This window comes from Prosopis cineraria, unplaced genomic scaffold, assembly GCF_029017545.1.
Source record: "Prosopis cineraria cultivar Desert tree isolate PC_DT_omini unplaced genomic scaffold, ASM2901754v1 PC13, whole genome shotgun sequence".
In the NCBI taxonomy this organism is placed as follows: Eukaryota; Viridiplantae; Streptophyta; class Magnoliopsida; order Fabales; family Fabaceae; genus Prosopis; species Prosopis cineraria.
This window is the reverse complement of record NW_026555344.1, coordinates 32,609,395-32,681,483: the sequence shown is the minus strand read 5'-3', so window position 1 is coordinate 32,681,483 and position 72,089 is coordinate 32,609,395. Positions and strand designations below refer to the sequence as shown.

At 30.3% G+C, this 72,089-nt stretch overlaps 1 protein-coding gene and 2 long non-coding RNA genes across 3 annotated transcripts in view; all 3 read right to left on the bottom strand.

Annotated features, from left to right (window-relative positions):
- Window positions 1-32,684: 32,684 nt before the first annotated feature.
- LOC129291483 (uncharacterized) lies at window positions 32,685-35,444 on the bottom strand. The gene is made up of 2 exons (XR_008588688.1): window positions 34,720-35,444; window positions 32,685-32,863 (listed from the first exon to the last, which is right to left on the bottom strand). It is a non-coding gene; the product is annotated as an uncharacterized LOC129291483 (long non-coding RNA).
- Window positions 35,445-51,954: 16,510 nt separating this feature from the next.
- Window positions 51,955-53,226, bottom strand: LOC129290227 (uncharacterized). The gene is made up of 2 exons (XR_008588292.1): window positions 53,026-53,226; window positions 51,955-52,623 (listed from the first exon to the last, which is right to left on the bottom strand). It is a non-coding gene; the product is annotated as an uncharacterized LOC129290227 (long non-coding RNA).
- Window positions 53,227-71,401: 18,175 nt separating this feature from the next.
- Window positions 71,402-72,089, bottom strand: part of LOC129290023 (putative UPF0481 protein At3g02645) — a 1,160-nt gene continuing 472 nt past the window's right edge. The window contains exon 2 of the mRNA XM_054926747.1: window positions 71,402-72,089. This exon is cut by the window's right edge and continues 11 nt beyond it. Coding sequence (XP_054782722.1) covers window positions 71,402-72,089 — 688 coding nt within the window.

Here is a 72,089-nt window from a genome sequence, read left to right as displayed (position 1 = left end):
AAGCTGAGGGTAGCAGCTAGGCGTGGTAGAGAGGCAGATGCTGAAAGGAGACGAGATATTATGGTAAGATTTTCATCTCCTATAGGTCCAACTGGTGGAATCTCAAAGAGGACTGGGTTCAGTACGGGCAGTTCCAGTTCTTTTGGAAGAAGAGGTTTCAATCGGGGATCACAATTTCAACTTGTGCATAGAGGGTCAATGTAGAGGGGTAGAGGTATGAGAATTAGGCCTCCACAATCTTTGAGGCAAGTGTCGAATGTTCCAACTCCGACTTTGAGTACTGGAAGGATGCCCCAGTGTAACATATGCAATAGATCTCATCCAGGGAGATGTTGGGCTTGCTACAAGTGTGATAAATTGGGTCATATAGTGAGGCAATACCCAGAGGGTAGAGTTGAGGGAACAGAGCAGAGATCGATGGTTCCTGGCCGAGTATTCGCGGTTACATAAGAAGAGGCCAAAGCATCTCCGAATCTGATTAGAGGTTTGATTTCTGTAAATGGTCAAAGTAGAAGCATTGCTTGATTCGGTGCTACCCATTCTTTTGTGTCTAAGGAATGTGTGGATAGATTGGAATTGTCTTTACATGAATTGCATGTGCTTATTAAAGTGACGACACCCTTTGGATTGTCTAGTATTACAAGTCAAGCTTGTCAGAATATAGAGATTCGATTTAAGGACAGAGTTTTCAAGATCGATCTGATTTATATTCCTATGAGAGGAATAGATGTCATAATTGGCATGAATTGGCTAGCAGCAAATAATGCTACGCTTGATTGTGCCAAAAAGGTAGTTTCATTACCAGTGTTATGTGCAGCTATGGAATCTTTAGAGTAACCTAAATTTCTATCAGTAGTGAGTGTTGAGAAGTTAATCCAGTAAGGTTGTGATACCTATATGGTATTCTTTACAACCAACACGGTGTATGATGGTGGGATTGAGAAGATTGGGGTAGTAAGTGAGTTCCCAGAGGTATTTTTAGAAGAGATGACTAGGTTACCTCCTGAAAAGGAAGTTGAGTTCTCAATTGAATTAGTTCCTAGAACTGAATCGATATTAAAGGCTCCTTATAAAATGTCACCATCTGAATTGGCTGAGCGAAAGAAGCAAATTGAAGATTTATTAGAGAAGGGATTCATCAGACTAAGTGTATCACCTTGGGGATCACCGGTATTGTTTGTGAGAAAGAAGGATGGCAGTTTGCGACTGTTCATCGATTACCGGCAACTGAACAAGGTAACTGTGAAGAACAAGTATCCTTTATTAAGGATAGATGATCTTTTAGATCAATTGACTAGTGCTTCAGTCTTTTCTAATATTGATTTGAGGTTGGGGTATCATCAGTTGAGAGTTAGTGCAGTAGATGTACCAAAGACAGCTTTCAGAACTAGGTATGGCCATAATGAATTTTTGGTTATGCCTTTTGGTTTGACCAATGCGCCAACAATGTTCATGGATTATATGAACCGAATATTTAGGCCATACTTGGATCAGTTTTTAGTAGTCTTTATAGATGACATCCTAATCTATTCTGAGAATGAGGAGCAACATGCGAGGCATTTGAGAATAGTGCTATAGATTTTGAAAGATAGGAAGTCGTATGCCAAGCTCAATAAGTGTGAGTTTTGGTTAAGATAAGTGAGATTTTTGGGACATGTGGTGTCTGCAGTTGGAATTTTAGTGGATCTGCATAAGGTTGATACAATGTTGAAGTGGGAACGTCCTAGTTCAGTCACAAAGATACATAGTTTTCTAGGATTAGCTGGGTATTATCGACGATTTATCCAAGGATTTTCCTAGATAGCTTCTTCTTTAACTAAACTAACTCGAAAAGATCAGCCTTATATATGGGACGATTGGTGTGAAGTGGCATTTCGGAAGCTGAAAGAGAAATTAACCACAGCACCAGTGTTGATTATCCCTAATCCAAGGTTACCTTACAAGGTATACACAGATGTGTCTTTGTTGGTTGTGTCTTGATGCAAGACAGTCGAGTGGTAGCCTATGGTTCAAGACAATTGAGACCACATGAGGAGAATTATCCTGCATATGATTTAGAGCTTGCAGCGGTGGTGTTTGCTATAAAGATTTGGCATCATTACCTGTATGGTGCAGTATTCACTGTCTTTAGCGGCCATAAGAGTTTGAAATACTTGGTAGATCAAAAGGAACTGAATATGACGCAAAGAAGGTGGATGGAGCTTCTTAAGGATTATAACTTTGAATTGAAATACCATCCAAGTAAAGCTAATGTGGTTGCTGATGCTTTGAGCTGGAAGACTTTGCATGTGGCAAGTCTTATGGTTAAGGAATACAAATTGATGGAATCATTCGTTGAGTTGCAGTAGGATGCACCATTGAAGGTATTAGTTGGTGCCTATTCCACTGAGATTAGCAATGATTTCTGGAAGGAATTAAGAATGGCACAACTAGAAGATGAAAGTCTTTTGAAGATTATAGGAGAGATTGAAGCGGATCAAGCTATTAAGTTTGGATTCAATGATGATGGTTTTGTGGTTTATCGGGATAGGATTTGTGTGCCTGATGATGATGATTTGAGAAAAGTTATCTTGAATGAGGCTCACTATAGTAAATACACGATCCATTCGGGAGCTATAAAGATGTACCAGGATGTAAAGCGGTATTAGTGGTGGCCTGGTATGAAGAAAGGTGTAACGAAGTTCGTGACTCGGTGTTTGACTTGTTAAAAGGTTAAGATAGAGCACCAAAGACCAGCAGGAATGTTACAACCATTAGATATTCCTACATGGAAATGGGAGAGCATTTCTATAGATTTTATAACTAGGTTACCAAGAACTCAATTTGGACATGATACCATTTGAGTTATAGTCGACAGACTTAATAAATCGACTCATTTCTTAACTATTTGGATTAGTGATTTTTTAGAAAAGCTGATAGAGATCTATATCCAAGAAGTGGTAAGATTACATGGTGTGCCAAAGAATATAATTTCTGATAGAGATCCAAGATTTACTTTAAGTTTTGGGGAGCTTTACAGCATGCCATAGGTATAGAGTTGAGATTCAATACAGCATATCATCCACAAATAGATAGGCAGACAGAACGAACCATACAGACTTTAGAGGATATGTTGAGATCCTATGTATTGGAGTTGAAAAGTAGCTGGGATAGTCATCTTCCTTTAGCTAAATTTGCTTATAACAACAGTTACCACTTCAGTATACAAATGGCACCGTATGAGGCATTGTATGGGAGAAAATGTAGATCGCCTCTTTGCTGGACAGAGTTGAGTGAAAGGAGTATGTTAGGACTAGATATAGTAGATTAGATAACTCAAAAGATTGAGTTGGTCAGGCAAAAGCTGTTAACGGAACAGAGTAGGCAAAAGAGTTACACAGATAAGCGTAGAAGGCTGCAAGAGTTCCTAGTGGGAGACCATGTATTTCTGAGGGTTACACCAGTGACGGGAATCGGAAGATCAATAAGAGCCAAGAAATTGACTCCTAGATTCATTGGTCCTTTCGAGATTCTGGAGAGAATTGGACCAGTTGCCTACAGGATTGCTTTGCCACCATAGTTATTGGGTGTGCATGAGGTGTTTCACATGTTGCAACTCAAGAAATATCAACCTGATCCTTCACACGTGATAGAACTGGAGGAGATTGAACTCTAGGAGCATTTAACCTATAAGGCTAAACCAGAGCAAATCATAAATGTGAAAGAGAAACAGTTAAGGAATAAGACTATATGATTAATTAAAGTTTTCTGGCGAGGCATGGCTCCTGGTGATGCTACCTGGGAGACAGAGGATAGAATGAAGCAGCAATATCCTCACCTGTTTCCATAGGTATATATTTATGTCTTTTAAATTTTAAGGGCAAAATTCTTAAAAGAAGGGGAGAAGTGTAACATCCTGAATTTCTTAATCTTAAGTTTAGAAGTGGAAATTAAGGTGGGATTAGAGATTTGGATGATTAATTAGTATTTTGACTAGTTTTGTGTTGTATGAATAGATATGGGTGATAGGAGTGCGTTTCGGGTCAAAGCAAGTGTGTGTGGTGAGAATAAATCTCACTGTGCCACGCACCGCAGCTTGTGCTGCATGCGTCGCGGCACATGGACTAAAAATTCACTTCATAAGTCGTGAATTTTAGAAAATTTCATAGGAGAGAAATTGAGAAACACACGAGACAGAGAGGAGGAGGAGGGCTAAGGAGCTAGGTTAAGTCATTTTGGAGCGGTGGAAGGTGATTCGGATCGATAACTTGCCAGGTAAGCTACGTATAACTCTTACTTTCCATTCTACACAAATTTCTCTGAAAATGAGTTATAGGGAAATTGAATTCGTGGAATTTGAGGGGTTTGATTCTTGCCCAGTAGTAATAAAAAGGTTCTCGAAAGTTAAATTAGAGCTTTGTGACTGGTTTAGAGCTGAGCTTTGAACCTACAGGCTCAATTTTAGCCTTTATAGAGAGAAAGTTAGGCAAAAATCTGATCTGAGTGAAATAAGACCGGTTGAGGTGGTGTAAAGTAGTAATTGGGTAGTCATGAACTTAAAATGAACACATAGAAAAGAGTTTATGGATGAATGATAAGAGGTAGTAGTAACACCATAATCTTTTCTTATATTGTGTGGCTATATAAGAGGAGGTTATAATGTGCAACATCAAAGGATTATGTTCAAATAGTTGAAAAGCAGCACCTATTTCAATTTCTGATGGGGCTTAATGATGATTACCAAGGGGTTCGTTCCCAAATTCTCTTGATAAGTCCTCTGCCTAGTGTTAATCATGCCTACTCCATGATATCCTAAGAAGAGGACCAACGTGGTATCTCTTCTCAAGGACAGACAGCCCCTTTTAAGCCTGCTACCATGAATGTAAGAGGTAGTCGGACAAGCAGAGGAAGAGGAAGGGGAAGATCACAAGATGAGTGTACTCACTGTAAGAGGCGAGGTCACAAGCGAGAGAATTGCTACCATCTTATTGGATTTCCTCCCAACTTCAAGAGTCGAGGAAAGTTAGAAATTCAAGTTAATCAAGTTAATGGGGAATAGCAAGAAACAACTTCTCCATCTTTTACAAAGGAGCAGTATGATCAAATACTACAACTCTTGAAGAAAACAGTAAATGAGGTGGCAGTAGGAACGGTCAACTACATTTAGGAACGCGTGTCAGGTTTGATTAATACTCTTCCCTTCAATTTATACTTTTAATTGGATACTGGATTCTAGTGTGTCTTGTCATGTTAGTAGTCTTACCATGCTAGACTTTGCTAGACCATATACTGGGCCTTTAAGACTAATTAAAATGCCTAATGGAGATAAAATCACTGTAACTCATACTGGATCTGTGAGGTTATTTAATAATGTGATTCTGTTTGATGTTTATTATTTACCACAGTGCCGTTTTAATCTAATTTCTGTCTCAAAATTAACTAAGAATGCAGAGTGCATTGTATCTTTTTACCCTGAATTTTGTACCTTGTAGGAGATCTCAACTGGGAGCTCCCGAAAGATTGGTAAACTCAACAAAGGGTTATACTTGTTTGGGAAGGATATAAAAGTGGAAAACATTATGGCTATGAGGAATCACTACATAAATAAGGAACAGAATTCAGTTCTATGGCACAATAGGTTAGGTCATGCCCCTTTAGATACCCTTAGGCATTTAGAGAAGCTGAATATAGAAGTCAATAATACCACCACTCAGAATAAATGTGAGGTTTGTGTTCGTGCTAAGCAAACAAAAATACCCTTCTCTTCTAGTACTTCTAAAACCTCTTCTTGCTTTGAATTGATTCATTTAGATGTTTGGGGACCATATAAGCAACCCACATATAATGGTCATAGATTTTTTCTTAGCATTGTCGATGACTTTTCTTGGTGTACTTTGTTATACTTGTTAAAATACAAGAATGAGACTATGCAATGTATTCAAAATTTTCTTGCTTATGTTCATACTCAATTCTCTTCTCAAATCAAGAAAGTTAGGAGTGATAATGGCCTTGAGTTTATAAATTCTGAAATTAAAAACATGTTTAATAATGAAGGTATCTTGCATGAAACCTCTTGTCCTTACACCCCCCAATAAAATGGGGTGGTTGAAAGGAAACATAGACATTTACTAGAAGTAGCCCGGAGTTTAATTTTTCACTCAAACATGCCTTTAAAATTTTAGGGGGAAAGTGTAAAGACTGCTACTTTCTTAATTAACAAAATACCTTTAAAAATTTTAGGCTATAAAACTGCTTATGAAATTTTGCACAAAAGAAAACCAGATTTATCTTGTATAAAGGTTTTCGGGTGTCTTGCTTTTGCTACTATTTTACATTCTGTTGATAAGTTTATGCCTAGGTCTGAACCATGTATCTTTATGGGTTATCCTCCTAATCAAAAGGGTTTTATCTTATATAATCTTAAAACTAAGAAAATGTTTATGAGTAGACATGTGACTTTCATAGAAAATAAATTACCTTTTTACGATAAAATTATTTCAGGACAAGATAAACTTGCACCTTTTACTATTATTGATCCTTTCTTGTTTGAGAATGAGTCTCTATTGACTATTGGAGACCATAGTGCTCCCAATGATCAGCCAGTAGTTTTAGAACTAGATCCACCACCTTTGCATGAGGAGGAGGGAGGTAACCTATCTCTCATAGATCCTGAATGCATCCAACCACCTCTAAGATGAGTAAGGAGACCTCCATCTTGGCTAAATGATTACATATGTCATGCAAATAAGGTGGATACAAGAAAAAAGGTAAAATGCAAATATCCAATACATAAGCATATGACCTATGCACATATTTCAGTGGATTATAAGCATTATCTATTGCATACTGATGATTTCCCTGAACCATCTAGCTTTGAAGAAGCTGTAAAAAAATCAGAAATGGGTAGATACTATGAAAGATGAAATAAAGGCATTAGAGGATAATAAAACATGGATAATTAGGGATTTTCCTAAAAGGAAGAAACCAATAGGATGTAGATGGGTGTATAAGAAGAAATATAGGGTAGATGGGAGTTTAAAAAGGTGTAAAGCTAGGCTTGTTGCTAAAGGGTATAGCCAACGTGAAGGAATTGATTATTTTGAAACATTTTCCCCTGTGGTTAAGATGGTAATTCTAAGAGTTATGCTTACTCTTGCTGCAATGCATGCTTGGCCCATATTTCAAATGGATGTGCATAATGCTTTCTTACAAGGAGATTTGCATAAAGAAGTTTACATGAAAATTCCACAAGGATTTGATCAAGTTGGGTAGAATAAAGTTGCCAAATTGATCAAATTTTTGTATAGGCTAAATCAAGCATCGAGGCAATGGAATGAGAAACTCACTAATGTCTTAATCCAAGGGGGGTTTAAACAAAGTAAATATGATTATTCTCTTTTTATTAAACAAAATATGTTTAAAATTACTCTCATTTTAGCCTATGTTGATGATCTGGTTGTTACTGGTAATAATATGAAGAGTATAAATACAATTAAGCAACACTTGCATCAGAAATTTAAGATAAATAATTTAGGGAACTTGAAGTATTTTTGGGAATAGAATTGGCAAGATCTGAACAGGGCATAGTCTTAACTTAAAGAAAATATACCTTAGATTTGATTTCTGACATGGGATTAAGTAGGGCTAAGCCACTTAGTATCCTAATGGAGCAAAATGTGCGTTTGTGTGCGAAGGATGCATTATTGATCAAAAGGAAAAGAGAAAGGGAAGAAAAGGTTCAGATAAGAAGAAGAAAGAGGATCCATTTTTAAAGGACCTAACTTCTTATGGAAGATTAATAGGTAGGTTGTCTTATCTTATCACTACCTATCTTGACATAAGCTTCGTTGTGTAAAATTTGAGCCGATTTATGAATGCTCCACAAAAATCTCACATAGAAGCTGCTGTGCGAGTAGTGAGATACCTGAAAGGATGTCCAGGAATAGGAATATTGCTTTTTGCATCTCAAGGAAACACTTTGGAGTGTTTTGTAGACTCTGATTGGGGAACCTATGGTGATACAAGAAGGTCAGTCACAGGCTATGCAGTGAGGTTTGCTGGTTTGCTGATTTGTTGGAAAACAAAGAAAGAGAACACTATTTCCAGATCTTCAGTAGAGGCAAAATATCGAGCACTAGGATCAGCTATTGCAGAAATTGTTTGAGTTACTAGGATGCTGAAAGATCTCGGGCTGCGTGGTATTGAACCAGTCCAAGTATTTTGTGATAGTCGAGCACCGATTCATATCACTAATAATCTAGTTTTCCATGAGAGAACTAAACATATAGAAATAAATTGTCATTTTGTTAGAGAAAAATTGCAACAAGGTCTAATTGTCTTGTAGCATGTTAGGACTAAAGAACAATTGGCTGATGTATTTACTAAAGCTCTTGGTAGAGAGGATCATGAAAGGATGCTGTACAAGTTAGGAACCATAAATTTATATGGTACCAAACATGAAAGGGGGTATGAGAAATAATTAGGTGTCAGTTTATTTAGTTTGTTAGTTGGTTATGTTGGTCTATTGTCTATAGGATATAAATAGACCTATTGTATGAATTGTTTGTTGATTCAAAAGGAATAATAATATTTTGATTCTTTCATGGTTTAGGCTCTACAAAACTTCACAATTTCAGTCTACTTTTATCTTTCTACGGGAGCATTAAAGTATAGCACGGGACCTTTAATATCTATGGTTTCTCATGTTCTTTGTCACATCCCGAAAATAGAGGGTGATCGGCACGGGTGCAAACCACTTCACACATTCCCGTAAGCTTCAAAATGAAAATGAAATCTTTTTTTTTTCATTTTCATTTTTCTTTTAGAAGAATCAATTAGATTATATGAAAATTCTAATAGCTTGATACTAATTGTCATAAGAAAGTTTCAACATTTTTGTCGAAATTTTGGCAGAACCTTCCCTGTAACTAGGATCTCCCGAAAATTCTACAATAATTTTTTTTTACAAATTATAGTATAAATCAGGAGCGTAGCTCCTTCTAGCCAGCAACCAGTATACAAATTAAAATAAAATCTATCAACAATCTATGTGGAGCAACTAATCTTTCTTTCTAAATCAAAATACATAAGGTTTAAATATTGACATAAAAATAATAGTACTAAACAAAATTCCACCCAATAATACCGTATTGCCCTTTCAGAGGTCGGTAGGATCAACGTCAGCTAATAAATCTGAGACCAAAATAATTTTTTCTAGTGAATAGAATTCCCAGAGTAAAATTTAAAAGAATTAAAATAATAAACTCAAATAATCGTGTAAACTAGTTTAAAAGATGATAATTCATCACAATAAACTTATAAGTTTGTAAATCATAATCATAACCATAAAATGAAAGTAAATTGAAAGTAGTTTATTTTATTGTGCTTAAAGAAAATAATTTATTCACAAATAAATCAAAGTAATATATTTGTTAACCAAAACCATGAAAATTTCAAAAACACAACAAATTAGTCAACATTTAGAATTTTTGAAAACTTAACAAAACAGGTAACAAACGTGGACACACAGTCTACGAGAGTAAATAACCAAACATAGTCAAAGCCATGAAACAAATGTGGACACACAGTCCACGAGGGTAAGGCTAACCAAACAACAACAACAACAACAACAACAAGCCTTTATCCCACTAGGTGGGGTCGGCTATATGGATTGCAAGACGCCATTGTGCTCTATCATTTATTAAGCTTTTAGAAATATTATTAATTAAGAGATCACGTTCAACAACTTCCAAGAGTGTTCTCTTAGGCCTTCCTCTACCTCTCTTAATCGGACTCAAAGTTATATGTTCCACTCTTCTCACTGGTGCCTCCCTTGGTCTTCTTTGTACATGCCCAAACCATCTCAACCGATTTTCTACCATTTTTTCCTCAATAGGTGCCACCCTCACTTTTTCGCGTATGTGCTCATTTCGAATTTTATCTTTACGTGTATGTCCGCACATCCATCGTAACATTCTCATCTCTGCTACTCCAACTTTATGCTCTTGCTGTCCCATTAGAGCCCAGCATTCACTACTATATAACATTGCCGGTCTGATAGCAGTACGATAAAACTTTCCTTTAAGTTTATTAGGCACCTTACGGTCACAAATAACTCCTTTAGCTTTTCTCCAATTAAACCACCCAGCTTGAATTCTATGTGAAATATCTCCACTGATTTCGCCATCATTTTGAATAATGGCTCCCAAATATCTAAACTTTTCCACTTGAGGTATAATTTGATCTCCCAATTTCACTTCCAAATTATTTTCGAATAGTCCTTTACCAAATTTACAATATAAATATTCCGTCTTACTTCTACTCAGACGAAAACCTTTCGACTCCAATGTCCTCCTCCATAACTCAAGTTTGCAATTAACCTCTTCTCTTGTCTCTGCTATAAGAACTATATCATCCGCGAAGAGCATACATTTCGGGATTTCCTCTTGAATATGTTCCGTCAAAACATTTAAAATCAAGTTAAACAAATAAGGACTCAGAGATGATCCCTGATGTAGTCCAATCTTTATAGGAAAATCCTTTGTTTGACCACTAGGCGTTCTTATACTAGTTTTTACCCCCTCATACATATCTTGTATGGCTTTAATATAAGCAATCCGTACTCCCTTTTTTTCCAACGCTTTCCAAAGCACTTCTCTTGGTATACGGTCATAAGCTTTTTCCAAATCAATAAAAACCATGTGTAGATCTTTATCTTTACAACGATACTTTTCCATTAATCCTCTTAGTAGATAAATCGCCTCTGTAGTTGATCTACCTGGCATAAAACCAAATTGATTCTCAGAAATACTTGTCTCCAATCTCAACCTGTGCTCAATTACTTTCTCCCACAATTTCATTGTGTGACTCATGAGTTTAATCCCTCTATAGTTAGTACAATTCTGAATATCTCCTTTATTTTTATAAATAGGAATTAATGTACTTCTCCTCCACTCATCAGGCATTTTCTTGGACCGTAAAATCACATTAAATAACTTAGTTAACCATCTCACCCCTTCTTCACCTAAACATTTCCACGCTTCGATAGATATACAATCAGGTCCGTTGGCTCTACCATTTGCCATTTTCTTAAGAGCTTCCTTTACCTCCTTATCACGTATTTTTCGATAGAATGACAAATTTTGTTCTCCTTCACCAGTTACTAAATCCTCCAAGTTACTAGATGAATCCTCTCCATCGTCGAAAAGTTTAGAAAAATAAGTCTCCCATCTATTTTTAATTTCATCATCTGTAACTAAAATTTTTCCCTCTTCATCCTTAATACACCTTACCTGTTCTAGATCTCTTGATTTTCTTTCCCTACTCTTGGCAATCTTATAAATATTTTGCTCTCCTTCCTTCGTCTCAAGGTTCTTATAAAATTCTTCAAAAGCTTTAGAACGAGCTTCACCCACAGCTCTCTTAGTTTCCTTCTTAGCCATACGGTACCTCTCCCAATTTTCCTCATTGTTACACAAATGTATGGCTTTAAAACAGTTCTTCTTATACCTGATTTTATCCTGTACACTATTATTCCACCACCAAGACTCCTTATCTCTCGGACCAGAACCTTTCGATTCTCCCAAAACTACTTTTGCAACCTCCCGTATCTTTTTAGCCATATCCTCCCATATAATGTTAGCACTTCCCTGAGAATCCCAAATTCCTTTATCCAAAAGATTTCGCTTGAAAATATCTTGCTTCTCACCTTTTAATTGCCACCACCTAATCCTTGGGTAAGGCTAACCAAACACGGCTCAAATCCATAAAACAAACACGAGTACGAGGCTCGCGAATAACAAATGTGAGAACAAAGCCCACAAAACAAACTAGCTAATTTTTAACCATAGCGCGCTAGGGGCTAACGGAACTACCGTTAGCAACAGTGTTCTGTATAAAGTCTTCTTAGAGATCCTATTTTAAACATGTGAGAGAAATAATTATTTTTGAAGTAAAATTTTCATTCTCAATATCAAACTCGCATGAATTGCTTCAAATATGTAAAACTTGCCAATTTGATACATCATAGTGAATGTACAAATTTGCATTAATTGTGTAACCAAGAAATTTTTTTGAAATTCAATAAACAAAGGAGCCTTCATCAATATTATAAATATATTTCTTGAGGAAAAATAAATGCACAAATCATAATGTACCCATCCTTCATCATTGTTCCAAAATTTCTAAAACTAACATAATTCATAAAAATAGGATATTTTAATAAAAGATTATTAATAAATAATTAAATGAAATGCTATTCACTTACTCGTTGGAGTTCTAAATTCTCAAAAATATTCTTCTTTTAATTCTTGTCAGGGTCTTGTTCTTCCATACACCCTATAAGAATATAAATAAATACAATTTTAATAACTTTTTAATTTATAACACAATCTCTACAAACCACCATCTAAAATTCAACACCAAATTTATGATTTAAAGTTAGTTCAAGCATTATCATTCATTCTTCTAACTTCCTCCATAAAACTTTAGCCATGCCATTCTATTTTCTTGATACAAAAGTTTTCTCCCAATCTTTGCACCACATACCTTAGGTGCATTACTTCTACCTCTTCAATTTAAAACCTTCAACAATTTACTAAAAATCAAACAAGCTCTAAGTATACAAATAACTGCATGCTAGCCCATAATTAAATTCCTTTATAGATCTACAAGTTAATTCCTAAATCAATAATTTTCATAAATATTTCGAAGTTAAATTTTATTTCCTTGTACAAGCCCTTCAAGAACATCGCATAGGCACCAACAATATATCTAAGCTTTTCTCTTTCAATTCCACCTCAATAAATTCTTTAACATCAACCAAATCAAACAAAATTAATTTAACTCCAAAATTATGACCTATATATATCACCATCATTCTTCAATAGTAATGCATATTTTTGTTTATTCAGTCATGGACAGCAACAGAAAATCAAGAGATGAAAAGAAATTTCAATATTATTTCATCACACACCCAAGTGCGTTAGTTATCAAGAAGAAAGAGAGAAGAGATTAAGACTCTTCACCTCAGATGAACCAATGACATACAACAGGGGAGGAGAAAAATGAAATTCATAGCTGAGCAAGAGGAAAAAAATGAAGCACCACTCGAAAGAAAGTGAAGAGAACAGAGTCCACATCAACTCCAGCTCATGACCAGTACCACTAATTTCTGGCGAGCTGATTTCTTCCATTCATCAGCAACATGTGAATGAAATTTGTGAGAACAGAGCCATAATCAGAACTGAGTAGAAGGAAGCATAACAAACTAAGAACATAGCTAAGAAACTTGGTAGTAGCACAAGAAAAAGGATCCCATAATATGTACCTCAACCCAGCGATATGCTATAAGCTCGAACAGGGAGGAAGGAAAATATTTTTGCTGGCATTCAGTAACAAGAAAACGAGCTCCACTCCGGCCAGCTATGGACAGATCAACAGCAAAGGCTCATGCCGGCGACGGTTGAGAATGCAAGGGAAGGAATCGAAGACACAGAGGAAGAGTGAAGGAATGAAGCATGAGGCAGAGCACTTGACAGATTTGGAATGATCGAAAAAAGAGATGAATTTTTTTTTATCAGATTGAAGAGGGGCAGTTTGGTTATTTCAGAAAGCAAAAACAAAATAAAAGCCCTCTTTTTGTGTTAGCCAGATTTGAACTTGGGACCTGGTGGTTGGATTGCTTATACTATACCACTACACCAACACTATATTGTTATATTTTTTCTAAGAATTAATATAATTACTATTGAAACACAAACTTATATCTCTAATTATTATTAATTTTTTTTTCTGGGTTATTACATTCTTGAGTCTTGCAATACAAGTAAAGAGAGAGGGAGTTTTAGTTCCCAATGCATATATATCTTCACGTCTCTTAACATTGATGGAGGTGAACCAAGGGAGTAAAAATGCAATTCAAGGCCGAATTGTATGAGTTCATCATTTCCATATTTTAGTTTCAGATAGCCATACCTGTTTTAACTAGGTAAGAAGGTAATGGACCACTCAATTGGTTGTTCTCTAGATGCCTACAAGTCATTGATTGCAGTATTTTAGTTAAGGGGAAAAAGTGTTTTTCACTTCTAGAATAGTAAATTTGGAATTACCAATCCTACAGAACACTCTAAAACAAGTTATTCAGGAAACTGAATAACTTGCACAGTCTTTTGGGTGATAAGATTGCTTATGTCAGGCAATGACCTTGTAATCAAGTTTCCATCCAACCGCTTAAGAGAACCAGTATACATCACAAAGAAATTTACTATTAAAAAAGTTATTCATTACTTACAACTCTGTCAATTCTTGTATGTTGTTAATGTCAGATGGGATTGTGCCTGTAACATTAAAAATGAATACAGCTTCAATGTCTAGCATATATTTGTCTTGTACCTAATTATTACAATTTTTTTTTACTTTATTTGAAAGAATTACTTGATGAATTAGTTCTGAGTTTTTTCAATAAGAAAGTCTTGACTTTTAACCCTGTGTCATATTTGTTAAATGGCTGCCTTTGAAAAGCAATGCCTGCTATCAAAAGTTACAAGCATGTTTAACGAGGAAAAAACATTCTTGTACTTATGACCCCTTGTAAGGTTCTTTTTTTTTTTTCTTGAAAAGTTCTTGGAATTCTTATGCTTCCTGGATCCTAGCATGCTAAATGTTTTTATTTGTGACAATGCAAGATTCTAAATAAGTTGACTCCTGAGAAATTTCTCCTTGATACTTTCAGGTAGCAACATAATGAGCAGAACATGCTTCACTATTTAATTTCTTTGTGTTCACAAATTTTCAAAGCTTCATGGATCCACAACAGGTCAGTGCAATTTCATTTGATAATGTCACATTATTCAAACAATATCAAGTAAAATGTCATCCAATTATTCATTATAGATTTCAATGCTAAATTTCTAAAGTGATATCCCATTACTTATTCTTTTATTTCTCACTGTCATTCAAATAGAGAACTAATGGCAGAATTTGATTGTTACTTTATCAGTTAAAGCAAAGCTACCGAGTCCCATTATTCCCCACAGGCACCTTTCATAGATTGACTCCAAATTCATGCTATGCTGTATCGGCGACATTTTGCATTCTCTAAGTGCCCTTGTGGTAGTAGAAAGCGTGTTATTGTTGTCATAATTTTATTGTCAGACGATTTTTGAAGAAAGTGTGTTATTTTTTCAACATCTTGACATTCTTTTTTTTTTTTTAACAAAAGGAAAAGGAAAAAAGAAAAAGAAAGTTGTAGTTGTAACTAAAAATATCTCACTCGAGAAGAAAACTGGAAGGCATAAAGGTTCAACACAATTCATTATTATGATTTAAATACCTAATTTTGTGGTGTGATTTTTGGTTTTTGCTTCCAAGTTTTTAATTATTTTATGTTTAACATCTCATTTGTATTGTTTCTGCCATTACCATAATCTTTTTCTGTTATCTTTTTTTTTGGACTTGCATCTTTTCTTGGGGGTAGTAGAAACTTAGCAAAAAACTTGAGATTATTGAAATTCTAAGAAGGATAGCATGTCTTTTTTCCAGTTCTTGGGTCGACAGTACAGGCCATCATTCATACTCCAAACCAGATTGACCTTTCTTCAGATGTGACCTGGACAAATCTTTATACGGGAAAGTCAGGTCAGCCGTCCCAGCGATCTTAGTCTTGAAGGTTGCTCTCTTTTCATAGGTTTTTTGTAAATGAAGGCACACTCAAAGACCTCTCCTATTATTCGCTATATGTTTTTTTAAACATCATTATTTGTTTTTTATTAATGCTGGAATTCAATGGTTTGTTATTTAGATCCTTCTACTACTTCATTCTAGGAATCATGTGTACAAAAAGGCATTTGGCTTCTCTAATTCATTCCTCCTACTCTATTTTAAAAGTCCACTAGCATTCTTCCACTTATATGTAATTACTTTTTATTTAAGGTAAATTCATATGGTTTTTTTATATTTCCAATGAGGAAGTTGATTCTTAAATCATTATAACCAACTCATTAACGTTAATTATTTCATATTCCATTCACATGTTCTTCCGTTACTTCATTAATGAACATTTATCGTGAAGTGTGTAAATTATGTAAAATATACTAGTTTCAATGTTTGATAGTAAGAATTAAATCTTAGGCACTTTGAATATTGGGAAAAAGTAAATTCTGATTATTTAAATTTTCAATTATCTTATTGAAACTTGCAAAACCATTTTCCTAATATTAGTTTCAATGTTTGACAGTAAAAATTAAATCTTAGTCACTTCGAATATTTGGGAAGGATTAAATTCTGAAGATTTAAATTATTGATTATCTCATTGGAACCTGCAAAATCATTTTTCTAATATTTCACTATTAAATTCGTAATTGATTTTCCAACCATAAGTCTCTCATTGTAGTGTTAAGAAAGTGAAACATTCAAGATTAATTCTCTTCAAAATTGTGTATTTGCATGCGGTTGACAAAATATTTTATGTGTAAACAAAACCTTTTATACTAGAGTTCAATAAATTTATCTATATCATGTATTCTTTGTAGAAATAATGCATTGTAAGAATATGTTAACTAACCAATCTCCTTATTTAATTTTTATTAAAAGCTCGTTCTTTTCGCAACTCAATCATATATGACAGAATCATCAAAGATTTGACATTTTTAAACTCTACTTATAACTTACTATAAGGTCGACAAACAAATGCAAGATGTTAACAAATCAAATATCCAACAAAGAAAATGGTGAATAGAAGAACACTCGAAAGTGTAGCAATCTCACATGCATCTTTATCAATGGTGTCAATTATATTTTTTTAAAATTCCTTAATTCTAACCTGTGCAACACATGGGAAAGAGTATAGTTAAGCATAGTCATTGTGTTAAGGACTAAAATTTGGATCTAGTTTGTCTAATTTCTATATTGAAATTTAAAATGACATAGATATTGCTTGAATAGCACCAAAGCCCGTACTTGAGTTGTAACATTTGAATTTCTTGATCATTTTAGGTTCCTGAAATGGATCTTGTCAAATATTTCACATGTTCCATGACAATCTCTATTTTAGGTATGTGGGCAATGCTCTTTAATAGAAGAAATATTCTTATTATGTTAATGCCAATTGATTAATGTTATTAGCTGTGGATTTGAACTTTTTGATATTTTCCGTTTCTCCGGATGATATTGATATGATGGTTCAAGTATTAGCTAAAGAGTTATTAGTAGAGAAAGCATTATACAAAATTTATTATTCAAGACTAAATAATTATGTATATTGGAACTTTTAATTAACCTACTTTTTGAAAATGGGGATGGCAGAAAATAATGTCTGGATGAAAGTGAGCAAGAGTAGCAGAACTGCAGCAATTAAAGATAGTTTTGTACTTGTAGTAATGGTTCTTATAAAACTAGTAACGGCGTTAAAAATTGAAGTAAAATTTAGATTCTAAAAACAAAGAAAGAACTCCGTAATTTTAGCAAAATAGAATGCATGTTATTATACTTTACTCTAATTTTTTGACATTATATTTTATTTCTATCGACGGCTTGATAAAACAAATATCGTTCATAGAAAATGCTTTTTTTACATAAATGAAAAGCTTATCCTTCTTGTTACTTCTTGATTTAGTTAAAGAATGTAATAAAGATATAGCACAAGGACTTCAAAATTAGCATACAGCACAAGTTTATTTGCAGAAAAAGTACAAGAAATTAGAGGATAGAAGAAAGAGGTAAGTAACCTGATGCTTTGATATCTTCAGGAAATTAAAGAGACAGAGAAGTTGAACTGCGAAGACTTGATGTATGTGAGGTTGTTGATTAATTGCTTTGGGCCTTGAATGTTTTATAAAGTATTCAAGTCAACCTGAAGTAGTCATGCTGAGATCGCAAATATATAAAACATTAACAAACTTGTCAAATACAGCAAGGGTGATGAAAATTAAAGGATTTTAATTGCCTTCGTGTTTTGGCCAATATTACATCACAGAAAGTTTAAAAGTTGCTGATAGTGAATCTTTATTTCTTATAATTTTAAGGGCCATTTTCTAAAATTTATTGTCTCAACTTTCTCAAAAGCAGCACTTTTTTCTTATCTGCTCAAAGTCAGCACTTGTATACAAAGGATAGATTCTTGTTCAGATTTAAAGCTTTTAAAATTTTTTATTTTAAAATTATCAAAATAAAAAAATTTAACATTTATAAAAAATTTAATAACTCTGTTTATCACCAATTTGTATAGTATACATTTAACCTAGATAGTCAAAATTAATATTAAATTTTTTTACAATTTTTATATATTTTTATTTTAATAAATATAAAATCAAAATCAAAATCTCTTTTTGACATTAATTTCTCCCTCTCCGAGCCTAAATCTGATGATGATCGATGCTACCCAATGAAGGCACGATCTTTAATTTTCCATCCCTATAATGGAAAGAGTTTACCCGAACTTGACGATGCCCAATAAACAAAGAACATTTTATATCATAAATAAACTAAAACATAAATGAGCTAAATTACCTTTCTCTTTTGCTAAGTATAATAAATCCCTATATCAACGTAGCACAAATGCATGTGAATCATCATGCCTTTCACAAATTTCATAAATTGCGAAGGTTATTAAACTGGTGAGTTTAAATAAATTCATGATAGGAATGTAAATTTGAATCGCAAACTCGAATCATAAACTCATAAGAGTTTACCTCTAATAATAAATAGCCATTAAAAATTTATTATTAAATAATTACAATAAAAAATATGAATGTATGCTGATTTAAATATATTTAAAATATAAATAAGTGAAATTAAACACATCTAAATTAATAAATTATCATATAAAACATAAAAATTTTAAAACAGGGGTACTTTTTTTTGGTATTTTTGATTTTATTTTTTATTAATATTAATTTTTGCATTTGAGGCTTTTTTTTTTCTTTGAACCAAGTTCTATAACTTTTATAAATTGAATTTTTCATAGTAGATACTTAACTCACTCAACTCAAAAAAAAAAATCAACGAGTTTATCAAGTTTATTAAGCTTACATCTAATTCAAGTTTATGAATTAGTTGACATGATTTTATAAGCAAAAAATATAAAAATGATAAACTTGTGAGTTTAATCGAGTTTGTATCTAATCCAAGTTTATGAATGAGTTGGCATGATTTTATAAGTAGAAACATAAAAACATTAAACTCGTAGAGTCAACTCGAGAGTTTGATAACTATGATTGTGAAGGTTATTAAACTCGTGAATTTAAATAAACTCGTGATAGGAATTTAAACTTGAATTATAAACTTGTAAGAGTTTACCTCTATTAGTGAATAGCTATTAAAAATTTATTATTAAATAATTACAATATAAAATATGAACTTATGTTGATTTAAAATATTTATAATATAAATCATTGAAATTAAACACATCTAAATTAATAAATTAACATACAAAACATAGAGATTTTAAAACAAGGGAACTTATTTTTGGTATTTTTGATTTTATTTTTTATTAATATTAATTTTTGTATTTTAAGTTTTTTTTTCTTTGAACCAATTTCTATAACTTTTATAAATTGAATTTTTTATAGTAGATACTTAACTCGCTCCATTGGAAAAAAATTAATGAGTTTAACAAGCTTACATTTAATTTGAGTTTGTGAATTAATTGACATGATTTTATAAGCTAAAATCATAAAAATGATCAACTTGAAGATAAACTCGTGAGTTTAATCGAGTTTATATATAGTCCAAGTTTATGAGTGAGTTAGTATAATTTTATAAACTAAAATCATTAAACTCATAGAATCAATTCGAGAGTTCGACAATTATGATTGTGATTGTCAATCTCATAAACTAAATTAAATTATTTTTTGCCCTTTGTAAACATGGTTAACCTATTACCTTATGGATTGTGATTATTTTATTTTTATCTTCATTTCTTTAACCCATTCCATTCTCATTCTGTCTGGCAATCAAATCAACGAAGGATTTAACACTATAAAGAGAGTCACGGCTCAAACAGAAACCGTCCAAAGGATTCTTTCTTTCTTTTTGTTTTTTTTTTTTTGAATATGATCTTTATTCTTGTTAACACCTTTATTCTGTTTTTTTAATATGACTTTTATTCTTGTTAACACTTGTATTCTTTTTTTTTAATATGACCTTTATTCTTTGCTAACGCCTTTATTCCTTTTTTTTTTAATATGACCTTTATTCTAGTTAACACCTTTGTTCTTGTTATCCTTCTCTCCTTTTCCTTATATATATTAGAGACACCAACTAAATAGGTGATTAAACACTAATCACTCCTAATATTTCAACAAGTAGGTTAATCAATTGCCATAAGGTATATATTATACATGATCGGTTGAAATATATATTGTTGATCTAGTTTATGCTAGCCTAGACTAAAAACAATGACTTTTGGAGGTAACTTTTAGTGGCGACAACATCTATTTTTGGCTGTGATAATTAGAAGTTGCTGCTAAATGTCGACCTTTGGCGATGACATTGTGTTGTTGCTAAAAGTTGCCTCAAAAAGTAGATTTTTAGTAGCAACTTTAAAATGTTGCTGCCAGAGGTCCCCTTTTAGTGGCAACTTTTAATTGCACCATGAAAAAATCACTTTTGGCAACAACAAAATATTTTCATAAAAAATAATTAAAAAATTAAAAATAATTTATGCAATTAACTATCGCCGCCAAAAGTATTTTCATAATACATAATTAAAAAAATAAAAATAATTTATATAATTACTTTTAGCTATGACAATTTGTCCTCACCAAAGGTATTTTCATAAAAAATAATTAAAATATTAAAATAATTTATGTAGTTACCTTTAACGGCAATAATTTATCATTACCAAAAGTATTTTCATAAAAATTAATTAAAAAATTAAAAATAATTTATGTAATTACTTTTAACAGTGATAAATTGTCACCGCCAAAAATATTTTTATAAAAAAATAATTTATGTCTATAGGACATCTTCTATAAAGTGTCTTTGGTCACTTTCGTTGATGTGAGTGGAACTCAATAGCAGAATCAGCAAAGATCACTTAGAGGGCAACTTTTTTTTTTTTTGGTTTTTCTAACACACATAATATATATGTTAGAACAAACATCAATTTGTTCTCCCCTTTTACTCAGTCCACCGTGTACTTCCCAATTAATCACTTGGATGGTTGTGTGGAGGTATATGTTAACCACATCATTTACCGTTAGCCACATTAGCAATTTTTTATCGGTGTTAGTGGGGAGGGATTAACGGGCTTAACTCTTGAAAGTATAATGGCCCAATTAAAAAGATTAAAAGTATAGGAGCCTCATTAAAAATTAATGTAAACTATAAGAACCTGCAAAGGAGTTTTCCTTTAACAAATAAGAATAAAAAATGAACTAAATTACTCTCTCATATAGTAAGTATAATAAAATATAATACCACATAATACAAATGTGACAATCATCACGTCCTTTATAAACTTTATGAATTATAACTCTCAACCTCATAAATTAAATTATATATCCTTCCCCCCTCATGAATTTGGTTTACTTATCTCCCTTCCACATCTTAATCATTTTATTCCCTTTCTTTCCAGCAACTAAATGGGCCTAAGATTTTTCATTGAAAGAAACAAATGATCGAACATTCCATTTTCTCATACGCCTTTCGATACATTTGCATTTCATCATGTTGGCAAGTTATTCGGCACGGTAATCTCAATTTTTTTAGCCAGAAATAACACTTCTCATCACTAGAAAACAAAATTCCACACAACAAAAGCAAGGGCCCAACAAACAAGCAAAACCCGCCCTAACAAAGACCCAAGACACCAATACAAAGGAAAAAAAAAAAAAAACCAAATGAATGATTCACAAGAAATGTCAAACAAAAAATACAAACCAGAATCAATCAAATCAAAAGCAACAGCAAGAGGAATAACCAATATAACCAAAGAAAAGCTTATAAGGACACCTTGCAGCTTAATATTATAGCAGACAAAATTTAACGCTCTGTGAATCAGGAAAATAGCTGTAGGGGATGATAATCCTAAGATTTGCTCTACATTAGAGCTCAACGCCTTTGACACCAATGCTACTTCTACACTTGAAGCTTTTAGACACTCTCTTGAACGAAGAGACGAAGAACATTTCCGGAATCCCATGCAAACCTTCCGAAAGACATGTAGCAATGCAAAAAGGTAACCAAATCAAATCATTATGCCGTTGTTTGTAATCAGATCATCTTTCCAAAACAGGCACCAGCGTAAAGGTACAACACTAGCCGCTATAATAACCAAACCTTCATCAAACAAATGATTGTGTATCAAACAATCCATTAATCTCATCCCAAATCCATTGAGTCTAGCAGGATATAGCAATTGCCATACCATATACTTTCATCAGACTCAAAATTTATCACCAACCAAATTATCAGCCAAAGTCACACAAAGAGGCTGTAGAAGATCATGCCAGATGGAGGTTTTCAAATTTGAACACAATATCACCTTCACATTTGCCTCATTGTTATTTCAAATTCATGTAACTAGACCTTGTAGTATTTTGAGGTTATGCGTATACGGTAATCTAAATTTAATTATAACATCTTTCAGTTATGTTTATACCGAATTTCATCATAATTTGCATTAGGCCAAATTAGTAACTAATGCATTATAGTTACTCTCAAAAAATTTATTATCCATATCAGCTAGCAGCTGAAAATGGTTCTTCCAACAATAATTTATTTGCAATTATAAAAAAAATTAAATAAGCACTGATAGTAAATATCGACTGTAAAAGGTGCAGTTTTGGACTTGTAGCTCTCAGAATAATTCTAATCTCTTGTGTTGGATCATCTCTCTCTCCATCTCCAACACCACATTGTAGTTTTCATACCAAGATGATTAAAATCTAATAAGCTAATAAAATGGAGAAAGTGTTCAAAAATAGTTATTCTAAATTATAATAATATAATAATAATTTGATTATTAATTATTGTGTGTGTATTGCTTCTAACTAGATCTCCTTTCATCTTTTAAGCCAATATAATATTGCATTCGAAGTGAAGATATTTTCTGTTGTTGCGACTGTGTTGCAATAGATCTTCACAGCTCAGTTTTATTTGTGCGCGCGTACGGGCACAAAAATTTATTTATTTAGTTGTCAACACACATATTAATATAAATATTTTAAAAAAATGTATTATTAAATTTAGTTTTATATTTAATATTCTGTTTTCTTTTAGAGAATAAAAATATTAAAATTTTTAAAGTATAGCTAGAAGGAGAAAATTAATTAAAGGCTCAAATTGTGTGATCTCAAGTTGCCTTTACTTGCCAAATTATCAATATCCAAGTAGTCAAACTAATACTATAATGATGATGTGACTCCAAGTAGTCAAATCATCAATATCCTTAACATATCACACAAGTATGGGCTCCGAATAACATAGTTGACTTTCGCTTCCAAATATTTTATGGCTTTAACATAATCCTCCTATTGTTTCCCCTCATTTCTCTTCAAAAATTTGTTGAGGAACCACAATTTGGCCTCTTCCATTGATTTCAATCTTTCGTCTCGATGGTAGGAGTATAGGCTTCCTCATTCACTTTTCGAAGCCTTGGTGGCACTTTATAAATACAACAATCTGAAAATGTAAGCTTGGAACCCTATAATTTCTAACTTTTTTTTTTCAAGGTGTTTAAGTAATTCTCTTGTTTTGATTCACGAACACTTTCCTTTCTTGGCATTTTCTCGTGACCATTTGGTTCTGAAAAGAAAATAATAAGGATGAAAATAATAATTTTATAAATAAAATATTTCCAGTAAATCAAATTCTTCAAGTAAATAACTGCAATTTATTATTGAATATTGATAATAAAAATATAATGCAAATTACATTTATTGTTTCTTTGTTATTTCACGTAGAATAACCAAATTATTTTATAGACGTGAATATATAAATATAATAATGTCTTGCTTGGTTCAATGGATGGGAGGGAAAAAAGTATTTATTTCTATAGTATAATTATAAAGGCCATGTATTTTATCATGTCTCAACTTGGATTTCGAACTTAATTATCACGATCTTTATTTTCAAAAGAAATAACTTTTTCCTTGTTAGAGAGTTACCAAATGGGTCTCAATCTTTTGCCAAATTCTCAATACAGGTTGTTAAATATTGTGACACAATAATATTTGGTTATATACGTATTTGCCACACATTGTTTATTTAATTTATTTAGTATTAATTCCACAAAATCTTATAACCATTATAATTCAGTATAGAACTGTAGATGTCCATCACACTTAAGATCGAATTAGGTACTAAATTTGATCATATCACATAACCCCCAAATTAAAAGAATTTATTTTGTGTGTCTGTGTGTGTATCCTCCAATTGTACAGTAATTTATTATACTCATTCCTCGTTTAATTTTCTCTTATGCTTCTGGTCTTGTTTAATATTCTTTCTCTCTCTCCCTTATACTTGATATTTGTTATATTTTTATAACAAAACGTTATCAATATAATGGCATGGTCATCACCAAAGTTCAGACTGGTCATTAAACTAGACTTAAGCACTGGTTCGTAGTTCATTGGTAAAACCATGATAGGACCGTGATAGAGTCAATGAACATTAAATTAATATATTTTTAATTTATATATCATAATTAAATAAGAAATACATGTAAATATGTATTTTTCAAAAAAAATATTATAAATGCTTGGTAGTATAATTTATTATTGATCAATACATAATTAATATTAATTATGAATAAATATTTCCATTTAAAAATAAAGAAAGATGTTGATGGAATGATAAAATGTTAGACACTTTTTTGAAGGCATGTTTGAACTAAATTAAAAGGATCAAGTTTAAACAAAATATATAGATAAATAACAAAAAGTATAATGATTAAAAAGATGTGTTTACATTTAAAAAACTTCAAGATATAAGCCAAAAAAAAACCAAAATCAGGAGAAAAGAGAAGAAAAAGATAAAAAAAGAAAAAAAGGAAGAATGCATTACGTTGTGTGTACATAATATTTGTTAGTCCCATAGAACCTGTATCAAAAGAGAATGTCGGCGCCCATACCTTAAAAAGAAGGGGTAGCCGAACGTGGCATTGTAAGAGGCTGAGCTTTGCTTTTGTAAAAATTGCAGCTCAGAGCCCAAATTTTTTAGTATTTTAATTTAGTTTTTAGCTAGTTTTATTTGTTAATTTGGTTTGGTTTTTCAAGGGAACAAGTCTAGCTTTCAACTGGTTTTACCAATTATTGACCGGTTTCCTTATGGCTGGTTCTAAAGTATCGATTGAATTAGACCGAGAGTCAGTTCCCAATTCAATTAGTTGAACCAACGGGTCTGATTTGATTTTTAAAACCTTGATCTTTGCCCTCAAAAAATTTGTTATCCATATTCATTAGCAAATGACAATGGCTTCTTTTAACAATATTTTGTTGACAATTATTAAAAAAAAGCATTAATAGAATAAATATCGATGGTAAAATTAAGATGCACTTTTGGACATTTGAAACTCAGAATAATTTTAATCTATTGCTGCTGGATCCCTTTTTTCTGCATCTCCAGCACCACATTCTAGTTTTTATACCAAATTTATTAAAATCTAATAAGCTAATAAAGTGGAGAAAGTGTTTCAAAATCATTATTCTGAGTTATAATAATCTAATGATGTGATTATTAATTAACGTGTGTATTGCTTCTAAGTTCTTACTGGATCTTCTGTGTCATCTTTTAAGCCAATTTTGCATTCAGAGTGAAGATTCTCTATTGTTGCTCCTTTGTTGCTGTAAATCTTGACACCTCAGTTTTATTTGTGTGCGCATACTGCACCAAAAAAATATTTCTTTATTTGTGAACACACTTAAATTTAGTTTTATTTCATATTCTGTTTCTTGTTAGAGAATAAAAAATATTAAAATGTTAGAAGTATTGGTAAAAGGAGAAAATTAATTAAAAACTCAAACTGTATGTAATCTCAAATCATTTTTTACTTGCTAAATTATCAATATCCAAGTTGTCAAATTAATTATGTGACTCCAAGTGTTAAAATAATATGATGATATTGTTGGTTATTCTGGGATGATTTGGTTCTGTCCAATCCCATTTAATAAATGTGTGTTAGGAATGGGGAGCAACCATCCAAAAATGGGGGGAGAGGAGAGACAGGCAATAACAACAAAAAGACGCCACATCTTAACTCAAAACCTCAATACTTAAGTTTATAGGTCTTTCCTCTTTATTACATATTAGTTATTAAGCACAACTTTATCCAATGTGGGACTTCTCACATTATCTTATATCCACTCATACTTGGACAGCCTAACAATCTCCTGCTCAAGTATAAGTCTACAAGCTCCCTATATCAAAGACACCCCAAATACCAAGTCCCTAATTTTTTAAGGCCAGCCTATTTTTTTAGGAGTGCACACAGGTCATTATTGAAACAAGGCACTTTTTGGGCTTCAAACGTGTGAGCAATAACAGGCTCACAAGTCTTGGGTAAAACCTAACTCTAATACCACTTATTAGAAATGGGGAGCGACCATCTAGAAATGGGGGGAGAGGAGAGACGAGCAAGAACAACAAAAGGATGCTACATCTTAACTCAAAACCTCAATGCTCAAGTTTATGGGTCCTTCCTCTTTATTATATATTAGTTATTAAGCCCAACTTTATCTAATGTGGGACTTTCCACATTATCTTATATCCACTCACACTTAGACAACCTAATAATGGGATACTAACTAAACAAATATGTTAAATATATGTTGTCTTGCATGAGTTGAAGACGATAGATATCATGCTTGTCTTCAAAGTATATAATGAAGAAACATCTCTTTAAATGAAGAAACATGCCATTTTATAAATATGCATTGGGAGTTAATTAACATGTTTTCAAACAAGAACAAGAGGGGATACATGAAATTCAACAATACACACCATTAATTAAGAATTACAACTTGAAACTGATCTACCCAAACTGAGAAAGAAAAAGTAAAAAAAGAAAAGAAATTACTTTCCTCACACAATCAACTAAAACTGGTGTTATATATATAAAAAAAAGAAAGTAGTCCCCAAATTTATTTAGGACTTGAGAATTACTTTTTAAGTGCAGAGAATACTGTCCGGATGAAAGCGAGGGAAAGGAGCAGAATTGCACCAAAGAAAGATGCTATCTTCCATGCCTGAAGATTGCCATGTACTTGTGATAAGGTTTTTCATAAAACTTGTTCAAGTTCTCATATAGAGAGATATAATATCTGCTGATAGTTACTTCAATCAACTCCTTGTCCAGATTGTTGACCATGGAAGCCACTGCTTTACTATCACCCATGAAGTTATGTATGATTCCCTTTTCAACAAGCATTTCAACATCTTTTCCAGTGTCAATGAGATTATTCAAGAAGCATGCCTAATTAGTCATGTAGCATTCACGAGGAAGATGACATTGCTCAAATGCAACCATATTTCTTATCACTGTCTCAGTTGAATCGAAGACCCTAATCACTGGTATTTTGAACACTCTCTTTAAATATTGCACCTCAACTACGCTTTTGTCTTCATTGGCTTGAAATACAATTCCTACTTCATATAGTTTGGTTGCACTATATATGAGCTTCTTTCCTCCACTACGTTCTCTTATTGGTGGCGTATCACTTGGTGAGTAAAACGTCCTTAGCATATCACACAAGTGATGCACTTGTACTGTACCATTTTGTGGCTTACGTAGGTGGCCTTGCTGAAAATCTCTAAAATCAAAGTTTTCACCGAGTTTTGAACTCGGAAATATACCGGTCATGAACAAATCAGCAACATAGCAGAAAGCAACCTCAACAAATGAATAAATGTAAGGGATTATATTTTAACTTCTGTAATTAAGAATATTATTTTGTAGAACTTATATGTAGCATTGCATTTATTTGGTGAACTGGCCCGTCGAGAATCTGAACATAAAAAATTGAGATCCACACAAGGTAGTGATCACAAAACTCTTTCAAGTTATGATCACTTTCAAGTAATTTTATATGACGGTGGACTCATTATTTGATTTTTAAATTTTGTCAGCAAAATCAATCCACGTACCATAGGTATACTCATTGTCTTGAAAGTAACGGTCAACAAATTCCATGAGTTTCAAGATTTCCCTTCAGTAAACTTAAATTAAATTATCTAAGTCACTTGCATACGTACATTAAACTAAATACCTGAGCTTTCTCTGATCCCAGACCTTTTTTTTTATATATAAGAAAATCTAATCACTCCCTTCAGACCTCTTTTTTTAAAGAATGAAAACAAGTCTTTTTTTTTCCTAAATATAAGGAGCAATTACCCATTATCCATTGCATTTATAGAAAATATTCTTCTTTAACCTTATGAAACAATTCATAAGGGCATTTTGGGAAAAAAAATTCCTTACCTATATATGAATCTTGTGACAACTTGGTTCTAAAAAGAAAATAGAAAAGGTTAAAATCATAATTTTATGAAAGAGACATTTCCACAAAATCGTATCCTTCAAATAAATAACCTATATTTATTATTGATTAATTATAATAAAAATAGGATTAAAGGGCAAAAATACTTATTAACTTTTTTCTAGAAGTACCAATTATCCTTAAATGAATAAAGGTGTAGGAATAAGTGTAGGGAAACATGAAATTGTTTTAATGAATACAACAAACCCCATCATGTTAAAATTTCAGGACGTCACTTAACATTGACCACTACAAAAAAGAAAGCAAACATAAAGTATAAAAGTATTTATAAACTTTTTCTCTAACAGCTTCTAACATCCTTAAGTCAACAATAGTGTATGGGTAATTATTAACTTCATAAAAATGGCTATATAGCCAACTTTGGCCTAGTACCTCAAGCTTTCAAGCTTGTTTTATAATACTTAAATTGTTAAATATTATTTTATTTTATCCTTTCTAGTCAATTTTAATTTTTATCTTAAAAAATTAATCTTCAATTTTTATCTAATTTTAATTTTATTTTATTAATAATAAAAAAGAATTTGATTATCTTGGCTAAGCTTATTTGGGTTCAGGCTAAAAAATATTTTCTATATTCCCAAGCTTGGCCCTAAAATTTTTCGAGCTTATTTAGGCGAGCTCGTTAGACTTAATTCAAACTATTGATTATAATTAACCTTCTCCAATTTATTAATAAGGCAACACCCCTTTCATCCATAAATCCCCCTCCCAAAAGAAAAAAAATAGTAAACTCGTTAAGGATAAGCATTTAGTCCTTTCTTCAATTTTCCTTTGAAAAACATTGTTAGTAAGCAACAATTCTTCTAAGTCGATGTTATTAACTTGTTTCTTAATATGACTGTTGTTACCCGAAATAAATCAACATAATTATTTTCATAAAAGATTACATACTCACCAGGAAAAAAACAAAAAGATAACACAAATTTCCAAATCAATATAAATATAAAACTCATAAGGAGCTTGTGAACTCACACTTGGAGATTGTTAGGATGTCCATATATAAGTGGCTAATTAAAACAATAAGAGAAGCCCATATCAAATAAAATTGAGTTTAATACGTAATGTATAATAAAGAAAAACGATCCATAAACTTAAGTTTTGAGATTTTGAGTTACAATAATATGCAATATCCTTTCCATTACTCTTGCCCATTTCTTGAGTAGTTATTTAGATAGAATAATTCTTAAATTATCTCTAATGCATAGAAACTAATTATCTTATGGGCTTAATCAAATATGTAAACTACAAGAAATAAAAAGAGAGAGAGAGAGAGAGATGATGAAAGAAAGAAAGAACATGATCCGTGGAAATTAAATAAAAAGAATAAATCCAGACTGTACTAAAATATCATAATTGAGAAGAAAACTAAAAGAGCACTATAAATTCTTAACGAAATTAAAAAGAAGAATATTAAAAATTCACAAACTGCATTGAATCCAAAAATAGCTTGGTTTTCTTGGTATAATTATAAAGAGACATAACTAATTAACCTAATGGTTTGGTTCATGGAAATAAAAGAGAAGAGAAGATAGCAGCGATGACAGACAACTCAACTTGTAAAACTCGTGGACGAAGTGCTTTACACTTATCCTTTATATGCATATTATATAAATATGAATCAAGTCTTCGCTATGCAGTTGTAATTTTTATTGACCTTCATTTATTTTAAGGAAAATTACATAGAGGTCCTGTAATGTAGACTTATTGACATTAAGTCCCATAAAATGTAGAAACCACAATCAAGTTCCCTGAGGCTGAGTGTAATTTGGAATTAGGATCGGTGCAAAGACAATACTGCCCTTACAGTCAGTAACACATGATCATTATAATTATTAGATATGTAAAATTACAGTTATAAAATATTGAAGAGATATTTGTAAATTATCGATGAGGTAATTGTAAAGAATTAGTGTTAAATTTTGTTAGTAACATATGATCAATTTAACTATTAGATATTTGAAGTTATAGTTGCCAAAGGTTGAAATTGTGGTTGAAGTGATAATTGTAAATTATTAATGAGGTAGTTGTATATAATTATTATTAAACTTATAACACATGATTAGTTTAATTATTGGATATGTAAAGTATATAAATGACTTGACATATATATATATATAGCTAAATGAGAACTAATTAACCCTTCAATGAATTTGATCTTTGTCAGTTTAGTCCCTTACGATGTGCTTTATTCTCCTATTTTTTAAAATTTCCAAATCTAATTTTTTCTACTTAAATAATTATACTTCTTTTTTATCAAGTTACATAGCTGAACCATCAATATCCTGCTATCCAAGTTAGTAAATTTTAATTGTGTAACCTATTTTTTAAACAATAAGGACTAAAGAGATAATTGAAGTAGACTTAAGAAACTAAATTAATAAAAATTAAATTAAAGAGACCAAATTAATAATTAAAACAAAATTAAGGGACTAAAAATTACATTATCCCTTGATTTTGAATTCCAAATTTTCTTGATGTTGATAACTCAAGGGTTAATAGAAGGAAAAAGTAAACCAGAGGATCAAAGCAATTGTTTAATGCCACGTTTGGTTGAAATGATTCAGGAAAAGAATAGAGTGAAGAATAGCCATTCTTGCGATAGAGGGTAGCTAATAGGAATACAAGGAGATTCCGAGAATGATACTTCAATTATTAAAATTCAAAAATTAATTAAAGAACATTATATATCCATGATTCTCAGGCAAGTATATGTGCATGAGTGAGTGCCTGTGAGCCTATTCTTTTTCCTTTTCTTTTGTTTTCTCGTTTTTCTTTCTTCTTTCCTCTTTCTCTTTTTCTACAAAGAAGCTTGATTATATGCCAAATTCTCAATACAGATTGTTAAATATTGTGCCATACACATTGTTTATTTAATTTGTTTAGTATTAATTCTAAAAATGTTATTATCATCCCTACTACAAAAATTTGGATATAAAATGTCTAAAAATATGACGACTATAAAAAAATTCATCATATAATAATGAAGCAAGTGATGGCTAGTAAATAAATGATGGGTGTTTAAAACACCCGTCATATATATATATATATATTACCATATATGATGGGTTTTTAAATACCTGTCATATAATTCAGTATAGAACTGTAGATATCCAAAACACTTAAGATCGAATGAGATTTTAACATTCCATACCATAATTAATGATATTATATCCCTTATATAACCCCAGAATTAAAAGAATTTATTTTATGTGTGTGTGTATATGTCCTCCAATTGTACAGTATTTTATTATATTCATTCCTTATTTAATTTTCCCTCATACTTCTGGTCATGTTTAATATCTTTTCTCTCTCCCTTATACTTGATATTTCTTATAATTTTATAACAAAACATTACTAATATAATGGCATGATCATCACCATGGTTTTAAAATCTAGATGGGTTATTAAACTGGACTAGACACTGATTCATGGTTCGATAGTTGAACCAATTAACATTAAATTAATATATTTTAAACTTTTGTATCATAATTAAATAAGAAATACAAGTAAATATGTATTTTTTTAAAAATATTATAAATGCTTGGTAGTAGAATTTATTTTTGATGAATACATAATTAATATTAATAATGCTTTCAATTTAAAAATCAAGAAAAATGTTGATAAAATGATAAAATGTTAGACACTATTTTGAAGGCATGTTTAAAACTAAATTAAGAGGATCAAGTTTAAACAAAAAAATATAGATAAATAATAAAAAGCACAATGGTTAAAAGGATGGTGTTTAAATTTTAAAAAACTTCAAGATATAAGCAAAAAAAAAAACAAAATCAGAAGAAAAAAAGAAAAAAAAACGAAGAATGCATTACGTTGAGTGTGCATAATAATAATATTTGTTAGAGTCCCACGTTACTTGTATCAAAAGAGAATGCTGGCGCGCATGCTATAAAAAGAAGGGGTGGATGTCACGCCCTAAAAATTAGACGTGACAGGCACAGGATATATACATAAACATATATCCCTTAAGTCTTGATTAAGAAAATTTTAATATAATATTTTAATTCATTTAAAATAGGATAGAAAATATTGTAACAATTTTTTTATAAAATATTCTTAAACTTTTTGTAAAAATTTTTAAGAGAACCTTCCCGAAAACATAGAACCTAAAAAAAATATTTCATCACAATTTATGACATCAACTCAGCAAAAGAGAACTCCTCTCCTCCACAACAATCAAATAGCACAATATAGAATCAGGACTCTAACTATAATCTATGTGGAGCACCTAAAACATTATTTGTAAAAATACAATATATGAATTATAAATTTACATCAAAATAGAAATTAACCAAAATGGTGTCTCAACTTCAGTCCAGAAGCAAAATGTCTTTAAGGATCTAATGGAGGTACACAGTCCGCTACGTTATCTGAGACCAAAAATATTTTTTCAGTGAATAACGTCCCAATAATAAATCATTGAACAAAAAAAATTAAATAATTATGTAAGTTAAAGAGACAACAATCTTTATAGAATTTAATAAATTTCAAAATAAAAGGATTCTATAAAATTTTAAATAAAATCTCAAACCATTAAAATCTCATAATAAATAATATTATCATTTGATTGCAAGGAAGCAAATAACAAAATCAATAATTATAAATAATTTACTATTTAAAATCAATGGGATGTAAAGTTACCAAATAATCAAATTCATATAATAGGGACTTATCAGAACAATTAACAAACGTGGACACACAGTCCACGAGGGTATGTAATCAAACGCAGCCGAAGCTACGAAACAAACGTGAGTACGATGCTCACGAATAACCATCCCTCCGTTCCACGTGCGTTGGCCATCGCACGGGGCTAGCACCTCCTATACACACCCTGCTAGTTAGGTGTACCATGGCGCGCCAAGGGCTAACGGAACTGCCGTTAGCAACCAGTGTTCTATATAAAGTCCCTTTTTAAAACCATTTTCGAGCATGCGAGAAAATCATCACTTTCAATATACAGTTCTCATTCTTAAAATTAAACTCGCATGAATACTTTTAAACATTAAAACTTTCCAGAATCAAATTTTATATCTGATGCTCATGCTTGCATTTATTGAACAAAGAAAAATTTTCAACGTCGAACTCGCATGAATCATTCTCTGTATCAATCCAATATTTGATAAAATAAAAATCTCATAATCAAAGTTCAAACTTGACTTGATTGATCAAATAACATTTCAAATTTTGTAAAGCTAATTTCTCAAAATAAAGAAATGTTAATCAACAAATATCCAATAACCGCATTAATGCTATTAAAATGATTTTCAAAAAAAAAACATAGTATTTTAGTAAAGGAAATTTTGATTGAAAAAAAAATCAGTTGGGACGCTATTCACTTACCTGTAGCATCCTCAAGGCTCCAATCTCATTTCTTATGACTCTATTTGAGCTTCCCTCCTTCCAAACATCTTGTAATATATAATAATATTTTAACAGACTTTATTTTTTAAAAAAAAAAACTAACAAGACCCCATTTTGAGAGAACCTACTCAACTAAAATTAAAAATAAAAATTTTGAATTTTTAAGAACACAATTCATTCATAAATTTTTTTTTTCAAGCTTTTTACCAAACATTTAATGTACAACATTCCAAACCATTCAATAAAACACAAAACCTTTAATTCTACTACCCAACCATTTCCAAACATTCAAATATAACTTCCAAAATGATAATGTACTTTATAACCTTTCAATTTTATAACTCAACAATTCAAAACTCAAATAAGACCTCAATAACTTCTTAAATAAACTCCTTTGTAATGCTCAAATTAAAACTCTACTAAATAACATTTAAATCAATCATCCTTTTTGTCTCAATCATTAGAACTTGAGAAAATACACAGTCAAGCAAAAACTCTACAAACAGGCATTTAATCAAACAATTTATGAATATCAATATTTAAGCTCATATTAATCTCTTCTTCCTCAATATCACTTCCTTAAAATTTTGGATAGCAATGTTACAATGAATTTCAATTAAAATTCAAACCCACTCCATCATCTCCTACTCTTATACGACCACAAAGTTCATCTTTAATCAAGCTTTTCCTTCACACACATATATACAACCAGTCACGTTCAGCAGCAGCAGCAGAGGAGAAAATTTTTGCAACTCAATTCATCAACTCACACACCCGCTCGCACGAAAATAAATATGGAGAAAACTTGAAGTTCTTGTACCAGAAATTTCCAAACAAAGACAGTGAAAGGGAGAAGAAATCGCACCTTAAGCTGAACAGGGGAGGGAAAATCTGATGCATCATGTGAAAAAGAAGAACAGAGCCAGCAAAATCAAACCAAGAATAAAAAGAAGCATCAGTAGCAGCTCCGTCCAGTTTTTTCGGCTTCCATGAATCAGCTCCCACCCACCAGCAATGACGCAGCCGCGAGTGAAGGAGGCAGATCATCGAACGAGGAAGATGACTAGGCGACGACAAGCACGCTATTATCACTAGCTAAAGGATAAGACCACGGAGAGGAAGATGATAGGAAGGATATTTCGGATCTGAAGTTCGAAGCTACTGGAATCAAGAAAAAAAATTTCCAACTCTCTTCCTCTGGTCCAGAACGCGTGTGCACCGCCGAAAAAGAGAAGAAAAGAAGAGGAAAGAAAATGGGGAAGACTTGACTGGAGGCAAAACGACGAGAACTCGCCGGAAAAATCGAAGAGGAACAGAGGGAGCTGGCACCGGTGTAGCTTGAGTCGAAGGATCTCGAAACTTTTTTTTCATCCTTCTGTGCGTCTGACCGAGAGGGGAGGGGAATAAAAGTCTGACTATTAGAAAATTGTAAAAATTACAAGACAGGGCACAGCTTTTTCTTTTAATAACATAAGAGAAATGGGCACTTCTTGTAATTTTTTTCCAAAATTTTAAACTAATAAAATTTAACCTATTGATCAAAAGAATTCAACCTCTTAACCTTCAAATAAACTATTAGCATAAGTTTCATTAAATCATCACTTTTCATTTGTCATAAAATTAATTTAAATAAAATATAAATTGAGAGAATATATATATATATGTATATTGAAATTTTTGGGTCATTACAGTGGAGCACGCTAAAAATGGCATTGTAATAAGCTGAGCTTTGCTTTTGTAAAAATTGCAGATCATGGCCCAGAAATTTTTAGTAATTTAATTTAATTTTCAGCTAGTTTTATATTTTAGTCCAAGTTTTTGTTTAATTTGATTTGGTTTTTCAAGGAAACTGGTCTGGTTGTTAACCAATGTTACCAACTATTGACCACTTCTTCATGGCTGGTTTTAAAGTGTCAATTGAACTGGACTGAGAGTCAAATTATGGTTCAATTGGTTGAAATGCTTGGTCCTATTTGATTTTTAAAACCTTGATCATCACTCTCAAAAAAATTTATTATCCATATTCATTAGCAGCTGATAATGGTTTCTTTTAACAATATTTTATTGACAATTATAAAAAAAAAAAAGCATTGATAGAAGAAATATTGTCGGTAAAATAAAGATGCAGTTTTAGACATTTGAAACTCAAAATAATTCTAATCTATTGTTGCTGGATCCTCTTTCTCTGCATGAAAATAAACTCAGTTTTAGCTTTGCAATAAATGTTGACACCTCAGTTTTATTTGTGTGCGCGTACGTGAATAAAAATATATTTTTTTATTTGTGAACGCACATATTAATATGTATCTTTTAAAAACTATATTGTTAAATTTAGTTTTATTTGCTTTCTTTTAGAGAATAAAAAATATTAAAATGTTAAAAGTATAGCTAAACGGAGAAAATTAATTACAAACTCAAACGGTAAGTAATCTCAAATTATTTTTTACTCGCTAAATTATCAATATCCAAGTTGTCAAATTAATTATGTGACTCCAAGTGTTAAAGTGATACGATGATATTGTTGGATTTAATGGTGGATTAGGGATATTAATTAAACAAATATATATGTTGTCAAGCATGAGTTGAAGACAATAGATATCATGCTCATCTTCAAAGTATATAATAATGAAACATCTCTTTAAATAAAGAAACATGCCATTTTATAAATATGCATTGGGAGTTAATATGTTTTCAAACATGAACAAGAGGAGATGCATGAAATTCAGCCATACACATCATTAATTAGCAATTACAACTTGAAACTGATCTACCTAGACTGAGAAAGAAAAAGTAAAACAAAGAAAAGAAACTACTTTCCTCACACAATCAACTAAAAACCAGCGTTTTATGTATTTTTTAAAAAAAATATTATAAATGCTTGATAGTATAATTTATTGTTAATAAATACATAATTAATATTAATTATGAATAAAGCTTTTCATTTAAAAATCAAGAAAGATGTTGATAGAATGATAAAATGTTAGACACTTTTTGAAGGTATGTTTAAGCTAAATTAAAATGATCAAGTTTAGACAAAAAAAAATAGATAAATAACAAAAATTACAATGATTAAAAAGATGTGTTTAAATTTTAAAAACTTCAAGATATAAGGGGGGGGAATCTTAACCAAAATCAGAAGAAAAAAAGAAAAAAAAAAAAGGAAGAATACATTACCTTGTGTGCAGTGACAGAACTAGGTGTATCAGGGGCCTTCTTTTTCCCATATATTTATATGGGTCTTAAAATATTTAGCCCTATCAAAAACATGAACCCCCTCCCTCCTCCAGAAAAGATAAAAAAAGCTTAATATATCTAGATACAATATATATATATATATATATATATATAACACTATGTAATACTATCTCTTATTTTATTTATAGGACAGAAAGAATGATTTCTTGTCTTCTTTATAAGTCATGCCATTAAATTTTAGAAAAACATTACTTTGGATCCCTGCATTTTGCTATAGGTTCTTACACTTTTTTCAGTGTTTTAGGTCCATACATTTTTATTTTTCAGTGTTTTAGATCCCTTTATGAACAAAGTGTGAGGACTTTAAAGGAACCTAAAATATAAAAAAATAAAAGTGTAGAGACCTATAATATCAAAAGAAAAGTGTAGGGACCTATAGCATTGAATAATATTTTAAAAGTTATAAATTATTTTTAAGAAATTAAGTATAAAGAATATAATAAAATTAAATTAACAATATATATATATATATATGTATGTATGTATGTAAGTATAATTTTTTTTGGGGAAAAAATTGACCCCCCTCTACTTCCAAGGCTAGTTCCGCCCCTGCTTGTGTGTACATAATATTTGTTGGAGAGTCCCACATAATATTTGATAGATCAAAAGAGAATGCAGGCGCGCATAACTCCAGAAAAAAAAGGGGTGGAGCACGTATGGTATTTTAAGAGGCCAAACTTTTCTTCCGTGAACATTGCAGCTCATGGCCCAAGATTTTTAGCATTTTAATTTAATTTTTGGTTAGTTTTATTTTTAATTTAATTCTTTTAATTTGGTCTGGTTTTTCAAGGGGAATAGTTCGGCTTTCAATCTGTATTATACCAATTATTGAACGATTTCGTTATGGCCGGTTCTAAAGTGTCAAACGAACTAAGTCTGTATTAACTCAAAAATTTCAGCAAAATTATAATTTATGATAAGATATTTTAAATATATGATTATTAATATATGGAACTGATATTTAAAGAGAGATTGATGGATCTGTTAAAACTTTCAATGTAATAACTAGACATGATATTTATTTTTCCTATTAAAATTTGAAATACAAGTTACAAATTAATCATAATAGAGTTACAAAATTGAGAGATTGAGTTGTAAATTTCTAAAATTTAATACTTAAGACCTAACTTAAATTAATTAGTCCTTTTGGACATCTATATCTTCTTCCAATAATATCATTATATATATATAAGTAAAGTTAAAGGCTACGAGAGAATGCCACGTGTTCATTTTTAGATTTGCTGTAATTTACGCTTCAGGATGTCTTTCCTGCGATTCTGTGCTCTGGTGTTAGATTTGGGGTTAGGTTCAGGCTAATTATTATTTTTTATTATATATATATATATATATAATATGTTATTCAGATTTGGAGTTAGGTGTGGGATGACTTACTAATTTTTAGATATATATAAAAATTATTTTTTACCTATTTGAAATTCAAATATCATCATATTTGAATTCAAATTAATATCTATTTATTTAAAGTTTTCATCCACTCTAAAGATATGTCGAAAATCTAGGTTCATATAATTGAGTGTGTGTGTGTGTGTGTGCGCGCGCGCGCGCGATATATTGGTATTCAAATTTAAACTAATATTTATCTATTTAGATATTTAGAAAAAGGAATATGTGTTTGAATTTTTAGACTATCCTCATGATTATAAATATGATAAAGTATAGATATTAATCTATTTAATAATTTGAATCTCATGATATTAAATTTCACATATTATAAATTTCATAATGTAGATATTAATTTATTTAACAATAAAGTATTTAGAACTATCATTTGTTATTTATGGAGAATATTGAGATGTTAAATTTTGGATAATACTAATATGTTGAAAAGGCCCTCATAAAGTTTATTAAAATTCAAATACATTCAAATACTTTAAATATCTATACCCACAAAAATAAATATTTAATATCTATCATCTTGATTTTTAAAAATTACCCCTTAATTTTCTCTCCCAATTCAGCTTTATTCAATTATAAATTACTATATTAAGTCAATAGCACATTTCACACCTTCACGTCCATCTCACTTCTCTAATCACATTTGATTTATTTTCCTCTCGACTATTATTCATACTATCAATGGCTTTTATATCTAAAATGCATGCAATTCACATCATTAATACAACAAAAAAGGATTGATGCATTTGTGGTTAGGGTGATTCATGTTTAGAGATTGTTAGGTAGAAATATATTTGAAGAATCCAACAGACGTTGAATTGGTCTTCCAAGATGTTTGAGTAAGTGTTTATGTTTTTTGTATTTGTTTTTTATAATTTGGATCCCATCAATTACATCCAATATATAATACTTATCCTATATGTAGGGACAACATTACTATAGGATGGTCGAATCTCTGTAATCATTTGGAAGCCTTTTGTGAGATGTTCTGAAGATATATTGCATATCTCCCAATGCTCCTAATCATATTGGACAACAGATTATTCTTATAGGATTAGCTTCATGTTTTTTATATGAAATTGCATTCTGAGATGGATTCCATCCATCCATCATTTTGAGTTTAATTTTGTTAACATTCCAGAACTTACAGACAGAGAGGCAACAAATGATAATTACTTAGTTGGTATGTATTTAAATTTATTCTTTTAAAACTCTATTTAACACGTTTAAAATAATACCCTATCTTAATTCTTTATTATCAATTCAAAAACTATAATTGTGGACTATCTAATATTATTTAATATATAAAGATTGTGTACATATATAATAATCTTATTTTATATAACAAGTTCTCGACTATCTTATATAATATATGGAATTAGTTTAAGATAATTAGAAAGTAAAGTAATGACAATTTTGTTTAATATGTCAAGTTTTTGAAAATAATAAATTGTATATTTGATATATGTGACTCGCTTCTCAAATAAAATAAATAAGTTTGAAAAAATTATTTATCCTTTTGAACTAATTTATTTGATAGATTTGAGGTGTGAAATTAGGTTTGGGATAACATATCATTTTTATTTATTTTTAAATTTTATTTTAACTATATTTATCTATTTGAATTTCAAATTGAAAAATTTAATATGGATTAATTAAATTATTTTTTATCTTCATACAATAATAAAATTGAATTTTAGTTATATTTTGACTGGTGCGGTTTGAAAAATAAAATAATAAAATATATAAATTTATTTATTTTAATCAATTTAAATGGATACAAAAATTATATAAATTTTCATTTTTTATAAAATACATAAATATATTATATAATCATAATAAATTTAAATATTAATATTAATTCTAATCAATTAAGATTTTTTTAAAAATTTAAATGTTTTATTTGTATTATTTATATTTGTTGTATTAGATATTACAATATAGTATTATTAAATTTAATTATTTTTTAACCATGCTTTTCAAAAGTATTTTCAATTTAACTTGTTTTATTTTATTTTTAGACAAGAATTTTGTTTTAAAATTAAATTTTTTGAAAATAAATTATTTTATTAAGGTATATTTTAATAATTGAATTTATTTATTTTTATTATATATATAAATTTATTTTTTGTTTATATATTTTTATTTTATGTAGGCAATATTATATGAATTTTGTAAAGTCACCAATAACAGTTTTTGGATGTAATTCTATGATTCATATCAAAATAAAAAAATATTTTAGTTAAATTTTGAATATATGTTAAATTACAACTAATTAATTTCAAATCATATTAACAGTTTTAGTTATAAATATATTTCTATCAAAGTATTTTAATATTATATTTACATTTTGGATGATAGAAAGTTAGGACTTATATAGCTTATATTATATTCTAGGGTTTGTATTATTTTAATTATGCTTCAAAGTTTATTATTTTCTTTTAAATATTTGTATTTTGTAATATATATATTAGTATAATTAAAAAAATTTTAATTTAAAAAAATAAAAAAAATTATATGAGCTTCAAGCTTAGCCCTAAATCCTATTAATAAAAGTTAGACTTGGAAAAAAAGTCAAGAAAATTTAATTTATATGCTTGAGTTTTTAAAGGTCAAGCTTATAAGAGTCGAGCTAACTTATATTAATAACTTTATGTGCATCTCTTACATGATTTTGTACTTAGAAAGCTAGATTTTGTTGTTAGTTTGTAAATAATTTTCGACTAAATTTTTAAATATTTATAAATAAACTAGAAGGGTGGTCACAATATATATATATATATATATATAACATATATATTTATATATCTAAATTTATTTTAAAATATGATTTTAAATATTTACATTGATGGATTAACATCTTATTTTATGTAATCAAATTTTATCTTATTTAATTTGAAGATGTATTTACTTGAATTTAAAAGATGGATTCAATTTCAAATTTTGAAATTTAAAGTTACTCATAATAATTATTTATACTAAATATAATTCAAATTTTAAAAGTTATTTCAATTATTTAAATTGATCACACATATAAATATTTTAGTGAGAGGTTGTGAGAAAGTTATTAAATTGACTAAGCAATAATTATTTTAATATGTAGTTATTTGAATACCACATGTTATTTTGTGTATATTTCAAATTGTGACATGTGGTCCCTTTTCAAGCACTCTAAATTAATGTATTCTTTTTTTAGATCTATATAAGTTCAAAAAAATATGATTGACAATATTTAATATAATTTCATAGATCTCAAAAAATTCTACTTGAATTTTAGAACTTCAACCAATATAGTCATGAAGATCTATAATTTAGATAAAATTATCAAATTCAAATCAAAATTCCCTCCCATTTAGATATTATACCAATTACAAATAAGTGGTGTTTCTTATTATTTTCTTTTCACACTTACAGATTTGATTAATGATTAAAGGGTAATGTCACTTTAAACGTTAATAAAAATTAACTTTGAATGTTAGTTGAACAAGAAATTATTGTAAAAGATCCAAAAACATAGACAATGATTAAAAAATACACAAAAGGACCAAGAAAATTTTCTTGGTCTCTTTTCTATTATTTTTGAGATTCTTTTTAATAATTTTTTAGTAAACTAACAATCAAAGTTATTATTAACTAACTATACAGACAATATTACACTATTTTCAAAGATTGAAGGAGGACATTGCACAAAAAATAAATTTAGAGCATCAAATGCTTTTGGACCTATAATTCAAAGCCAAATTTATCATTTAACCCTTTAATTAATTTTGTAAAATTTTCAAGTCTTCTTTGCATGACTGATTTATATATATGTAAAATTTTATGTTGGTATTCTTTTAGTAATTTTGTACTTTGAAACTCAAGTTTAATTGTTAATTTGTGAATATATTTGAACTTAATTTTTAAGTATTTATGTATACAAAATAAAAAGATGATGGTTACAGTATATCTTCTAAAAATATAATTTCTTATCCATCTTCATCTATATTTAAATCTTTAAAACTTAAATTATTGTGAAATATGAGAATTTGATGAACTTTCATAAAATTCAATATTCACATAAGGTTAAGATATTGATTGTTTCTTGTGTAAAGTTTTGAAATCTAAAAATACTAATATTTTCTAATTAAATAATGTTATTTATATTTGCTTATTAAAAATAGTATTAATTAATTTAATGATATTTTTACATAACGACTAATTTTATTTAATTAGTAAATATTGAGATTTAATATTCAAATATGTTATCAAAATAAGTTAAAAGTGCAAAACACATCGATCAATTGAATGTACAAAAAATTATCTCTAAAACATATATTTGGTAAAATAATTCTCCCAAATTAATCATAACTTTGAGGAGTATTTAAAATTTTGGGATGCTATAATTTGAGTAGGATAAGTTAATAATATCGGTCAATATATTCAACTATTTTGGATTGCCAATATAATGTAGTTAATAATAAAAAGACTTTAAGCTCTTAATTAAAAAAAGTCTTTAAGTATAAATTTGAAATTTTAAGCTGGACAAATTAAAATTTCAATATATGATGATTAGAAAAGATTGTCAATTTTAATTTGAATTTTCATCCATGTATATATTGTAATAATTAAAAAACTAGAATACATTAACTTCTCTTTTAATTTACTTTCATTAAATATACATGCTTTTTATTTTTTAAACATATAGGAACCTTTCATAGAATTAATAATTTTATAACAAAAACCTCCTTTCTATTTTAAAATTTTCATTCCCATTCACCCAATTATTAATTAACTGTTAAGTCATATATTGGATCAAAATAGTCTATTTAAATGTAGATGTTATGTAGCAATCATTCAATATATCTAAAAAAAAGTTTAATGCACATATTTTTTAAACATTTTAGTTATATTTTAAACTTTTTAGTTTTGAAAAATTATTTATTTAATTATTTTTAAATATAAACACACAAGTTATCTAAAATAATATTTTAAACATGTATATGCAAAAAGCTTAATGAAATAGGGAAGTAATGCATAATGAGAATAAATTAGTCAATATAATTTATGCTTTCTTTTCTTTAAATTTTATTAGTTTGATCACAAAATTTCTAAATTACTTATTTTAAAATCTTCACATTTAATTATTTAAAGTTCCTTAATTTGAGGAGGGGAGAGAATATATGAATACATTATAAGGGCAAATTAATACTGTTAAGTTTTTAAATATAATTAAAATTAAAAAATTAAAGTATTTTAAAATATTTAATTGAATATTCCTAATGGGGCTAAAAATTGGACTAAAGTGTAGGTTTTAAAATTAAAAGAGAGATTTGTGTAATTTTAGGAAAATGGAGGGAGAAGATTGTATTTTACTCTAATTAAAAATAACTGGTATTGGCTACCATTTTATTCTAGCTATATATTATACTAATCAAATAAGGAAGATTAATTTAATTAGGTGTTGGAACAAAATGATAAAGATTGGAAGAGGAAGGATTGAATAATTAAACAATAAAAAATTTGTAAAATAAAAAATTATAAGCGGGTTAGCTCGCAGGTTGGCAAGCTTGGGCTAAATGGTGTGAGCCAACATCTAATTGAGCTCTAGATTATGCAACCCAACCTGCCACTCTTTGGCAAGGTTCAACCCACGGGCTTGACTTATATTACCAACTCTAATTAAAATCGAGAAAATACTACAATCTAATGGGAAAAGTCCTAGAGTTTACAAGTTCTTACTTTTACTTGGCATGTCAAGTTTAGATGCAAGTGGAAACAAATTAATAAGAAATAAGCTAAATTATAATAGGGCTGTATTATATGATGAATTGATAAGATTGCTTTAAAGCCTAACTTTTGAGAAAAAAGAAGATTTATAATGATGCAACTGAATTTGATGATGTTTTTTTTTCATGTATGGATATGGTGGTGTTAGAAATATGTATGTTTGGAGAACACTTTCTACTTCATTAAGATCTAGAGGTAAAATAGATCTCAATATAGCATTAAGCGAGATAGCCTACCAGGAGGACATACAACTCACTCAAATTTTGTTTCCTCTTTCTACGACTGAAAACACTATATGTAGCATGAAACATAGGAGCAACTTGGCTGAATTATTTGTTCACATATCATTAATCATATGAGATGAGGCTCTAATGGCACACAAGTTTTGTCTTGAAGTTCTTGACAGATGTTTAAAGGATATTCTAAAATTAAGTAGCCTATTAGCTAGTGTTCTTTCTGTTGAAGGAAAAGTTGCTATGTTTGGTGGAGACCTAAGGTAAATTTGGCCTTCTTGTTATTCTAGGTGGGTTAAGAGAAGACATTATTTTTGTAATCATTAACTTTTTGTTTTGGGACAATTGTCAAGTTTTGACACTAACAATAGACATAAGACTTTTATGAACAAATAATGGAGTATCTATTAGTGATCTTTAAAATTTTACTGATTGGATTATCTCAATTAGTAATAAAACAGCTGCTGGAGCTAATGAAGGATTTATGGATATTAGTATCCTAGACTACTTGTTACAGGATGGTTAAGATAATCACAAAGTTTATTGTTAATTCAACTTTCCCGATTTTCCTTACCAATATATATAATTCTTCATATTTTAAAGATAGAGCTGTATTAGCTCTTATATAGGTTGTGACTGAAGAAGTAAAAAAGTACATATTATCCTTACTTCCTAAGAGAAAGTTGTATACATGAGCTTTGATAGTGTTATTAAACATGTTGGAGACATGAATTTACTTAATGACTTGCATTCTACACATTTTATAAATTAAATTACAATGTCAAACCTCCTGAATTATGAATAAGCCTTAAAGTGGGTGCCCCAATTTTAATGTGAACCGAAACATTGAGAAGTTTATGAGTTGTGTAATGGTACACGTCTTATAATTACATGAGCTAAAAAACATGTTATTGAAGCCTAACAAATGTCTGGATCAACTACAAGGATGAAAGTATGTATAACAGGTATTGCTATGTATTTATCTAATTTAAGATTGTCATTTATTATGAGAAGGAAGCAGTTTCTCATTATGTTAGTCTTTGTAGTTCCCATTAATAAGAGCTAGGATTTGATTCCATGTCATATTGGTTTATACATAACTCATCCTGTTTTCACTAATGACCAATTATATATTGTTTTAGAGCATGGAGATTTTAAAAATATTAGTTCTTGATGAGGATAGTCACTATAGAGATATAACTTTTAATGTCGTTTATAAGGATGTATTTGATATTTTGATTTAAATAATTATGAAAATTTGTTAATTTACCTCCCATCATATCCATTTACACAATATGCATTTAATTTTTACCATTTGCTTTACTTGAATATGTATATATAATATTAATCTAATTATACAGCTCCACTGCATAAATGATGATATATATGGATAAAATATCTTCTACAAGTTATTCTTTCGAACCTATTTATAAAAAATATAGTATAAAATATGTGCATCGCACTAGTACTTTACTAGTTTAACATATAGCACATGATCAGTTTAACTATTAAATATGTAAAGATACAGTTGTAAACAACTAAAGTAATAGCTATAAATTAATGATAAAGTAATTATAAATTACTTGATTGATGTGATATATTTTTAATAGGGGCATAACATTGAATTAATGATAGTTAAGTTCCTAACAATTTTTTTTTTGAAAATTTAGTTGAAAATATCAATCCAAATAATTACAAATTTAGGAATTTCAATTATAAATAAGTATTAGACATCAAATATAACTCTTAAATTGTAACATAAATTTTTATTTATAACTGTTTGAATTGATACTTAACATTTTGTAAAAAAAATTTGTGAAAGAACCTAATTGTCATTAATTTAATATATATTCTAAAACTTAATTGTCATTCTCCCTGTAACACAAAAACGAAGGCTTTCGGATGAAGACTTGAAATGTTGAACACACCTAAATGAATTAATCAACAGATAATTACTGCATGCTTGATTTTTGTACTGGAGGAACGCGGTTCTGCATAAGCATTCTAAACAAAATACAATCGAAAATTAAACAAAAGTGCAAAAGTATTCTAAACATGCATGTATAACAAAAGTCTGATATTCTATGACTACATGACAAAAGTAGAAGACAAAACAGGTCACAGCTACGTATATATAGTTAGGATTAAAGACTAATTCTCTCTCTAAATAATTTTTTTAGGAGTAAAATCACACTTCTATCAGAGACCAGTTATCTTCTCTGTTATTTGCTGAAGTAGAACAATTTTGGGGCTCACCTACAGTAACAACATGGCACTCTAACCAATAATCAAATGTAGTGTCGATTCTAAAAACTATATTATACAAAATAATTTTTTAAAGTAAAAATAAGAATAAAAATCAAACAGGCCTTTAGAATATGTAATACACACAACTGAATTAAAATATTAAATTAAAATATTTAAAATAATTATTGAAAAGGAGAAGTCTCAATTAAATAAAAATTAAATTACATGATTAAAATATACATAGAATTTGCATGAATTAACAATGACATTGTACAATTTAAAATTAAAATTAACAATAATTTTTAAAAATTATAAAAATAGGCAAAGGTTGTATTTACTTGCGGAGAAAATAAAGTAAGTAATGAAAGTTTTAGAACGTAAGAAATTTAATTAAAGTATAAGAGAATGGGCGATGAAAACATGAAAAGAAAGGAACCTATTTAAACAAAATCACAAGGCCAAAAAGTAGAGGTGGGAAGATAAGTAGGCCTGACACTTCAGGGAAGGGCTCAATCTTTATGGACCCAGCTCTTAAGGGATTTGGCCCTTGAGCCCAATTTCTTAAAAAATGATTGATTTTTGAAGTTCAGTCCTTATTTGAAGGGTTTAGGACCGGGCTCATAAGCCTATTTTATTTTTTAAAAAATAAATACAAATACAGATATAGAATCTTAGTCAAGTTTTAAAATTAAGATAGAAATTTTCAATTCAAATTAACTTTATCAAATCTAATAAATATAAAAACTTGCATATTATGGAGTACAACATTAATCAAAACTAAGAAATAGATCTTACAGAGTAATCATTTTTAAGAAATTAATAAAAAAAAATGTCAATATCATGTTAAAATAAATGGCAAAAGAACCAATATCAATTATTTTGGCAACACAATGCTTGAAAGATTGTCAATATCAAGGCTAAGCCTAGAAGCTTGATTTCCCACAAAACCACTAAGTTTTCAAGTCTGAGTCCTTATCTAAATAGAGCCCCCAAACTTGACCTTTTAAGCCCGGCCCTTATTCTCACACCTTACTAGAAAGTATCCTTAAGCAAGCTCTTGTTCATTTAAATCTAATCTATTTAATTTAAAGAGGTTTTGAAAAATTTATAAATATAAGTATATTTAATGTAAATCTAATCTAAATATAAATAGAAATATGAAGAAAGAATATTAGTTTGCCAATCAAGTTTCTCAGAGGTTTAAAGAATATAAATAAAAATCTATTTAATCTAAATATAAAAGAAGAATCTAAACATAATATAAATAGAAATATAAAAGAAAAATAAAATAAAACTGTCACAATAAATTTTAATTCACCAATCAAGTGTTTTCTTTTTTTATAACGACCAGTCAGTTAATCAATTGTCTTCTATAAAATTTGAAGAGGTTTATCTGTCATATTATTCTATAACACTTGACAGAAATTTGATACCTAAACATAAATAAAAAAGAAGAATTAAATACAATAAAAAATAATTAAATAAAAAATGTGATAATAAATTTAATTGACCAATAATAAATATGTGATGATAAATTTAAGGTTAAAGGCCTTTGAAGCATTCCCTAGGAAGTACTCAACACTCTAAATTATTGGTTGGAGCAATTTTGTTCTTAAAGTAATTAAAATGGAATATTTTTACCATTTCCATTAAATTCCATAATAGTCAATGTTAGAGTCTCAGTTAATATTTCAAATGATCAACATTGGGAATTTGACGAGAAGGGCAAAAATACTCCGTTTTAATTATTTTAAGGGCATAATTGCTCCAACCAATAGTTTAGGATATTGGGCACTCTTCAGAGAATACTTTAGGGGCAAAAATGCACCTTTACCCTAATGCTATATTTGGAGAGATGTGGATTTCAATTTGAATTAAGACGAATTCATCGTTTGAGTAATGAAAAATATGTGGATTTAGATTTAACCCAAATGTGAATCCCACCTTGATCTCTTTGTAATTTCAAATAGTTTCTAAACTTCTATTATATCAAATTTCCATGGAAGCCTCTCTCTTCCTTTACATTCACTCGTCAATTTCAACATCACTACCTTCGATTGACTCCCACTGGGACCACATTGCTGGCGATGATGAGGATCGGATCTTCAACACTGATTACGACTGAATTGCTAGCGCCTACCGAGATTCGACACTCGACTTTGACCAAGATTGGACAGCTAGTGCTAACTGAGACTAGATTGCTAAAGCCACTTGGGACAGGACTTCTGACGCTAACTAGAACTGGACTGTAGGCAACGATTGGGACCTAAATTTTGTGTTGATTGGGTTTAGGAATTTCAAATTTCAATCCAAAACCCTCAAACTACTATAATCGTTTTGTGCTAATTTGCAGACATTGTTTGGGATCGGACTGCCGATGTCGACTGGGACTAAGCTGTTGCTGTCGATTGAGACTGGACCATAAACGTTGTCCAGGTTTGGATGGCTGGAGTAGATTGAGACCAAGGCGCCACACCTGATTTAGACCGGACCACTGACTTTGATTAAAATCGAACCACTGACATAATCTGAGTTGCCTTTAAATTCAAACATAAAATTTAAAATTTAAAATTTTATTTGAGATCCAAACAAAGGATTTTAATATTATAATTTAAAATTTTTTATATTATCCAAATAAAGAATTTAAAATTTATGAATTTCAAATGTGAGATTTCAAATTCAAATTCCCAACTCAAATCCATCCATCCATCCAAATGCAACCTAAATTTAATTGATTAATAATGTAAATAAGTGACAATGAATTTAATTGACTGATTAAATTTCACCCACAAAGATTTGAAGATATAAATAAATAAATAAAAGCTTAAAGTATACTTTTAGTCCTCCAATTTTATATAAGGTTTTAATTTGGTCTTTTAATTCTGTATCTTTCTAGTCCTTTAATCCTAACATTGTTAGTCTCAAGTGATTATTTTTTGTATCAATCATTATTATTTTTAAAAAAATTGAACTTAATAAGTCAACATTTGAAAATATTTTGTCAATATTTAAAAGTTTAATGTAAAAATTTGTTGAGATAAAATTAACAGTGTTAGGGTTAAAGGACTAAAAAGATATTTTATAAATTTAAGAAATTAAAATGAAATGTTATATAAAATTGAAGAATTAAACGCATACTTTAGCATAAATAAAATAGATAGATAATATAATAACATAATTCCGGTCTTCGACAGGAAATAAAACAGAATTTCGGTCCAAGAAGGGGTGTTGTTTATACCTGAGAAACTAGCCCATTAATGGACCCGACCCATCTTGAACCATGTCACTCTTCTTTCTCCAAACCCACAAGCACCAAAACAGAGACTTCACTGAGGATTCAACTGTGCTAGCTTAGCCACACCGGTGGCAGAAGAAAGAAAGAGGTTTGTGAGTGTCGCACCCAAAATGCGACGCAAATGATGTGCGAGAATGGAGGTTTCAACTTTTAGGACAAAAACTGGTTGAATGGGAGTTGTCACCAAAATTTTAAGAAAAATCTTGAAAAACTATTTAAAGGGAAATAAAGATAGTCTATAAAATTAAAAAATAAATTTGAAAGTCAATTAAGTACGGAGAAGGTGTTAGGCACTCCATAACACCTGTTCGTAAGAACAATTACCTGAAGTTTGTTGTGCTATATTAATATGGTTTTAAAGTTATTTTAATTATCCCTTTTTTATTCATGTGTTTGATATAAGAATGATAAGAATTAATTGAGAAATATTAATTTATTTATAAAAGAGGACTTGACTCAGAATCAAACTCTGAGGCTTATGTACCCTACGATGGAGATTAAAGTTCACGTAGTTCGGGATTATAAATTGTTGTGAAAATATATATTTTTTGAAGAGAAATTAATTAAAAATAATTCACCATCTAGCAAATAAAACAATTTTTGAAATTTGATATGTGTGTTTTAAATTGCAAAAAGTAATTTAATTTCAATTATTTTCTTAATTTTTGAATTTTTGGAAAAAAGAAAAGAAAAGAGTTTAAAAATTATTTTTTTTATATTTCATGATTGAAAATTTAACCACTACACCTACAGAGCCTTAATGACTCATACGATAATATAATTATTCTATATATCTGCGAAGATTCTAAAATCTCACACAATAAAAGAGTTTAACAACTTAATTTTTTTATTTATATTTTTAAGTGTTAGTAATAATTTGTTTAAGCAAGTATATATATTTTTAAAAAATTTTAATCGTCATACTTGTAAAGCTTTATTGACTGATATGGTAATATAATTATCCTAAATATTTGCGGACATTCCAAAATCTCACATGATAAAAGAATTTAATTTATTTAAATATATTTTTATTCATTTAATTGATTTATTATGCATGTAATGTGTGTGTGTGTGTATTATATGAAATCCTAATCGTTATATCTACAGAGCTTTATTAACTCACATGGTAATACGATTATTTTAAAGGTCTATGGAAATTTAGAAACCTTATGTGACCAAGAGATTTATCAATTAATTATTTAAATTCATTAATTTAATTAATTAATTTTAAAAAATGTTTATTATTTTATTTACAAAATCTATTTATTTATTTATAGAAATTGAGAATCGCGATATCTGTGAAAACTTATTATCCCACATGATGATGTGATTAATTTAAGTATTTATGAAGATTCTTGAAATCTCACATGACACTTAAATATTTTATTGATTTAAATTTTAAAAAGAGAGTTAATTTTAATAATAGGCCTTTGAAACCCATATTAATATATACAAATTGAATCTTCATATATGCAAAATCTTATTGATTACATGGTAGATGATCATTAAAATTTTTAAAATCTTACACTGCAAGTAAATAATTAAAAAGAAATCCTCTCTTATTCATTTCAATTATTGCCACAAACAAAAAAGTTATTGTGACCTCTCTTTTTTAAACATATCAATTTCTTCACTGTCCTTGGCCAAAATGTGACAGCATAATGTCCAACCCAGGTCAAACATTTTGGACAGCAAATCAAATTTTCCTTTGGAGTTTTCATCTACATGCAATACATATTAAAGGTTTGCTGAAAATGATTAACTACAGCAACTGGAGAGCAACCATCAATAATCAAACTTGTAACGAGACCAGTCTAAGACCAAATGCAATCAAGCAACTTCATCACTATATTGTTTTTCTCAGCCAAAACAACGACAGGAAAAATGCAAAAAATTCATCTTCTGAAATTTAAATGCCTTTGAACATGCATGAATAATCAACGCAGCACAAGCGTCCTAAAAGCACAAGTCAGAACAGAGCACCTCATGCCAAATTCTCTATCCATCCATTCTAACAAAGTATATACACTCAGAGGATTTATCAAAGAACTAACAGGACATATTAATTGAATCCTTTCTAAAACAAAAATCAATCTCATGTTCAAAAATTTCTCATGGTCCCCTACTCTGATCAAAGCTTATGATATTTAATCATAAAATTTGGAAATGAGAAATCAAAATCAAACATAAAACATTCTAAATCCAAAAGCAAACAAATTAGAGAACCTGTGTAGTGCCAAATCGCTCAACATCCTCTAGCTTTTAGTTGTTCTCCATTATTCCATGTGCTTCATACTCAGATCCCTCTTAATCTCTGAATGCTCTCGTCTGCGTCAATCTTCGACTTCTCTCCATCTCTATCTCTTTGTTTTTTTAAAACAGTCTCCAGAAATCTCCTAGCTCTTCGGTCTAAGCTCTCGGTTCCTCTCCCTTTTCAGAAATTTCTCCATCTCAGATTCAACCTTCTCACCCTCTCAGTCCCAGATCCCTTTTTCTTTTTTTTAGCCCTCTTGGCCCTCCTCTATGTGCGTGCGATCAGCAAAACTCTGAATCCCTGAGGAAGATGAGGGGAGATATGCGATGAAGTGGTAAGCCCCAGATTCAAGCAAATGGCTGAATTGAATCAGCCTCCATCATTTGTGCGTTTCCTCCCTTCTCCCTCGTTCATGCCTTCTTTTCAGACAATCGCAAGGATGAGCTTGTCTTCCTCTTCTCGATTTCTTTTCTAGAAAACAGATCACCAAAATCTCCAGAAATCTCTTCTCGATCTCTTCTCCTAGAAATCCCCAGACCCTCTTAGATCTTCGGTCTCTCCTCTTTCTCCAGATTGCTCTCAATCTCTCTCAGTTCTCTCATGTTCTTTTTTTTCGTCCTCAGTCCCCATTCAGACCTCCCACATCACTCTCAATCTCTCCCTTATATTGAAGACTAAAAGAAAAAAAAGAAAAAAAATTACCTTGTGTGAGAGATTTGAATGCGTGTGGCCGAAAGTCTGCTCTGCTCTTCATCTCTGGGTTCCTCTTTCCCCTTCAGAGATCTCTAGTTTACTGTCTTCATATGCCAGTCTTGCTCTTCTATGTTTCTTCTGTGTTTTAGTGTGTGTTTAGAGCTATACTCTCTCTGCTCGTGAGTAACTCTGCGCGTGCTCTGCCTTTCCCTTTTTCTTCTGCTCTGTCGTTTCTTTGCCCTTCTGTCCAGCCGAAAGTAGTTTTTGGGCTGGGTGAAAGTTTCACTCGCCCTATTTCTTTTTTTTTTTAATGCCTTTTTTTCCTCTTTTTTTGTGTTAATCAGATTAAGGGAGAGAGAGAAAAATTTGATTTTGAAATATATATTTATTTTTTTATGAAAAACAATAAGATTTAAAAAGTTAACTCTTAAATTGATTTCCAATATTTTTAAATGGTTGGGATAATTTGAAAAAGATTGTTCAAAGATTTAAGCAAGATTTTTTTTGAAAATATAATCCTAAAAAGGATTAAATTTTGTTTTTGTATTTTTGTGTTTTTTGGTTGTTTTAATGAAATAAAATCTTAACCAACAAAAGATTATCTAATTAAACCCTATTAATTAAAGATTTTTTTTTTTGAAAATATAATCCTAAAAAGAATTAAATTTTATTTTTGTATTTTATATCTTTTGATTAAATTTATTATTATTTTTATTAAATTTAAAAAATATCCGAATAAAATATAGTATTTACAGTGAGCCTATTTTATGAGACCGAGCATTGCACTATAGAGAGTGAAAGCAGGAGCAAGAGTTCGACTCAGACTAATATAGAAGGCTTCGAACTTTGAATCTTCCCATGGAGGCTTTCAATCACGTCAGCAACATGTATGATGTTGTTTCCGTGATTAAGACTCACCGTCTCCTTTCTGAATCCTTCACCGATGACATGGACCTAAAGCAAACTGAACGCTGGAAATCTGCAGTTGATTCGTGGATCGACTGCATTTTGACTCTCGCCTCCAGCGACATCGTAAATATGATTGTTTTATGGTTGTACTTTGTTTTGAATGAATTGGGGCATGTTTATTTTTCATGTGAGCAAAAAGCCGTGATTTTGCAAACTCTTTACTGCTTCTTCACATATGCAAAAGTTTATCCTTGAGTTACAATTGAGTTTTATCCATTATGGGATGTTGGAAGGTATATTTGTGAATTTATGGTCATATTTCTACTCCCTCTGTTTCTATATATAAAAAAAAAAATTTGGTGACTATTTTAACTTAAACAATAATTTTTTTTTTAATAATGATGAACAACCAATTACAACTTTTCCTTTGTAAATGCTAGACGAAAAGTTGTAATTGATTGTTCTTCGTTACTAACCAAAATGTCATTGTTTAAGTTAAAATAATTACTAATATTTATTTTTCATTTTAAATTAGGAGTATTTTAATTATTTCACAAAAAATTATTAATGTTTGAAAGGTTCTTAAAAACTTAAAAAAAATTAAGATACCTTATAAGATCTCATTGTCATTTACATGTTTTAAAGGATTAAATTGCATTTGTTTCTTCACTTTTCTTCAAAGAGCACTAAGCATCCTGTATTAGTAAGTGAGATATGTTTTCTTTAAACTACATTTTAGAAGAGAAAAATATCTCCCTCCATTAGCGGATGACTAAAAGGAGAGGATTTTTTATTATAAAAAAATAGTTTGAGAACAAATATTTTATTTTTTAGCATAGGGTGTCAGCCCTCTTGAACAAAAATGAAAGAATGAAAATGTACTTTTAATCAATATAGAAACCACGGAAACACCGACACGCTCACGCACACGAGAGCTAGCTAGCTGGTTAGGCGTACACTTTCTAAATTGAAGGTTCCAGCCAAGCAGGAGAAAGAAAATAAGAGGACATGAAAGGCACTTTCGCCATCCTTGCACCTATCTGAATGTAACATATATCTGGTTTTTCATATTCATGTCTTTAATTCAAATACTAAAGATATACAGATTCTGAATTGAGATAAAAGCATGTATGGAGAGAGGTTTCCGCAAGGCCATCTTTATACACGCCATATTGGAATTTGGAACTTGGGAAGAGATGCCCCCATTAAAAAAGTGCCACCTAACATGATAATTCTCTGAGGAGATGACTTTATGACCCTTAAAGTGGGTCCACACGCAGACATGGCGGCATCCTCCTCCTCTTCCTATTTTTGGAGTCATCAATCAGGTGTGAGGAAGCTTCAAGTTCAGTTTTTGTGTTCCTCAACTACTTTGGTGAGTTGCCTCTTTTTGTTCTGTGTGTGTATATGTCGAAGAAGTTGCTGCTGTAATGGTGTCTGACTTCAAACTCTCCTTCTTACTGAACCTATGCTAGTGGCTGTGTGATTTGATGATTGAAGTTGAAATATTTTCTCTCCCACTGCTGCTGTCCGTAACATATATGTGTGTATAGGAAGAGGAAATTTGATTTAAGTTGAAATTAGTAGTTGTAAGAGAGAGAGAGAGAGAGAGAGAGAGAGATGATGGTGTGAGTTTGAGATTTAACTGAATTTGATTGGCTTATTGATTACAATATTGTAAAATTTTTGGGAGAAGGAATCAAGGAGACAAAAGTTGGATTGAGTTTAATAATTGGTGCGCGAAAGGTGTTTGACAAAATGCTTATTAGAAGAAGTTTTGCTTGATTTGGAAATTTTTTGAGATTTTATTAATTTTAGGGAGAATTGATTCAAGCTGAAATTTGAGTATTAAGAGCAACATGATAATTGATAGATTTGATCTTTTTTTGTGAGTTCAAGATTGGTTTATGTTGAAGGAATGATATTGAGAAGCTCAATTAATTTAAAGACTGATATTGGAGAATTAATGGAGAATGGTTCGGATGAAATTGGCAGAGAAGAGCCTCCTAGACTTAAAACTTGAAGATTAATACCCATATAGTGTTCAATAAAATACCCATTGAGAGAATTTTGCTTGATTATGTATTTAATGAAATTTTATTAATTATGGTGACAAGTACGATTGATTGAAAAACTATGTAGTTGAGTTTTAACTTGAATATTGCAAAGAGCTTGATGTTAAAGTTATTGTGTGGTTAGTTGAAATTTTGGAAGTTTTATGTTAGATAATTTAAAACTATGGTATTGTTTTATTGTTTGGTTTTGAGAATGCAATTAAGGTGTTTGGCACAATGGGTGAATAGAATATGCTAAATTTAATTATGGGTGATGATTATAAATTATAGTATTGTCTTATGACTTAAATTTGGAAAGTACCCAAGGTATTCAATAAAGTGAGTAATAGAAGAATTGTGGACTAATGGAGTGTTTCTTTTGGTGGGGGTGACACACTCTTGATTAATAATTAACTATGGGGGAAACTTTGTGATATAAATGATAATGTTGGGAACTTTGAATTACTTGGATTAAATGTTGGTCGTATTAATGTTAGGAGAGGGTTTATTGAACTTATTGAAAGTTTATTTAAACCTTATTATTTTTATAGGATGTTTAGAAGAAGAGAAACTCAATTGAAGCTATAAGAAGTGAATTTTGAACATGAGGAGTACTATAGGTAAGTAAATAGCATCCCAATGACTTGGTAATAAAAAAAATTCATTTTATTAAAAAAAGTTGATTGAGCATATTCGCGCGCGCGTGTGTGTAGTGTTAATATTTTAACTCTACTTTTGATATTGACCATTTTATATGAAAAATTTTCATTATATCAAATTTTATATAAAAAGTTAAAATTTTGTTTCAAATGAATATCATAAGAATTACCTTTACAAATAATATTTTAGTATTTGCGATGCCTTTAAACTTAACTATTTAAGATAGATTTCATCATGGCAAGTTATTCAAATTATATATCTTTCTTATTGATATTTAAAGATTAATCTAAAATAAAGATTTTATTTGATATTTTTTTATATATTAATTGTAAACACTCATGCATGGAATAGATAAATCCTTCCAGATATCATTTAGGAGGTCTCGTGTCGAGAAAGTTTTATGTTCAACAATATTCTTTTTTGAATCTCAATATAAAAAGACAATGATATGATGTTCCGATAATAAGTTGATTTCATATGGGTTTGAAAAATATTTCGGTGGGATTGAATACAAAATGCTAGTTGCTAACAATAGTCCTATTAGCCCTTGACATGTCATGGTTAAATCCTAGCTAGCTTAATATTCGTGAGTATCATACTCACACTTGTTTCGTGGGTCTTATGCTTGTGCTCGTTATTAGTAGGTTTCATGCCCGTGCTTGTTTCATGGCTTCTAGCCACGCTTGATCATTTCATGGCTTTAAGCCATGCTTGTTGGTTACTTTCTCTCGTGGATTGTGTGTCCATGTTTGATTGATAATTTACCCTCATGAACTATGTATCCATGCTTAATGATTATTTATCCTTGTGGACTTTGTGTCCACGTTTGTTAACCATTTTGATTGAGTCCCGCAAATTATGAAATTTTGAAACACATCATCTTTTAAATTAGTTTTTCTAAACAAGCTGTTTGTTTGACTATGCATGAATTTCTCTTTGTAAGATGAATTATATAATTCAGTTGTTTAAGGCAAAGGTCATAATTTGGAAGTTGAACTTGATGTTTCCAATCCCTTAACCAACCTTGTATCTATTTGGTTTACATATTTTTATAAGATTATTGAAATATGCAATGTGTTTTATTTTATTATAATAATAGTTATTATTGTGAAATTCATAATTGTTTTATAAATATTATCTCCCTTTTCCTTTCTTTAAATCTAAATTGGGACATTATTCACTGAAAAGTTATTTTTGGTCTCAGATTCGTTAGATGATGGTGAATCTCTTGTTGACTTCTAAGGGTTTTATAGTTGAGCCAGTTGGAGATTTAATTGAAATTATTTCCTTTTGATGTAATTATAGAATTTATGTATTTTATTTTGAAAATATAATTAGGTGCTCCATATATGCTATAGTTAGAATTCTATTGTCGTTATATACTTTGTCTGTTGGCTGGAAGGAGCAAAGTTCTTATTTGATGTGGTATTTTGTCAAAAATTGTATTATAGAATTTATGGAAGGTCTTATTTATAGGGGAAATGCTACCAAAATTTTTATAAAACGCTTAGGAACCTTTTGTTTATATGAAAATGTTACAATAATTTTTCATCCTACCTTAAATGAGTTAAAAATATTATATTAAAGTTTCCTTTACTAAGGCTTAAGGGATGTATGTTTATGCATATATCCCGTGCCGATCACGTCAAATTTTTGGGTTGTGACACTTGGTGATCTCTTTCACTAGATGGTACTAAAAAGAGACATTCATTTATCAATCCGTTGTCTTTACTTTAGTCATCCAATATTTAACTATTGTATATGTGAAACCTGTGCGGTTGGACACTCCATTTACATTCTTTTTTAGTGTATATATGTGCTCAAGCACATACATCACTGTATCCTTTTTCTCTCCATCTCCAACACCATAGTCTAGTTTTATACAAACTTATTCATATCTAATAAGCTAATAATAAAGTGGAGAAAGTGTTCTAAAATTATTATTATAGGTTATAATATGGGAAAATATCATCTAAGAACCCTGGAGGGTTTTTAAATCAAAAAAGAATCGTAAAAATAAAAAATTTCATTACACTCCCTTGGTATATATATGAAATAAGATTTTATGAAGAAAGATGTAATTATCCCTAAATTTTAATAATTTAATGGGTTATTGCTAATTACATATGGTTAGTTGTTAAAACTTGAATGGATACTTGTTTATGCAAGACCAATACTTGTACAATTAAATATGTGCTTTCAATTATAGTCATTTGTTAATTCCAAAACGGTTTTTAAAATATTTATAGTTAGTTATCAAAACTTGAATAGATGCTTATTTATGTAAGACCAATACTTATACAATTAAACATAAGCTATCAACTTCTGCAACTAGTTTATTTTCAAACGAGTTGATGTATCCATAAAATCAGGTAATTAGATTTTTTTTTCTCACAAAATCTTAATTAATTTTAGATTTTTATAAAATCAGGTAATTAGATTTTTTTTCTCACAAAATCTTAATTATTTTTAGATTTTTAGATAGATAGCTATGAATGTGGTGAAATTTCAAATTTTTAAGGTCCTTTGTTATAAAAACTCTCTAGGAGTCCTTAGATGATATTTTCCCCAATAATAATATAATAATGTGATTATTAATTACAACATGCATTCCTTTTTTTTTATTGCTCATGAGTATCCTCTAATTAGAGGCAATCTTATTCGAGGTGTGATCGAGTACTAAATATAGACACCTCTTTTAACAGGAATTTAAATATTAGTTTGCCATATTATGAAGGATTAGTCTAATTCTGCTAAACCCAACTCCTATTGGTAGCTTACTATATTTGAATCAATTTGATATGAAAAACTAGACTAAGGTGTTGGAGATGGAGAGAAAAATGATACAGCATCAATAGATCAGAATTATTCTAAGAGTTACAAATGTCCAACACTGCATCTTTTATCCTATATATTTATTCTATCAATGCTTATTTAATTTTTTTATTGAAATTAAAGAACCATGTTCCGCTGCTAACGAATTTGGATAATGAGGTATTCTTTTCATCATCTTTTAACTTTTAAGTCGATCACTACAACAACCAAAAAACAATAAATGATAATTATTTTTACTTATATACGACGGGTATGAATCGTCATATATAAGCCTGTCATTTATTTCCATCCTCTTTAAATGAAGATTATTTAATTGTCATATATAGTACACAATATATCACAATTATTACTTCCATCATATAAACATGCCCCTGTTTTTGCCATTTTGAGCTTAACATGACAACATATGACAGTTGTTGATAATAACCATCATATATTGGACCCCAATATATGACAGGTATTATCAATAACCATAGTATATTGGGAGACCAAATATGAAGGTTATATCTAATAACCATCATATTTGCTTTTGGGTAGCCTTTTTATATAGGGGTTGCTTTTATGTGGCCCTTACAACAATATACATAAATATACTATTATATATGAATTACATGTATATCATAATTGATGTTAGTACAAGTTAAAAAGGAAAATTATAATTAACAAGATCTACGTTACTTGTATAGAAAAATTTAAACAATAAATATTTTCATTAATACCCATGTACTGCATTCACAGCCACAACACCAATTAAGCTTTGGTATTGACGTAAGGGATAGATAGTATGATGATATATAAGGAGACCACAATTCTCTCGCCAAAGAGAGAATTAGTAATACAAGTCAATATAAAAATATGCGTGTCAGTAGATAGATAACAAGTTAGAAGCATCTTTGAATCAATATGCAAACACGCTCAAATAGATAATGACCTCACACTTCTTTCCTTGCAACTTACACTTCAGCAAAGGTACCTTCAGCAAAGGTACCTTCAGCCATGGTATTCCCTCTAAATCCAAGGTCTATAGAATTGCTCTCTAAGGTTTCATTGACTTTTCTGCATTAGAATAAGCAAAAACGACCACTTCTGAGAAAGTTTTCCATTTAGTAAACATACTGAAGCCATGAAGAGTGAAATTGTTCCATTAGCAACAGCATCATGAGAACAAATTTCTAATTGGTATTCATGAACAAGATAGCGAAAAACAAAAAATGCAGATTTTCATAATTTTCACTATATACAGACTTCCTTTAACATAGAAGGCTAATCTTGTTTTCTAATCTTGTGTGTATGGGTGCATGTTGTTTATATCGACTTCAAATTAAAAATGACAAGTTCATAAACATGATGAATTGTTAGTGTACATCAAACTTGAGCGTACTTTGAAATTAATTTTCATCAGCATATGTATGTACAAAACTAATATATATGTTAGCACGAATTTTCAGGAAACTATATCAGAAGATTTAATGATGTTTCATTGATTTTCCTGTTGTAATCTATTTTGAAGCAACCTTTTTATTTATCCATGTTCTAATCTAACCCCAAAGGTTCATTTAAGCTGCTATATATATTCATTCTGGTTTTCCAACCGTGTTTATCATTGATAAATAATCTCAATATTATAAAATCAAGGGTGGTAAGGTTTATGCAAAGAGCAAGGATTTAAAACCGTGAGATGTAATGAGAAAAAGTCAAAATTGCCCAATTTGAATTTTTCCCAAAACAGATACAACTAATTTATTAACCTTTAGAGAAACACGAACGATCAACACATGCTTTAGAAACATAGTATCATTTGAAAGGTACTTGGGTTTTCTTCTTTGTCAAATGAAATTATGTGATCCTTGGATGTCACTCGCTTGTATGGATCAATAAGTCTTCCCCTCATGTCGAAATGGCCCTGACCTTGATCTACACATAAACATTAGTCACCTAATAGAACTCAAAATAAATGAGCTGTAGCAACTGATCTAAAACTCGCAGTGAGATCACAAAAACAAGAGCGAGAAAGTTAGTGTAGCTAGATCTAGAAGGAAAACAGAACAAAAACCCTTGAAGAAGCTCAGTAGTAAAGAACTTTTATTAGATTTGCCGAACCCATGACTGCAGTGAGAAGCTTGATGGAGATCTTCGGTCCTCGTAAGTGGAGATGCTATGACAAATCTATACACAATGGCAACGGTGGCAGCGATGATGTTGGGAGGGAAGTTGGGGCTCTTCGATAATGATGAAGGCCGAAGACGACAATGGGTGTTTGGGATTTCTGAGAAAAGAAGAAAAAAACACCTAAACAACCGCGTCTGATGCAAAATTTGATTTTATATTTTCTTAATTAGAAATATGACAGTTAAGATCTTTAACCGACATATTTTGGTGTTTAAATATATGACAATTAAGGTATTTAACTATGATATATTCTATTATTAATTTTTATTTTTTAAAAATCTTAGATTCTAAAGTGTTATATGATGATTTTATAAATACCCATCATATATTGTAAAATATATAAATGATGGTGATTTAAAACACTTGCCATTTATTGTCTCACCATTATATGACTATTTTTTTTTAAGTGTCATTTTTCTTACCATCTTATATCCAGAATTCTGTAGTAGTGGATCTTGCATTCGGAGTGAAGATTTTCTATATATATACACACACACATACAAAGCAGTGTTAGATTAATTATTCTTTTGTGGTTTCATCTTTGCATTTTGCAGGTAAAGATAAAGAGAAAGCAGCGTTTAGTCAGAAAAGAGATAGAACCCCTGATATGTCCCAAGATGACATGAAGAATTGTCACAATATTAAGGTGTTGATAGGTGATTAGAGTTAATCACTTGGTTTGTTTGGCGACCCTAAAGTGTATATAAAGTGATCACATTGTTAAGTTAATTTAGTTAGGGAGGTATATTGTGACTGTGAATCCTTCAAGTGAAAAATCATGTTATGATAATTTTGAGTAATTATCATCAAAGAATGTGTTCAATTATTCTTTATTGTGATCTCAACAAGAATGACCCCACAGCTGATGGTACATATATTCTCACTCCATCGTTTTCTTCCCCTAGTGGATTAGAATTACTTTTTCTCTCAGCGCTTTATGGCTTGGTTAGCTGGATAAATAGTATTTTTATTGATGATTTTTTTTTTTGTTGAAAAGTGTTTGCTTACTAGTCATACGAGTTTGTTGATCCTTGATCGGTGCGAACTATACTGCTTTTGTTTCCTATAATGAACAAGACCTTAAATGCAGGAGCTGAATCTACACTTCCTCTTCCAACTAAAGTATATGCTTGGATAAAATCAATTTTAAAATGGTAGCTCTGGGTTCAGAGCCTTTAATTTGTTAGCCATTAGTGGTATGCAATTTGACATCCTCATTTTGTTTGTTGTTGAGGCTAATAATGTTAGTACATGAGAATGGATGGTTTAATGGGATTACAGTGTAAATCTCCGAGTTCTCACATGGGGAAGCTTAAAATTTATAGATAAGAGTTCTGAAATTTGACTTGTTCAAAGTGATAAAAATTTCAGTTATGGTTATGTTGTTGTTTAAATATAAATACGTTTTTTGGATATAATTTTTTGGGTTGAAAATGATTTTAGAAAGTGTTTTTTTCTTTAAAAAGTAGGTGCATTTTTTCAGATTGGAGGCCCCCTATTTTTTTTTTAAAAAAGTTCCACTTTCAAGACCGGTTGTATAATTGGTCTAGAAAATTTTGGATTTTCTAAACCATCTATATCTAAACCAGTTTCAAAATCAATTTAAAAAGCTTTTTTTTAACTGATTTAGAAAGTTATTTTTGTACCAGTGCAAGCATCTTATAATCATGCTTCCAAATTCATTGGTTTCCATTGGTATGGTCTCTGAATAAACAACGTGGAATCTCATCTTCCCTCTGTCCTACATTATCAACATAATCCTAAGATTTCTTGGGATACCCTCTTCAAGAATTTTCTAAGGAACCACAATTCGATGTCTTCCATTGATTCCAATCTTTGGTCTCCATGGTAAAATGGGCCAATGGAAACCAAGGAAGGAGTGTAGGCATCTTCCTTTCACTTTTGGAAGTCTTTGCGGCATATAGATGCTGCAATCAGATGCTATGGGAGGGAATGGAAGGGAAGAGTGGGGAGGGAAATAATAACTAATTTACTATTGTATCCTTATATGTTAGTTTTTATTTTTCATTTCTTTCTCATATACTTAATTATATATCTTAATTCAAATTATATATAATTTATGAAAATTCAATTTTATCTAAACATATTGTTGATATATGCATAAAAATTAATAACAAATATTTTATCAAAAAAATTAATATCAAATATATGCATATTGTTAATATATATATATATATATATATTATCAGATCTTTGCGAGAGAACATTTCTCACCAAACCACACAAAGCCTGAGGGAAACTCTACGCCGAACTTCAAATGCTCTATGCTCTATAATAGATTGACTAACATCACTATCGAATTCAAAAGCCCAACTCAAAGTATGTACGCCAAATGAGTCATGCATGAGGTGAAAGCATGCATCTCAACTCACAGCTACACATTTTTGCATATTGAAAGACTCAAAATACTTCATATTTTTTAATATAATACTTTAAAAAAATGCTTCATTATATTAAACGGAAGGAGTATATTTTATTCTCACAACTTTAATTCATTTACCTAATTTTAACCATTTTTATTGGCTTATATGAGGGTAATTATTAATATCTTATAATTTGAGAGTAGAAATTTTACTCTTCCATATTCCAATCTTTTGTCTCCATAGCTAATTTGAACTCTTTGGGTTACTAAATGCATATAGACTGAACCATTATTTTCTGTTCGGTCCAGAATTAAAATGTCAGTAATACGTGCGGTGGGTGTTTCAGCTCATTTTGACACTTAAATAACCGTTTGATTACAGAAATTTCAGCAAGATGTCCTTTCGGTTCAAACAAGAATAGTTGTACATTTATTAGCTAGATGTCATGATTCTGCAGAATTAATTACAAGTTGACACTTCATTTCTCTCATATCCCAAAAATTAAACGTGACAAGCATGAGACGTATGCATATACATGCATCCCTTAAGCCTTAATTAAGAAATCTCTAAACCAATATCTAAATTTATATGAAATATGATTTGAAAATCATTGTAAGTTTTCATTTTAACCAAATATTTCCTAAATTTTCTATAAAAATTTCAGTAGAACCTTTCCTATAATTAGGACCTCCCAAAGTCTCTACAACAACCATACATAACCCAAATAATAAATATGGAACTCTACTCCTCCACAACAAACAGACAGATAGATTATAGATAATAATCTTACCTACAATTAACATGGAGCAACTAATCCAAAATTTGAAATATAATACATAATTAAGCATTTACACCAAAAGGAATGTATTCTCAAAGGATCTTCTAATCAATCCAGCAATGAGCCCCCAAACATTAGCAAAAGGTATAGCATCTATTATACTATCTAAGAACAAATAAATGCTTTCTAGTGAATAATGTCCCAATATTAATAAAATTTAAAAATAAAATAAAATGAATGAATGACAATAATTATATAAATTAAAGTGACAACAATTTCATATAAAATATTTTATAAACTTTGAACATAAGAGTATCTATATAGCCTTAAGTAAAATCTTAAACCGTTAAATTTATAATATCAATTATCCTTACCACTTGATCTCAAGAAGACAAATAAATAAAATAATTAAATAATTAAATATAGAAACATTTACTAATTTAAACTAGTAGAGTATGAAATCACCAAATAATTAAAAATCATATTTCTAAAGACTTATCAGAATAATTAACAAACATGGACACACAGTCCACGAGAGTAAATAACTAGACACGACCTGCGCCACGAAAACAAACGTGGACACATAGTCTATGAGAGTAATACTAACCAAATGCAGCTCGAAGATAGTGTGGACACAGTCTACAAGGGTAACTAACTAGATGTGGTTGAAGCCACAAAACAAACGTATGTATGAGACCCACGAATAACAAACATGAGAATAGAGCTCACAAAAATCAAACTAGCTAGTTATTAACTAACACGTGCCAAGGCTAACGAGACTGTCGTTAGCAACCAGTGTTTTGTATATAGTCCCTTTAAAATTAATTTTCAAACATCTGAGAAAATAATCACTTTCAATATATAAATTTATTTTCTAAATCAAACTCGCATGAATCATTTAAAACATCAATCTTTTAAATTTAAAAATTTACAACTAATGTTTGATAGGCTTCTTGGCAGGCCAATTTCCATGGATGTCTTTATCGAATAAAGGAGTACTAAAATTTATAAAAGCACTTTCATCAATCTATTAAGTATATGTCATGATTTCAAGAAATACAACAATTTAATTAATAAAAATAGCTAATGCAAGTAAAATATATTAATAACTGTAAATCATTGAAAACCATATTTTGATACAATAAAACTTGCTAGCATATAAATTAATTGGGATGTTGTTCACTTACCTATAATATTCCCAGGCACTAAGATTCACTCTTTATAGCTTCAAACAAATATTCTTTACTACTTCAGTCAAGATTTCCTTTCTCCAAATAGCCTATTCAATAACAAGAAAATTTAGTGGCCTTCACTCAAATTTAATAAACCCTCCTCCCATAACATCATAGTCACTAAGTTCTTAAACCAATCCATTTTATACTTGTAATCAATCAATCCCTTCAATGTTGTATATACACATCTCACACTTTATAACTAGTCCAAATTAATTTAGGAAGTTGAATAGATAAATCTTAACTCCAATATTTTTCAAATATTGCATCAAATATTGTACTGGCTACACATAACCTTCATAATCGTCAAATTTGCTTGCAATATACAAGTTAAACTCACAATAGTTTCATAATTAGCATTCTTCAAAAAATTCAAGTTAAATCTATGAATAATTAGCACCCAAGCCAAGTATGACTTCATAAAAGTTAATGAAATTTTCAGAAGATTATAACTAAACAAAACTCCTCCTAATATGCATTTTATCGAATACCTCGTAAGCATTAAACCTTAGACTAATAATCCAAGTTTTTTTTCCTTCTTCAATTCTCCCTCCAGTAATTTCCAATACCAATTTTAGGTTCAACACTTTCCAATTAAGCCTAAAGATAGTTAAATTGATTTATTCTTTTGGTGGAACCAATGTAAATAAGAGAAATTAGCTACCAAAAATCATATTCTTAAGCTTAAATCTTGAATATGATCAGACTCCCTTTGTAATGATATTGGGATAGGCCAAAAGAAGGTTTGGGTTGGAGGTGTGAGATGGGCCTAGAAGATGGTTAAGGGTTTTGAAGATGGCTGCATAAGCTAATGGGGTGCAAAGAGAAAAGGTGTAGATGAATTTGGTGACTCTCTCTCTCTCTCTCTTTCTCTGGCGTCTTCTTCCTTTTTGACCATAGTCTCTGTGACCATGGAATTTCTTCTCTCTTCTATAACTTCTTATATTCCTTTAGTAGTTTTGTGGCTACCCCTCCTATATTTCTTGTTTCTATTATTCCATAGTTTCTATTTTCCATGCATTCTAGTTGTAATTTACATTAAACAAAGATCAATTGTGTGTTTCTTTTTTTTATAATTTGAGTTCATGACACCCTTCTACTACCCCAATCACACACAGCTACAATGAGAAAGAAATCAAAATCTCTAGCCATCACAAAACATCAATAATAAAGAAAGAAAGGGAAGAAAGTCATGAGTTATACAGGGGAGAAGGGACCCGATGCAAACAAGCTACAACATAGTCGGAGGAGGAAGATTTTTGGCAACTCCACAGTCACAAGCCACAGACTAACAAGGACAAAGGGCAAGGAGGAAGAAGATCTGAGCACTCACCTCCATATGGCCAGCAAAAACCACGATTGATGTCATGTTTTGAAAATAGAGGGTGACCAGCACAGGATGTGAACTATATCACATCCCCTAAGCCTTAAATATACAAAATTCATTTTTAAACATAATTGAATTTATATTGAAATTATACATAATAATATTTACGTTAAAAGAAAAGTTTTAATATTTTTCTAGAAATTTTGGCAGAATCTCCCCCATAAATAAAAACTCCCAAAATCTCTGCAACAAAAAAATATTACAATATGCATTCAGCAGTTTGGATCTACGCTCCCCAGCCACAGACAGTGAACATAATAAAATGAAATTAGGATCCTAGCTACGGTTAACGTGGAGCACCTAAATGTAAATCTTAAAATAAAATATATAATTGAATATTTACATAAAAGGAAAAGGCGTTTCCAAGGATGAATATTCACCTAGCACAGTTGTAAGCCTCTCAATGATCGGCAAGAGGTCCAATATTAGCTAATGAATCTGAGACCCAAATATTTTTTCAGTAAATAGCATCTCCAAAAATAGAATTTAGAAAAGTGAAAAATAATAAACTCAAGCAACTATGTAAAATAGTTGAAAAGATGATAATTCAATATAATAAACGTAATAAATCTATAAATCTTAATCATAACCATAAAATGAGAGTGGACTGAAATTGCTTTATTCTATCATGCTTGAAGAAAACAAATTATCCATATGCAAATCAAAGTAATACACTTATTAACTGAAAGCATTAAAAATTCAAATACCCAAGTTAATTAACAATTTAGAATTTTGAGGACTTAATAGAACAAATAACAAATGTAGATACATAGTCTACAAGGATAAATAACCAAACGCGACTTATGCTACGAAGACAAACATGAATACACAGTCCATCAGGATAAGTAACCAAACATAGCCTGTGCTACGAAACAAACATGGATACATAGTCCATGAGGATAATGCTAACCAAATGCGGCATAAGCCACGAAACAAACGTGAGTACAAGACTCACAAATAACAAATGTAAGAACAGAGCTTACAAAAATCAAACTAACTAGTCATTAATCAAGGCGCGCCAAGGACTAACGAAACTATCATTAGCAACAATGTTTTAGTTAAAGTCCTCTCAAAATCACTTTTGAACATGCGATAGAAATAATCATTTTTGAAATATAATTTTCATTCTCAATACTAAACTCGAATGAATCATCTTAAGCTTCAATTCAATACTTGTAAAAATAAAATTTCATAAATAATGTCCATTCTTACATTTGTTGAGTGGCAAAAAATTTTCCAAAATTAAATAAATAAGAATGCCTTCATCAACTATAAAAGTACATCTCTTAAGAAAATACTAACACAAATTATAATCTAAATATCCTTTAACATTATTTTATAATAAAAAATAAGATAATTTAATTAACAAGGTAACTAATATATATCATAGTTGTTAATAAAAATAATATGCATAAAAATGTAACAATTTCAATGAAAGACTTTTATTGATAAATTAAAATGGGTTCTATTCACTTGCTTGATATGTTTTCCAAAATTTATAGTTCACCCATTTACCACCAGAGTTGAACTTCTCTTCCAAACACCCTAAAAATAATAACATTTTGATAATTTTTTTTTAAATTTTGTTTAATCAATCCAATAGTTCCCTTCAAAAATTATTGCGATTAACATTAAATTATAATGGGTTTGAAACTTTTAGAATTAGGACTTTTCACATAAAAATCTATCAAAATCATAGCTCAATACTTCATTAAAATACGGTTTCCTATTAAACTTTTTGTCAAAATACCAAATGCACATTATTTTCGATTTCATGATAAAACTTTTAACGTTCAAATTTATTACCCAACAATTTTTCAACTTAATAATTACAAAGAACTCAACTAGCTACACAATATTTTCATAATCAAATTTCAACAGCTAATGACAAGTTTATTTGACAAAATTATAGTAGTCAAACTAATTATGTCTTCTAAGGGTTTAACGAAATTTTAGTAAATTCAAATTCAAACAAAACTCTCCTAATAGGCATTTTATCAAACACCTCATGGGGATTATTCTTTAAACAAACGCCAACTTCTTTCTCTTCAATTTTACTTCTAAAAATTTCATAATAGCAATATAAACTCAATTAGAATTCAAACCCACATCCTCATTCTCTTATTCTTCATACTAGGAGTTTCAGCTAAACTCATTTTTTTTTCCTCAAACTCCAACATGCATGGTATCATAAGGAGATCAATTTCACAGCTTCATCCATTCCAAACAAAATTATTTTAATTCACAATTTCTAATCCATATTATACTTTCAGCACCTAATTTCAGCTTAATTCCATAATTTTTAAATTTTTTCATTTCCTCAACAGCCACGAACAGCAGTGAAATTCAAGAGAAGAATTTCAACTTCAACATTACCACAGACTCACACGCACAAGTTCAGCACTGAGGCACCAAGCACAACTAATACACACAAGTGCGCAGAACCAAGTAGGGAGGAAGAGTAAAAAATCCACACCTCTAAACAACAATGGTGGAAGTTAGAAGAAGGAGACGCTGCTTCTCAAACAAGGAAGAAGAAGACGATGAATTTCGACCAGAGGCGTGCAGAACAAAGGAAGATGAAGGTGAAAACAGATGGCAGCAAGGAGGATGCAAAATCGATGGTGAAGTAAGGACCCAGGACTTGCGACCTCGACCACTGCACTAGCTCGCTTCACCGTTGGTTTGAACAGTGGCATAAGGAGGTTGGAGAGGACGGGCAAATCTCCCACTGTTTTGGGTCTAGAATTTTCGAAAGAAATTGAGAGAGAGAAGAATGGGAAGACCGACTATATACTGGGTCTACTTCTCTCTCTTCTCGTCTATTAATTTTTTTTTTCAAGGGCAAATGGGTAATTTGATGAAGGGTGAAGCAAAATGAAAATTTTATTCTTAAAAGTTAAAACTTAAGACCTCTTAAATAAGTAGCTATATAATAGCCACTAGACCAACTCTTCTTTTTTCCAAATATATTTTCAAAATTAATATAATTACAATGAAAGCACATTATTACATATTTTAATTTCACTTAAAATTCTTGATTTATTATAATTGACATCGTCGTTCACAGTTGAAGAAGAAAGAGAATTGAAGGGCAACACGTACAGAAGCTTCATGGCGTCAATCACAGCACCGGTGATGGCAGCAAGAATAAAAGAAGTTGTGAGCTCCACAGAACCCCTTGGGCAGCAAATGACAGTGACAAGTTGTAGAGGAGGAGGAAAAATTGTAATTGGAAGCCCTTGTAGCAGTGGCCAAAACACTCTCTCTCACACATACACACACACGGCGATGGCAGATAGAGATGGTAGAGGAAGAAGAAGAAAACAGAGAAAATAGGTAGAGAGTTCCAGACTTCTCTTCTCTGATTCAATAAAATGTGATCAGGAAAAAGAAAGGAAGAGGAAAAAATTTCAGATTAAAGGGGAAGATTTGACCGAGGCACAACAGCGAGAACAGAGGGAGACGGCATCAGCGAACAGCTTGAGTCGATGGATCCAGAAATTTGTTCTCATCATGCGTGCATCTAACTGAGAGAGGAGAATAAAAATCTGAACATTAGGAAATTGCAACAATTACAAAAGAGGGCACAACAGTTTCCTCTAATAACATAAAAGATGTGGGCACTTTGATAATTTTTTCATAATTTTTAAATTAAATAATATTGACCAATTGCTTAAAAGAATTCAAACTCTGAACCTTCAAGTAAGCTATTAGCATAAGTTCTATTAAGTCACCACTCTCCATTTGCCATAAAAATAATTTAAATAAAATATAAATTGGGAAAATTTTTTTATTTATAATTTAAGGTCATTACAATTTCAAATAAAAAAGGCACAAAACAAATATAATTCTATTCCTCAAATCTACTAAACTTTTGCTTCTATGAAAAGAAATAAAGGCTTGAGAGCATCAAGTAGGAGCTAGGTTTAAACCTACTTTTGAAATAGGGCGATGACAGAACATATAGTCTGAATTCAAGTGAGAAAAAGAAGCGGAATTGCACCAAAGAAAGATGCCACCTTCCAGGAAGTGCTCAAATATTGTTGTTTAAATATTGCTTTGTGCTTGTGATAAGGGTTATCATAAAACTCGTTTAGTTCTGCAAATAGAGACCTATAGTACTTCCAATCTACTTCGGTAACATTTCTATCCAGTCTCGTAGCTACAAAAGCCAATGCACCATCCTCCTCCAAAAAGTTATCCACAATTCCCTTCTCAACAAGCAGTTCAACATCTTTCCCCGTGTTGAGAAGATAATGCAAGAGGATTATGTAATCAGTCACGGTTCTCGACAAAAGAGGGTGACATTGCTCAAATGCAACTACATTTCTGAGTATGGTCTCAGTCACATCTTCAAACACAATTTTTGGGACTTTCAACACTCCTTTTGAATATTGCAGCTCCATTAAGCTTGGATCATCTTCCTTGACCTCAAATATAATTCCTGCATCATGTAGTTTACTTGCACTAAATATAGGCTTGGGATCAGTTGTTCTAACATTATCTTCTCTTGGTGGTCCATCATGTCGTGCGTAGAAGATTCTTAGCATATCACACAAGTGATGCACTTTCACTGTACCATCGGGTAGTCTAGGAAGGTGGTGTTGAATGAAATATTCAAATGTAAACTTTTTGCGAAGTTTTACATTATTAATTATATCA